The sequence below is a fragment of the Aotus nancymaae genome, unplaced genomic scaffold, assembly GCF_030222135.1.
Source record: "Aotus nancymaae isolate 86718 unplaced genomic scaffold, 86718_ANA_hifiasm-v0.15.2.pri h1tg000108l, whole genome shotgun sequence".
NCBI classification, from domain to species: domain Eukaryota; kingdom Metazoa; phylum Chordata; class Mammalia; order Primates; family Aotidae; genus Aotus; species Aotus nancymaae.
Window position 1 is genome coordinate 25,373,621 of NW_026988523.1, and position 72,089 is coordinate 25,445,709.

Sequence of the window (72,089 nt, forward strand, 5' to 3'; positions counted from 1 at the left end):
ATTAATAATTACCTTAAACATAAATGGATTACATTTTTCTATCATTATATAAATGTAAACAAAACATTTGACAATGACAAGTTCAACATATGTTCATGATAAATATTCTAAACAAAATTGGTATCAAAGTAACTTACCTCAATACAATAAGGACCATTCATAAAAAGCTCACAGCTAACATCATAATCCATGGGAAAACAATGAAAACTTTATAACTGGATACAACACAATTGCCTACTCTTGCCACTTCTGTGTAATATTGTACTGAAATTCCTAGTCAGAGCAATTAGACATGAGAAATAAATAGAAAGGAAAAAGTAAAATTATCTTTTTTTTTTTGCAGATGACATGATTCTATTTGTAGAAAACCTGTAAGGCCCCAAGATACAAATCAAGAGAATGATACCCCATATTTATGAATTGGAAGAATTAATATTGAAAAAGGCCATACTACCAAAAGTGAATTATACATTCAATAAAATCCCTATCAAAATGTCAAAGACATCCTTTACCAAATTAGGAAAAGAAACTCTATATGCATATAAAATGACAAAAAAAAAAAAAAAACCACACACACACATAGACAAAGCAATCTTAAGAAAGAAAAAGAATGTTAAAGGCATTAACTTCCTGATTTCAAAATTATATTACAAACCTATTGTATTCAAAATAGTATGGTGCTGGCTTAAAAACAGTCCCATAGACCAATGGAACAGAATGAAGAGCCAAGAAATAAATTCATTCACAAAAAGTCCATTAATTTTTGAGAAAGGCACAAAGAATACATATTGGGGTGATTAGTCTCTATAACAAATGGTGTTGGAAAAACTGGATACTCACATGAAAAGCAATGAAGTGGGACCGTTATCTTATACCATATACAGAAAACAACTTCAATAATTAAATTTAAGACCTGAGACCATTATACTCCTAGGAGAAAACATAGGAAATATTTTCTTGCCCTTGGTCCTGGTAACAAGTTTTTATATGACAACAAAAGCACAGAAAACAAAAGCAAAAATACACAAGTGGGATTACATTAAACTAAAAAGCTTCTGCAAAGCAAACAAAAAAAAAAAGAAGAAAAAAGAAAAGACAACCTATAGATTAAGAGAAAATGTTTGAAAACTATACATCTGATAATGATTTAATATACAAAATATCCAAAACATGTAAGGAACTTGCTATGGTCTGAAAGTGTTCCCCCAAAATTTACTTGTTGGAAACTTGGTTGCCGTTACGGTGGTGTTAACAAGCAAGGCCTTTAAGAGTGATCAGGCCATGAGGTTTCCTCCTTCATTAAGGGATTAATGCCATAATCTCAGGAGTGGGTGAGTTATGTCAGGAATAGATTCCTGATAGAAAGGAGTTCAGCTCATTTCCCTCTGTGCCTTGTGTGCTTGTGTGCCCTTTTGCCTCTTCTCCATGGGCTACGTAACACAGCAAGAAGGTCTTCACCAGATGTCAGCACCATGCTCTTGGACTTTTCAGCCTCCAGAACTATGAGAAATACATTTCTTTATAAATTACTCAGTTTGTAATATTCTACTGTAGTAAGAGAAAATGGACTAAGAAAGAACTCATACAATGCAGTAGCAAAACATACACATAAACAAATTTAAAAATGGCCAAAGGAGCTGTCTTAGTCTCTTTGTACTGCTACAACAAAATATCACCCTGGGTAATTTATAAACAGCAAAACTATTTCCTCATGGTTCTGAAGGCTGAGAAGCCTCAGATCAAAACACTGGCTGGTGAGGGCCTAGTTTCTCTGTTTCCAAGATGGTGCCTTGTTTTCTGCTTCCTTTGGAGAGGGAGAATGGTGTACCCTCATGTAGTACAAAAAAACAGAAGGGCAATAAGGGCCTGAGTTATTCTCTGTATCCCTTCTGCAAGACACTAATTTACGTATGAGACTTGAGGCCTCATGACATAAATCACTTCCCAAAAGGCACCACCTCCCCATACCACCACAATTGGGATTGGGCTTCGATATATTAATTTGAGAGGGAACATATTCAAGCCACAACATTCCGCCCCCCAAACTTAGGCCCTTCTCATATGCAAAATACATTCATTTCATCCAAATAGCCTCACCAGTCTTAATTCATTCCAGCATCAACTCCAAAGTCTAAAGTCCAGAGTTTCACCTAAATATCATCTCCACCAGATACAGGTGAGAATGAAGCCATGATTCATCCTGAAGCAAATTCCCCTTTAGCTGTGAGCATTTGAAATGAAACAATTATGTGCTTTCAGAATACAAAGGTGGGATGGACATAGAATAGCCATTCCTATTCACAAAGGAAGAAAGGGGCAAGAAGACAGTGGTAACAGGTCCCAAATGAATCCAAAGTCAAACATGGCAAACAATATTAAATCTTAATTATTGAGAATAATGTCTGATTCCATGTCCTGCTTTCACACACTGGCATGGTGGCTGGATCTCCAGAGCTCCAGGGGATCCCACCTTCATGGCTTTGTGGGGCAAAGCCCACATCAGAGCTCTCATGGGCTGAAGTCTAGTACCTGTCAGTCTCCCAGGCTGGAGTTCCATGTTGGTGGCTACAGAGTTGTGAGGTCTTATGGGTGAAGCTGTCCTCGTGGCTTCAATAGGCATTGCCCTAGTGGGGACTCTCTGCAGCAGCTGTGTTCCTGTCACAGTTCTATGCCTGGGTCCCAAGACTCTCTGAGACATCATTTGAAATCTACCTGGAGGTCGTCATGCTTCCACAGCTCTTGCACTCTGCTAATATGCAAGGTTATCATCACACAGAGGCTGCCAAGGTTTACTGCTTGTAGTGCCCTCAGGAAGGGCAGCCCAAGCTATGCCTGGGCTGACTTGAGCCACAGCTGGCGTGTCAAAGAAGTGCTGCAACAGACTTTGGGGCACAGAGTCTTGAGGTGGCCCTGAGAAGTGATCCCTGCAGTCCCAGGTGTGCCTTAGTCCCCTTCTTTGAAGCTGTTTTGTCCTCAAGGCCTTGGCATTCTGAGCTGATGGAAGTGGCAGCTTCAGTGATTTCAAAAATGTCTTTGAGATCATCCTTTCATCTTGATGAATAGCATCTGGCTTCCTTCCGTCCATTCTAATCTCCCTGTTAAACTTTACTTGGCCATACCTTCTGTATTCTCTTCCAAACATGATTCTTTCCATGTCTAAGCTGAGAATTTTCCAGTTCTTTACATTGTGCTTCCTTTTTAGCTGTAAATTCCATCTTCATTTCATTTCTCTGCTTTTGCAGTTTATGCTAAAGCTTATTTGTAGGTTTAAACTATTTCTATTTTCAGTTTCTTTTTATGAAAATAGTGTTGCTTTCATAGAAAAAAAGATAATTCCTCCATTTTATCATCACATTCTGGTAAATAAAAATGGCAAGTGCCATTTTGATTCTAAAAATTGTAAATGATTATATGTAATATATTTAAGAGCATGAGTGTCAATAAAGTATAAAATAAATGAAGATAAAATTTCTCCAAATTAGAAAAGGGAAGTAAATGTGTGGTGTTACAGCATTAAACTAAAATCAATTACACGTCGATTTACCCAACACAAGGGATATAACGGATAAATAAAGGCAGAATTAACCAGAAAATTGCTGCAAACTTGCAGGATAATCTTCAGAGGATTACTAAAATAGAATCATATCCTGTATTTATTGATGCCAGATTCTCTCCCCATCTTCATCCTGGGAATGAACATGAATAATTCAATCAATACTAAGCGTTACTGCTGTGTGTTTTAAAATATTTTGCTGGCACACAATGTTTAACAACAGGATCCATGCCCAGGATGCCAGACCTACTGCCATCAGCAAGAAGAGAAAAACTTTTAAAGAAATCTAATCATTAATATGTATGTGGTTATGGCAGTTACCATCTAAAAATTAGAAAATTAATAGATAATTTTTATGCTTTTTGCCTTCCCTCAGCAATAAATTACTAAGCATAAGAGTGCATGTAATTTGGGTAAAATTATTTTCTAGTTTAAGAAGTTGGATGAGAGTACCTGATAGAGCTGCAGCAACAACAAAATTTCATCTTTTAAACATTTCGTTTAACAGAAACCTTTTTTATTGTTTAAATCTAGCAGCTTACTTAGGCAGATGTGTTTCTTCAATTTTGAGAACAGATAGCAGCGGCTCAAATTCAAAAATAATAAATATGAGTAGTTTTAAATAGCAAACATGAAAACTGATTTCCCAACCTTACTTTCTGCCAAACAACTGGGCAGCCATAAGGCATACCAACCTAATCAGTGGCAATTAACTTCCATGTGTATTTAAGTTGGTACTGAACCCAGTACAGGTTCAGAAGCTTATACCATTCACTGACTGATCACACAGAACTTAAAGATTGCTATGAACATATCACCTTTCAAAATGTAGGTGATAATACCTTTAATATCTCACTATAGAAAGGAAATGCATACTTTTCAAAAAATGTATGGTATGGGAATACCAATTATGCCTATGATGATGTAAGCTTCTAATATCCATCCCTCTTACTGATTACAATTCTAAAACTTGGATAAATTACAAAGAAAACAACAACAATCAAAAAAAAAAAAAAAAAAACACTGAGAACCTGAAAAGTAACTGGAAGCTCATGAGTCATGGAGATGACCATCTTCACAAGCTAGAGCAGCCAGTCCCAGGGGCATGGCCTGTTTTCATTTTTGTGTCTTCCTGTCTCATAACTGTGTCATATGGGAGGGGCAGGGAAGTGCTGGGTAGAGAAGGGCATGTCCCTGGCTAGGGACCTGTGCTGATTGACCTAGGTGAGGACAGGCATTTCTGTTCTTGTGCCCAAATGTTCCATTTCCCAGGACCACCCCGGCCCTCCACGCCCCCATCCTGTGCCTATAAAACCCTGCAACCCTAGCGGGCAGAAACACAAGCAGTTGGATGTCAAGAGGGGCACAGCGGTGGGAGAGCACACCGACAGGCACTGGCTGACGCCAGCAGACCATCCACCTGCTGAATGATGCTGAGTTTGGCTGGGGCCATCCCACCAGAGCAGAACCCAGCAGTTGAGAGGCCATTCCAGGAGAAAACTACCTTCCAACTCCATCTCCCTTCTTCCTTCCTGTCCACCTCACTGAGAGCTACCAACCCTCAATAAAAAACCTTGCACACATTCTCCAAGCCCATGTGTGATCTGATTTTTCCAGTAGACTAAGGCAAGACCGAGGATACAGAAAGCCCTCTGTCCTTGTGATCAGGCAGCAGGTCTCACTGAGCCAGTGAACACAAGTCTCCTGCAGATGGCAAAACTGAGAGCCACACTGGAACACATGCCTGCTGGCCTCAGGAGCTGTAAACAGTCACCCCTAGACACTGCAGTCAGGTTGGAGCCCACACTCTCCATGTCCTGCCCATCTGCCTGTTCCCTGAGGGGTTTTGAGCACCAGGGCACCTAAGAAGCTAGCCATGCCCCCCATCACGTGCCCTGAGAGGGGAACAAGGAAACTTTTCCTGTTTCATTTGCACTATAGGTGGATACCAGTTAAACAGTGGCTCAATATTTATAGTTAAAACTTTTGAAATATAGTTTGAATCTGTGCAAAAGAACAATGAAAAAGAGACAGGATAGGCTTGAGCACTGTGTGTGAAAGAAATCCTACAGGCAGGAGAGACTGAAAAGGCAAATTCAGCATTTCTGTGTAGAACGTCATAAAAGTCCCAGCCTAGTATGTAAATCACACATTCTTTGCACAAACTCAAGTCATATAGCATGGGCTTTGAGAGCCGAACTGACATTTGAACCATCTGCAAAATCTCATCCTAATGTCTGAATCTCACACATAAGACAGGACCAAATCAACACGGCTAAGTCTTTGGGGACTGAACTGAGATTTGAACCAACACGCAGAGGTTAATCTAGTGACAAACTGGGAAATATGTGAGCTACAGATTCATTTATTACTAATTTCTTTGCTTTCTTGAATATTTAGGTAATTTCCAAGAGTATAACAACCCACTTCTATTTGTCTTTTTCTATTCAATTCCTACTTGTTTGAGAAATAAAAGTACAGTTGAAAATGTAATAAAAATACAATTTATAGAAAAAATAGTTTACTATCAATAACAAAGAAACCAGCATTTCACAGCGGAATTTATCAGTATGTAAAATTTTATTTTTATGTTGATTTTCTGCTTTTCAAAACTTACTATGCTTAGGATTCTTTATTTGCACATTTAACAGACAGCATACATTTATGCACAATATGGAACAAAATTGCTCCAGTAACCTACAAGTTCATTAAATTCACTTTTTGCTTTACTCATTCATTAAAATTTTGAGAATTGAGATAGGTCAACTCCCAAAAGACAGGCTAGGCCAGAGCACTGTATGTGAAAGAAAATCCTGAAAGACAAATCCAGCATTTCTGTGTAGAAACCCATAAAAATGTGTGTGTGTGTGCACGTGTGCACGTGTGTGTGTGTGTGTGTGTGCTTTTTCTCCTGACACGAACTTTGTGGTTATGTTGGGTAACTTTCAGGAAGAACATTCAAATATGAATGGATAAATATCCAGAAAAAATAGGGAGAATATGAAGATGCTGAAGTGATTAATATCATTCTACCTTCAAAAAATATAATCTATGTAGCATAGTTACAAAATATCAGTCAATGAATAACTTATTTTTAAATCCTAAAAATTATCAAAATATATTTTAAAAAGAAGTAAATGAGAATTTAAAAACACACAAAATACAACTAACCTAGATATCAATTCCACTGAGGGAGACAATTTTGTTTTCAAATTGTGTTATCACCAATACTGATTATAGTTCCTGGCTCAGAATTGGTCCACGGCAATATTGAAAGGTGAAATCTTTAAGAAGTGACAGGATCAGAAAGGCTTTGCCTCATGAACTGACTAATCCATTCATAGATTAATGATTAATGGGTTAATAGATTAATGGGCAATCATGGGAGTGGAAGTGGAGACTGAAGAAAATTTTAGTTGCACCCAAAAGAAAACTCTCCTTTAAGGCTGCTTGTGCATACGGCTGAGTCAGTCTAACCTGTTAAAGGAGCTGAATCTGGACTTGTGCTGACGGTGTGATTTACATTATCAATGCCTCCAAATGCATCCAGAGATAATGCATTAGAGCCTTCAGCAAAGTTCAATAACTGAGTGTCTCAGGAGGTGATCTCAGCTTTCCTGCTGTGTCCTCAGACTTCAGCAGGCCCAGAGAACCTATGCTTCGTGTGTATTTAGGAGTCTCCTTCTGTCCTCCTGACCCCCGTTATTCTTGTACTCAGACCTCGAGAGCCTGAAGGACCTTTCTCCATTCTCCAGTCCCACTTCAGCCCTGGGCAGTCCTGCATGCCTGCACCTCAGGTTAGATCGCTGTCACCTCCTCTGCTCCTTGCCCAGCCACCAGCAGTTGCTCTCACTACACAATGGAATCTCAGACCACTAAAGGATTTTTCTCATTTTTGTTTGCCCTCAGGGTTCAGCAGAAACCTCTGTGCCTCTAACTCAGGAACTTTTCTCAGCATTCCTGCCTCAGCCCAGCTGTAGTAGCCTCAGAAGTTTTCTCTCTACAGCCCTGCCTTCAGCTGGCCCAGGGTGGCTGCATCTCAGCAGTCAGTGTGAGCTCTCCTGCTCTTACGCCAGTCTAGGTGGCTGCTGCCATAAGGGCTGGACTACCTAGGCCAGGAGAGCTTCTTGCCCTGACCCCAGAATTCCACCTGGGCACTGATGGCCCCAGGGAAAGGGCTGGTGGTTGGGTACAGACTCTATGGCCTGTATCCCCTAGAGATTCTAAATCATAGTTTTCTTTCCCTCATCAATGGAGGCTTTTTTCTCCTCCCTGTGCTCTACCACTGTTAAAAGCAGCTTTGGGTCTCTTAACTCCTAGAAAGGCTTCTCACTTACTGAGTTTTGTTTATTCATGCTTTTTCATAGCCTCAGCTCTCAGAGGATTTTTAAGAATCTCTGATTTTGTAAGTTACCTTACTTCTCTGACTGACAGTAAGAGTGATGGTCTCTTATATTCTCTTCTTCCTTAGCAGAAGTAGAAGCTTTCAAAGTGTAAAAAAATTTAAAATACCTAAAATTTTTAAGGTATTTTAACCAAACTAATAGGTCTATTGAAGGAAAGAAAAGCATTTCTTTACCACCAAAATCAAGCAGTCTTTGCTGCATAATTTTTTTAATATGAATTTGATTTTTAATTTTAAGAGAGATCGAAGCTTGCATATGCTGAAATAAGCCTTTATGACTATCAGGTTCCGGATTCTGCCCATTGCTATGAAACCAAATTTGTAAAACCTCTGCCCTAAAGATACTTTTATGTTACCTTTTAATTAACACTATATGCATGAAAATATTTCACAATCTTCTTGAGAAATTCCAAGTAATACTTAACAACAATTCTGGAAACATGTATTACAGCTTATCAAAAATACTTGTGACTTTTTATTTTTATAAGCTGCTTCAAAAATCACAGCTAAAAGCACTCAGAAGGAAAATTTTAATTAGAACACTGATGCTCAGACCCAGTGATTATACATATAAAATTTTAATTTTAAACATTTTTAAGGTTAGACATGAGAAAGAGAATATTTAAATATATTTGATTTTGATATTTATATTTCAGATGTTTGAATTATCTAATGCTTGCTAACGATTCTTTCTGCTGGCCACTGGTTGAAGATAGAAAGTCAAGCCTCAGGCAGGACTTTCAATATGCCAGGCATGATTCTAATCACTTTACTTAGCTTAGAGTAATTTTCAATTTTAGTCCACAAAACAATTCGTTGAGGTAGGTACTATTACCATTGTACATATGGGGAAATTGAAAATAAAAATTTAATCAATGGCCAAGTTCACATAACTAGTAAACAATGGACTCAGTTGCTTTAGCTACAGAGTCTGTGTTTTTCATTATTCTTGACTGTCTCAAGCATAGGTAGCAAAATTACAGAGCAAAACTAAATCTTTAAGTTATGAATTAAAACAATGACATTTTGTAAGATTAAATATTTTTTTTCACTGTTGAATAAGGCTCACTAGAGACATTATCATTGAAGTTGCTCATACGTTCCTGTTACTTTCGAATCTTAGAAAATGCTGGGACTACAATGTAGAAAAGTTACTTTTTCAACAAAGAAAATCTCTCATAGCTGATATTAAACCTTACATTATTTCCTCCAATGCAATCTAAATGTAATTCAGAGTATACATCTTATTTGGACACATGAAAACATAATTATTTCTGCACCTATTTAAGCTATGTATAAAAAGCTCATAAATGGGTCACCTTAAGACTTTCAAAATGTTTCAAGATTATTTTTCTAATTAGGGCTAAAATAAGACAGCTCTTTATTTATTAATCTATTTGTTCTATGTTAAATTCCTTGTAGTTTTAACCAAACACATCCTCATTTTCTGAAAAAGTTTTGAATGTATCAGACAAATTCTGAAAGAATGTTACTCTTATCATACTTCAATTAAAAGTAAACTTAGAAAGATTCATCTAATGCAAGTTAAACTATTACTTACACTATCTTAAATTTTACTAATAATCCTGACCTTTTCTTACTGCATATTTGAGAAATATAATGTATCAATTACCCACTTCTATTATTTCAAGGAAATGTAATTAAATTGGGTATTAACCCCTCCTGCTACCATTGATTGATTTCTAATTAACACACTTGCACCAAAAAGAATCAAAGAACCACTGCGGCTGAATTCATCTTCTTATTAAGAGGATTATTTGCTTCAAATTGAGTCAAGACTTGTGTTGTTTAATCTCCAAAGGGTAAAAAAAAAAATGCTACCAAAATGGTTTAGTATGAAGGATCCAACTTGTAATTTAAAAATGAATACATGGGGCCACTGATGAACCAAACAGAAAAGTATAACCATAACCTGCTGGGATGGAAAGAGTGGTGAGGGTTCTTACTTGTATTTTCTATTAAAAATCGGTAGGAAATAGTGGCGTCATATACCTCCTTTTGTTGACATGGGGTAAAGCCAAAAGAGATCTCTAAAATGCCTGCAATAACCTGTGGAGAAAAATTATTTTTCACATTCAGTATATTATAAATAAGACACACAATGTATTCTGAATATTAATCAATTTAACTGAAGTTAATGGATTTAACGAAGGGATAAAAAACATAATTTCTGAAGTTATCAGTCTACAATATGATTAATAATATATGAGTAACTAAGTGAACTTTACATTCCAATTTCAAGACGATGTGGAAAAATATGTTTTATAAATATAATGAAAGAAATTAAGTTGTTAATCACACATGGAGACCCATATTAAACATATATGTGTGTCTGGGTGTACACACAATACATATGCCAAAATTTATCAACGGCAAGCTTATTTTCAGACTGTGAGATTTCAGTCTTAGACCAGGCTTGAATTCACTGGTCACCAAGAACTTACCGTTTCAAATCAGACTGGTTAAATCTAAATGTCGTCCCATTCCTCTACAAGTATTTCCACCTTTCACATTAGGTGGTAAAAAACATGATTGCACTTTAGTAATTGAAGGCAGCTTTGAGGAGTGGAAATATTTAGAGTAAATTTCAACTCTATTACCTAACAGATGTATATGCTTGTTTCCATTACCTAATGTATCTGAACTTTGGTCTTTTCATCTACAATGAGGATAAATAACACTGTACTTCAATATAGTTCACGCTAAAAGAAACTAAAAACTTATTGAGTGCCAACTATGTGTACAGCACTGTGCCTCACAGGCATTCAATAAAATCGTCAAAACTATTCTTCAAAAGCATCAATAGCCCCACTTTACCAGTGAAACTTGCCCAAAGTCACACAGTTAGGAAGCAGCAGAGTAAAGATCTTAATCTGAGATTTTTTTCCCTCAAAATCCCATTCTCTAAAACACTAGCAAACTAAGAAAAATATGAAATTTTCTTAATTTACTAGAAGTGTTTGACAATATTAGTTATTATCATGCTTTTTTCTTTTGCCCTAACAAATTGTACTGGTATTCCTTCTTTTTTTCTCTCTCTTTTGAGACAGAGTCTTGCTCTGTTGCCCAGGCTGGAGTGCAGTGGTGCATCTCGGCTCACTGCAACCTTTGCTTCCTGGGTTCAAGTGATTCTCATGCCTCAGCCTCCCAAGTAGCTGGGACTACAGGTGCCTGTCACCACAGCCGGCCAATTTTTATATTTTTAGTAGAGACACTGTTTCACCATGTTGGCCAGGCTGGCTCAAACTCCTGGCCTCAAGTGACCCACCCATCTTGGCTTCCCAAAATGCTGGGATTACAGGCATGAGCCACCACCCCAGCCTGGTATTCCTTCTTTTAAAAGCAATGGCAAGTTGTTGTAGCAAAGGATCTTAGTAGGAAAAAAAAAAATGATTCTGCTAAACTTGTAAGGGTCTAAAGCTGCCTCACTCTGAAGGAGTGACTATATTTGATTATTGATTATGTAACTTTCCAATTAGCCTTACCATTCTTTGTCATCCATTTTTAGAACTTATTTTTAAATTAGGAAAACTCCGTTTCTTTAACCTGTGTTGTTGCAAAACATAAACTCATACAGATTGTACTACATCAAAAATAGATATTTTCAAGGGCTATTATCCATTTTCAAAGTGGCCTAACATATTTCTAAATGCTTTATGTTGTTTTATTTTTTCAAATCTTATTCTTTAGATCACAAAAACAATTGGAAAACAATATTCAAAATGCGAGTTGTGAGAAATCCAATTGTAAAAGCAATTCTTTTATGTTTATTCTATCAGTAGGATTTAGCAATATCACATGCATATGGCTTGATATGGTGAAATGATCACTATGAGGTTTTTTTGAGTAAAAAGCATCTCTTTAGGCAAATGTTTAGGCACAATGTGCTTATAATGGCCATGAGAGTTGGACACATCCAAGATTCAGAGGAAGTTGTGATTTGAGACAGAAACACTCAGGCCAGTATGACTGAAAATTTAGAAGCAGCTAAGGTTCAGTTGTATATTCAGGTATATATACAAAAGCATGTTTATTTCATTAGGGATTTTTGTCTTTTTCCCATTGTTATAGTCAAAGTATCTATACAATATAGATACTCAATACATATTTAATATTAATAAAGTAAATAAATTAAACAAACTAATACACTGAGAAACACCTATTGAGTACCTACTATAGGAAATGATTACAGATATGAAGGAAACACAACAGGTATCTAATTAGGAGTAGGACAGAAATAGGATTCTGCAGTATCTGGAGAAGCTATCATTATGCACAGCTGGTGGAATTTGTTACCACAGCTGGTAACGAAACTGAGTACAGCTTGTTTCCTAGAATTTGCAATCTTCTCTGACTTCAAGAGTCTAGAATTTCATTCTCCTGGAAAAAAATCATAAAGGAATCTAGGAAGAGAGACATAGGCTAAGATATCTCTGACAAAAGAGAAATCCCACACTTGCCTCCCAACCCACACCTGTCTCCTTAAAGTACAGAAATTTTGAAATGTGTCTTGGCAGTAGTTAATAATCAAAGGTTCCATTTCAGAGAACAGGAAACAAAAGAATAGTTTCTCGTTATTTGACACTGATTTTGATCCCAGAGACAGTGAAAAATTTGAGGGACCACAAATCCAACAGAGGTATCCATGAGATGATTGTGATAAAATACAATATAAAGTTAAGAAATGAGATAAAAGTTAAGAAATGAGATAAAATGAGATAAAGTTAAGACATGAGATAAGAAATGAGATAAAAGATATCTGGATGCAATAAATACTTATGCAGTGAGGCTTTTAAAGCCACGGAAAATATGCAGAGTACAGGCCAAATGTGGAAGCCTGGGGAATAACAATAAGCCAAAGAACTCTGGCTCTCCCGCATTTCTCATTACACTAACACCAATGAAAACAACTACCAGATGCCCCTAAACACCAAATCAAATGGCTAAAATGAAAAGGCTTTTGAGGAAAATAGAGAAAATACGGAATACCTCCCATGCTATTGTTTGTGTGGTGGTAAAATGATATAACCTTTCTGGAAAACTCTGTGATAATATTGTTTCAATTTAAATATAAAACAAGTTCTGGTGCAAGTTGACTAGACACAGCTAGTGAGCACCGCTCTCGTGGATAGGAATCCAAATAGTGAGTAAATATTAAGACTTCAGGTAGATCATCTAAGAGAGGACATTGGAATTTAACAGAGAAGTGACGGGAATCACAGAAAGCAGAGGAGAGCAGAGCTGGGCAGCCTGCTGGGCTGGGAGCAGCGAGGTCCAAGAGAGGCTGCCTCACATGGGGAAGGGATGAGTAGGTGAGAGACCCCTGGGGTTTCACAGTTCTGCCACAGTCCTCTACAATCCTAGTCATGGGAGCCCTCCCTCAGTGCCCCTGGACCTCTAAGCTAACACAGGGAGCTGCATGGAGACTGTGCAGAGGCACGGCCTGCGTGCGTGTGGACTCCTACAGGATTTTGATCCCTGAGCAGCTACAGCCCAGAGCCAGCTGCCACCACCACTGCCACTATCAAGGAAAACATGGGGAGAGGAGACACTTTCACATACCCCAAAGATAGATAACGGGGCTCCTGCTGCAAGAAAAGGAGTATGCAGACAGCGCCCCTCCATGGCTCTGCTGCCTCTGCGGCTCCTGCTAGACAGAGTCCACCTTTCTTGGCATCGAGTCCACAGCACATCCTGTCCCCCACCCACCCCCCTGCTCCATCTAAGCATTTTGGCTGCAGCTCAGCCTTCTTCTGAGAGTTGAGTCCCCAGGGGCCTTCATTCTATCCTGGGCTCCCTCCCACTGCAGTCACTGCTTCTGCCGCCATTGCTGCTACTGGGCCACAGAGGGACAAAAAGACTGGGTACCTTTGTGTACACCAATAGCAGAATACACTCCTGCTTCTGCAGGAGGGAAGAACAAGTGTCCCAAGGGACTTACAGCTTCAGCCTCCACGGATCCTACCGAGGGGGCCTGCCCTCCCCAGAAGCACAGCCACCTTGCCCACACCTGAGCACTCTGGCTACAGCCCAGTGCCCTTCTGAGAACCCAAGCCCCAGAAGCCTGTGCTCTCTCCTGGGGCTGCCTCTGAACATCACCGCTGCCAACACCATGGCTTCCAGGCCAGGGGAGTAGTAGGAAACAGGGCACCTTCACCAGCCCCATGAAATATATCCCCACTGCTCCTGTGGGATGGAGATGCAAGTGAGCCAGGCGGCAAATGCTGCTCACCTCCACTGCTCCCACTAAGGCGATCTGCCTTCCCCACTGACAGGCCCACAGTGCAGTTGCCCTGCTCCTGCATGATCATTTAAACTGAGGCTGGGAGCCCTTCTGAATGCCCAGCTCCCATGAGCCCGTGACCTGCCCTGGGGCTCCCACTGCCCAAGCAGTCTCTGCTGCACAAGCATTCTGCCTATACCCACCTGAAAGCACTGCTGATGACCTTGGGACCAGCGCACCCTCCATACCACAACCAGCACCTGAACCCTGGGGGCCTGAAGGCAACTCTGCTGCCTGTTCCTGGTCCATTCCCTCCTGGACTGGAACACCATTATCTAGGGGACTATGTAGGGACCTGGGGATTGGGGATTTGTCTGGCCCAGTCCACATTGCTAGCATCCGAGCACACTGACCTGATAACAGGTCAACCCAACCAGCCAGCACCACCACAGCTGACACCCACCTGCATGTGTTGAAAGGTGGAGTTCCTCCCCACCTCTACACGAAGCAGCAGTGATCCCACATCAGGGAACAGGCGAGACACAAAGATGTCTGTATTGGGTAGAGTGAAGAGGCTCCACGCCAGACACCCCACAGAGAGCCAGAAGGCAGGTGTTTTCTGTGGCTCTCACCTGTACTGAAGACACATGATGGTGTGTGTCTGAACTGACAGTTATGAGCCCTGGCTCATGGGCCGAGGGTGTGATAGAGAAACAGATTGTGTTCCTGCCTGTCTAGGACATGGGTTGGTGCGGCCCCTCCCCACTGTAGAGAGCTTGGTGCATTTCACCAGGAGCTCCCCCAGCCACCCCCATTGGGGCAGAGGCCTGCACTGGTCATTGAGGAGAGTTGGTTGTCCAGCTGTGCTCAACTCTGTCTGCCCACACCACATAGCTGAGCAGGGAGCTCAGGGAACTGGGCATTCCACAGACCCATCTATCACCTGAAATGACAATGAGTACATCCCAGTGAAGAAGGATCAAGTATGTGCTCATCTGCCTTTACCACAGCTCACCTTAACCAGTAAGTGCCACCTAGTGGCCTGGAGCTTGAAGAGCTGGCAGATTACCGGGCTATAAGAGCAAAGCCAAAACACCCTAAGCAACATATACTACAGTCACATCCTCAAGGGAGCAAAAATACCGCTGAAATGAAAACAAATTCAAAAATAAGTTGTGTCAGTTTCTCCAGATGAGAAGGAACCAGTGTAAGCACTCTGGCACTGTGAAGAAACGGTGTGTTGTAACACCACCAAAGGATCAGACCAGCTACCTGGCAATGGATTCTAATTATAAGTGACAGATAAAGAATTCAAAATGCAGACTGCAAGGAAGCTGAATGAGATCCAAAATAAGGTTGCAAACCAATACAAATAAATCAGAGAAACAATTAGATATGAAAATGTAAATAGCTTTTAAGACAATAATAAACAGAACTTCTGGCAATAAAATTCACTGAAGGACTTTTAAAATACAGCTGAAAGATTTAATAATACTCCAGACTAAACAGAAGAAAAAATTACAGAACTTGAAGACCAGAGTTTGGTATTAGCCCAGACAAAAATAAAGAAGAGAATTAATTTTAAAAATGAGCAAAGGCTTTGAGAAATACAGAATTATGTAAAGTAACTTAACCTACAGATTATAGGTATTCCTGAGGAAGAAGAAGAGAAAGTAAAAAGTTTGGAAAATATATTTGAAGAAATAACTCAGAAAAATTTACCTTATCTTGCTGGAGATGTAGACATACAGTTCACCTGGAAGATAATTTACAAGAATAATATTACTAAATCATACAGTTATCAGATTATCCATGGTCAATGTGAAAGAAAAAATGTTAAAAGCAGCTAGAGAGAAGCAACAAATCATCTATAAAGGAAATCTCATTAGACAAACAGTGGACTTATCAGCAGAGACCTTATAAGCTAGAAAAGACTGGGGATCAATTTAAAGCCTTCTTAAAGAAAAAATTTCCAGCCCAGAATTTGATATCCTGTCAAACTAAGCTTCATAAATGAAAGCAAAATAAATAATTTCCCCCAAAAATGCTAAGAGAATTTGTCACTATTAGAATGGACATGCAAGAAATGTTCAAATGAGTTCCTAAGGTGGAAAGGAAAGCACAATACTCACCATCCTAAAGAAGCACATATAAGTACAAAGTTCACAAATTCCACAAGGCAATTACACAGTTGAGACCAGAATTCAACTAGCTAACAACATTACGATAGGTACAGAAGCCCATATATCAATATTAATCTTGAATATGAATGGCCTAAATGCTCAATCTAAGGCATACAGACTGGCAAACAACATTAAAAGACAAGATGTAATTCTTTGTTGTCTTCAAGAAACCTACCTAATGGGTCTCAAGACTCAGAGTAAAGAGGTGGAAAAAGATATACCCTGAAAGCAGAAAACAAAAATGAGTATGAGTATCTATACCTGTATCAGATAAAAAAGACCTGAAATCAACAACAGTAAAAAAAAAAAAAAAAAAAAAAGACAAAGAAGGAAATAATATAATTATAAAGGGCTCAATTAAACAAGAAGATATAGCTATCCTAAATACACATGCACCAAACACCAGAACATTGAGATTCGTTAAACAAACACCACCAAACTTAAAAAGAGATAGAGAGCAACAGAATAACTGAAGCAGGGAACTTCATTACGCAATGACAATGCTAGATAGATCACTGAAACAGAAAATCAACAAGGAAACTCTGGACATAAATTGGATTGGACTAAATGAACTGATTAAACATTTACAGAACATTCAACTCAACAGCCATGGAATATAGATTTTTCTATCTGCACACAGAACATTCTCAAAAAGAGACCATATGGTTTGCCATAAAGGAAGTAGCAATAAATTCAAAAAAATCAAAAGCATATCAAGTTTATTTTCAGACCACAGTGGAATAAAATTAAAAATCACTACCACAAGGAAATCGCAAAACTACACAAATACATGGAAAATAAACAGCTGTTCCTGAATAATTTTTGGGTAAACAAGAAAATTAAGGAAGAAATAAAAAATTTTCTCAGATGAATAAAAATAGAGACACATCATACCAATCTTTCTGGGATACAGCAATAGCAATAGTAAAAGAAAAATGTTTAGTGTTAAATGCCTACATCAAAAGATAGATCTCAAATTAACAACCTAAGGTCACACCTGAAGTAACTAGAAAAACATCAACAAATCAAACCCAGAACCACACCAAAAAAAAAAAAAAAAAAGTATTAACAAAGATTAGAGCAGAGCAGAATTAAATTAGATTGAGAGCCCAAAAAGGATACAAAGGATTAGCAAAATGAAAAGCTGTTTCTTAAACAACTCAATAAGAAAAAAAAACAAATAACCATATTAAAAAGTAGGCAAAGGACATGAAAAGACATTTCTCAAAGAAGACATACAAGTGTCCAACAAACATATGAAAAAACGCTCATCATCAGTAACTATCAAGGAAGTGAAAACTAAAACCACAACAAGATACCATCGCCCGCCAGTCAGAATTGCTATATTAAAGACAAAAAATGAGAGATGTTGGTGAGGATGTTGGAAAAGGGAAATCCTTATACACTGTTGATGGGAATACAAGTTAATATAACCCCTATGGAAAGCAACGTGGAGACTCCTCAGAGAGCTAAAAATAGAACTGTCATTTGATGCAGCAATTCCACTACTGCGTATCTACCCAAAGCAAAAGAAATCTTTACATTAAAAAAAGACATCTATACCTGTATGTTTATGGCAACACTATTCCTAACAGCAAAGTCACAAAATCAACCTACATTTCCATCAACAGATTATTGAGTTTTAAAAATGTGGTATAGCTCTCTGTTTCAAGAAGGCCGATTAGGAGGAAGTCGGGATCGCAGCTCCGAAAGAAGGCGCAGAGGGTGAGTGGACGCCGCATTTCCAGACAGATTTTTACTGACCACAGACCAGGGGATTAACAGGAGGAGGAGCCGCACGGGTCACCAGCGCCGCTGGTTTGAGTGGAGCGGTGCGCCGCTCGGCCTACGCCCTGAGGTGGGGGGCGGCGGATCCCCGTACAGAGCAAGAGAGACTGAATCACCTCTGAGCCAGCAAGGGGAGCTGAAGCAGGGATTCAAGCCAGGACACTCCTGGGCAAGGGCGCGCCACGAATCTCAGAGCCGCTGCTTTGGCTGATGCAGCGGCTCACAGGACAGCGGATTTTTACTGCCCACAGACCAGGAGATTCACAGGTGGAGAAGCTCCACGGGTTGCCAGCGCCGCTTGTTGGACTGGCGCGGCTGCTCTGCCTGCACCCGAGGCAGGGAGCAGCGGCCCCTTGTGCAGAGTGAGCGAGACCGGATCCCCTCTGGGCCAGCAAGGGGAGCTGAGGCAGGGACTCAACCCAAGAGTTTCCTGGGCAAAGAGGACGCCTCCGGAAACACAGCTGAACGCTGGACGGTCCAGCTCTGTGGAGGAGGGGCATCACCCACCGGGAAACACCTTGCAGTTCCCAGGACAATTTGCCCACAGCAGCTCAACGAAGCCTCTGCAGGCTGAGTGTGACTAGGCTGCCAACTTGTGGGCAGGGAAAACCATTGCAATAGCGGAAAATCATGACGCCCTAATTTCCTGGGACAGACCACCTAGGGGGAAGAAAAGGGGGTTTATGAGTTCAGCTACTACAGACTTAAAATTACCAAAATCAGAAAGACAGCAACTACAAAGTCGATAGGTGGATAAATCCACAAAGATGGGAAGAAATCAGCGCAAAAAGGATGAAAACACCCAAAACCAGAACACCTCTCCTCCTACAAGGGAGCACAACTCCTCACCAGCACGGGAACAAGACTGGATGGAGAATGAGCGTGATGAAATGACAGAATCAGCTTTCAGAAAGTGGATAATAAGAAACTTCCGTGAGCTAAAAGAACATGTTCTAACCCAATGCAAAGAAACTAAGAACCTTGAAAAAAGACTTGACGAAATGCTGACGAGAATGGACAACTTAGAGAGGAATATGAGCGAACTGATGGAACTGAAAAACACAACACGAGAACTTCGCGAAGCATGCACAAGTTTCAACAGCCGAATTGACCAAGCAGAAGAAAGGATATCAGAGGTCGAAGATCAACTCAATGAAATAAAACGAGAAGGCAAGATTAGAGAAAACAGGGTAAAAAGGAATGAACAGAGTCAACAAGAAATATGGGACTATGTGAAAAGACCTAATCTACGTTTGATAGGTGTACCTGAATGTGACGAAGAGAATGCATCCAAGCTGGAAAATACTCTTCAGGATATTATCCAGGAAAACTTCCCCAACCTAGCAAGGCAGGCCAATATTCAAGTCCAGGAAATACAGAGAACACCACAAAGATATTCCTCTAGAAGAGCAACCCCAAGGCACATAATCATCAGATTCACCAGGGTTGAAATGAAGGAGAAAATACTAAGGGCAGCCAGAGAGAAAGGTCGGGTTACCCACAAAGGGAAGCCCATCAGACTTACAGCAGATCTCTCAGCAGAAACCCTACAGGCCAGAAGGGAGTGGGGGCCGATATTCAACATCCTTAAAGAAAAGAACTTTCAACCCAGAATTTCATATCCAGCCAAACGCTTCATAACTGAAGAAAAAATAAAATCCTTTGAGAACAAGCAAGCACTCAGAGAGTTCATCACCACCAGACCAGCTTTACAAGAGCTCCTGAAGGAGGCACTACACATAGAAAAAAACAACCAGTACCAGCCACTCCAAAAATGCACGAAATGGTAAAGAGCATCAACACAATGAAGAATCTGCATCAACCAATGGGAAAAACAGCCAGCTAGCATCAAAATGGCAGGATCAAATTCACACATAACAATATTAACCCTAAATGTAAACGGACTAAATGCCCCAATCAAAAGACACAGATTGGCAAATTGGATAAAAAGCCAAAACCCATCAGTGTGCTGTATCCAGGAAACCCACCTCACAAGCAAGGATACACAAAGGCTCAAAATAAAGGGATGGAGGAAGATTTACCAAGCAAATGGAGAACAAAAAAAAGCAGGAGCTGCAATTCTCATCTCTGATAAAAGAGACTTTAAAGCAACAAAGATCAAAAGAGACAAAGAAGGACATTACATAATGGTAAAAGGATCAATGCAACAAGAAGAGCTAACGATCCTAAATATATATGCACCTAATACAGGAGCACCTAGATACATAAGGCAAGTTCTTAAAGACTTACAAAGAGACCTAGACTCCCACACAATAATAGTGGGAGACTTCAACAACCCATTGTCAATATTAGACAGATTAACGAGACAGAAATTAATAAGGATATCCAGGACTTGAACTCAGACTTGGAACAAGCAAACCTAATAGACATTTGCAGAACTCTCTACCCCAAATCCACAGAATATACATTCTTCTCAGCACCACATCACACCTACTCTAAAATTGACCACATAATTGGAAGTAAATCACTCCTCAGCAAATGCAAAAGAACGGAAACCATAACAAACAGTCTCTCAGACCACAGTGCAATCAAGTTAGAACTCAGAATTCAGAAGCCAACACAGAACCGCACAGCCTCATGGAAATTGAACAACTTTCTCCTGAATGTTGACTGGATAAACACTGAAATGAAGGCAGAAATAAAGATGTTCTTCGAAACCAATGAGAACAAAGACACCACATACCATAATCTCTGGGACACATTTAAAGCAGTCTCTAGAGGAAAATATATAGCAATAGGTGCCCACATGAGAAGAAAGGAGAGATCTAAAATTGACACTCTATCGTCAAAATTGAAAGAGCTAGAGGAGCAAGATCAACAAAACTCAAAACCTAGCAGAAGACAAGAAATAACTAAGATCAAAGCAGAATTGAAGGAGATAGAGACACGAAAAACCCTTCAAAAAATCAATAAATCCAGGAGCTGGTTTTTTGAAAAGATCAACAAAATAGACAGACCACTAGCCAGACTAATAAAAAAGAAAAGAGAGAATAACCAAATAGATGCAGTAAAAAATGATAAAGGGGATATCATCACAGATGCCAGAGAAATTCAAACCATCATTAGAGATTATTACAAACAACTCTATGCACATAAATTAGAAAACCTGGAAGAAATGGATAAATTCCTGGACAGTTGCCTCCTCCCAAGCCTAAAACAGGAAGAAGTCGAAACCCTGAATAGACCAATAACAAGGTCTGAAGTCGAGGCAGCAATTAAGAGCCTACCACCCAAAAAAAGCCCAGGTCCAGATGGGTTCACAGCCGAATTCTACCAGACATACAAAGAGGAACTGGTACCATTCCTACTGAAACTATTTCAAATAATCCAAAAAGAAGGAATCCTTCCCAAATCATTTTATGAGACCAACATTATCCTAATACCAAAACCCGGCAGAGACTCAACAAGAAAAGAAAATTACAGGCCAATATCCATAACGAACATAGATGCAAAAATCTTCAATAAAATACTGGCAAGCCGATTGCAACAGCACATCAAAAAGCTTATCCACCATGATCAAGTAGGATTCATCCCGGGGATGAAAGGCTGGTTCAATATACGCAAGTCTATAAATGTAATTCACCACATAAACAGAACCAAAGACAAAAACCACGATTATCTCAATTGATGCAGAGAAGGCCTTCGACAAAATTCAACAGCCCTTTATGCTAAAAACTCTCAAGAAACTAGGTATCGACGGAACGTACCTCAAAATAATAAAAGCTATTTATGACAAACCAACAGCCAATATCATACTGAATGGGCAAAAACTGGAAGCATTCCCTTTGAAATCGGGCACTAGACAAGGATGCCCTCTCTCACCACTCCTGTTCAATATAGTACTGGAAGTTCTAGCCAGAGCAATCAGACAAGAAAAAGAAATAAAGGGTATTCAATTAGGAAAGGAGGAAGTCAAATTGTCTCTATTTGCAGACGACATGATTGTATATGTAGAAGACCCTATCATCTCAGCCCAAAACCTCCTGAAACTGATAAGCAACTTCAGCAAAGTCTCAGGATACAAAATCAATGTGCAAAAATCACAAGCATTCCTATACACCAATAATAGACTTAAAGAGAGCCAAATCAAGAACGAACTGCCATTCACAATTGCTACAAAGAGAATAAAATACCTAGGAATACAACCAACAAGGAACGTAAAGGACCTCTTCAAGGAGAACTACAAACCACTGCTCAACGAAATAAGAGAGGACACAAACAGATGGAGAAACATTCCATGTTCATGGTTAGGAAGAATTAATATCGTGAAAATGGCCATACTGCCCAAAGTAATTTACAGATTCAACGCTATCCCCATCAAGCTACCAATGACCTTCTTCACAGAACTGGAAAAAACCACCTTAAACTTCATATGGAACCAAAAGAGAGCCCGCATAGCCAAGTCAATTCTAAGCAAAAAGAACAAAGCAGGAGGCATCACACTACCGGACTTCAAACTCTACTACAAGGCTACGGTAATCAAAACAGCATGGTACTGGTACCAAAACAGAGATATAGACCAATGGAACAGAACAGAGGCGTCGGAGGCGACACAACATATCTACAACCACCCGATCTTTGACAAACCTGATAAAAACAAGCAATGGGGAAAGGATTCCCTGTTCAATAAGTGGTGTTGGGAAAACTGGCTAACCATATGCAGAAAGCAGAAACTCGACCCCTTCCTGACACCTTACACTAAAATTGACTCCAGATGGATTAAAGACTTAAACATAAGGCCTAACACCATAAAAACACTAGAAGGAAACTGAGGCAAAACCATTCAGGACATAGGCGTAGGCAAGGACTTTATGACCAAAACACCAAAAGCATTGGCAACAAAAGCCAAAATAGGCAAATGGGACCTAATCAAACTCCACAGCTTCTGCACGGCAAAAGAAATAGTCAATAGAGTGAATCGGCAACCAACAGAATGGGAAAACATTTTTGCAGCCTACCCATCTGACAAAGGGCTGATATCCAGAATTTACAACGAGCTAAAAAAGATTTACAAGAAAAAAACAAACAAGCCCATTCAAAAATGGGCGAAGGATATGAACAGATACTTTACAAAAGAAGACATACAAGAGGCCAACAAACATATGAAAAAATGCTCATCATCACTGGTCATTAGAGAAATGCAAATCAAAACTACATTGAGATACCATCTCACGCCAGTTAGAATGGTGATCATTAAAAAATCTGGAGAAAATAGATGCTGGAGAGGATGTGGAGAAATAGGAACACTTTTACACTGTTGGTGGGAGTGTAAATTAGTTCAACCACTGTGGAAAACAGTGTGGCGATTCCTCAAGGACCTAGAAATAGAAATTCCATTTGACCCAGCAATCCCATTAATGGGCATATATCCAAAGGATTATAAATCCTTCTACTATAAGGACACATGCACACGAATGTTCATTGCAGCACAGTTTACAATAGCAAAGACCTGGAACCAACCCAAATGCCCATCGATGATAGACTGGACAGGAAAAATGTGGCACATATACACCATGGAATATTATGCAGCCATTAAAAATGAGGAGTTCGCGTCCTTTGTAGGGACATGAATGAACCTGGAAACCATCATTCTCAGCAAACTGACACAAGAACACAAAACCAAACACCACATGTTCTCACTCATAGGAGGGTGTTGAACAAGGAGAACACATGGACACAGGGAGGGGAGCACTATACACGGGGGTCTGTTGCGGGAGAGTGGGGGGGACAGCGGGGGGGGAGTTGGGGAGGGATATCAAGGGGAGAAATGCCAGATATGGGTGAGGGGGAGGGAGGCAGCAAATCACACTGCCATGAATGCACCTATGCAACAACTTTGCATGTTTTTCACATGTACCCCAAAACCTAAAATGCAATTTAAAAAAAAAAAAAAAAAAAGAGTGAAACTTCGTCTCAAAAATAGTTAAATAAATAAATAGGAAATATGTATTTTAAGGCTGGGCACGGTGGCTCACGCCTGTAATCCCAGCACTTTGGGATGCTGAGGCAGGCGGATTACCTGAGGTTAGGAATTCGAGACCAGCCTAGCCAAAACGGTGAAACCCCGCCTCTACTGAAAATACAAAAATTAGCTGGGTGTGGTAGTGCATGCTTGTAATCCCAGCTCCTCGGGAGGCTGAGACAGAGAATTGCCTGAACCCAGGCAGTGGAGTTTGCAGTCACCCAAGATTGCATCACTGCTCTCCAGCCTGGGCAACAGGGCAAGACTGCCTCAAAAAAAAAAAAAGAAAAGAAAATATTTATTTTTGGTGGAGACAAGGTCTTGCCATGCTGTGCATGTTGACCTTGGGCTCCTGGCCTCAAAGGATCCGCTTGCCTTGATCTCCTAAAGTGCTGAGATTGAAGCAGGAAAATAGGGTCCGGAGTCTGAGACATAAGGCTGCTTCAGACTTCAGCTATCAGAGGAAATATTCTCTCCGTAGGGCATACACTGAGTAAATGACTTTGTAACTTTAAGTCATCCTCTTCATTTACATAGGATGTACCCCAAGTAGAGGGTATTTAAACTTACAAAAACTCTGTAGCAGGATCCTTGAGCCCTGTACTCAGCCCGCTCCCACATTGTGGAGTGCACTTTCATTTTCAATAAATCCCTTCATTCCTTCCTTGCTTTAAAAAAAAAAAAAAAAAAAAAAATGTGGTATATAGGATACATAAATTTCATATATATGTGAAATATGAAATACATATATGAAATATGTGTCCTCTACATATATGTTAGTATAGCATAGTATCATAGTATAATATGAAATGGTACCATAGTATAGCATTCCATGAAATCCATATAAAAATATATAGGCCGGGCGCGGTGGCTCAAGCCTGTAATCCCAGCACTTTGGGAGGCCGAGGCGGGTGGATCACGAGGTCAAGAGATCGAGACCATCTTGGTCAACATGGTGAAACCCCGTCTCTACTAATACAAAAAATTAGCTGGGCACGGTGGCGCGTGCCTGTAATCCCAGCTACTCAGGAGGCTGAGGCAGGAGAATTGCCTGAACCCAGGAGGCGGAGATTGCGGTGAGCCGAGATCGCGCCATTGCGCTCCAGCCTGGGTATCAAGAGCGAAACTCCGTCTCAAAAAAAAAAAAAAAAAAAATATATATATATATATATATAATACACGTATTTCATATATATAAAAATATAATAGATGTGTATTATATATAAATACATAATCAAATTATATATTATAAAATACATATTTATGTATAAATAAATATTACATGAAATATGTATTTCACCTTTATGAAATACATGTATCATATATTTATACATGTATTATGTATGATATATGTGATATATGAAATATATTATATATATTTTATATATTTCATGGACTATTATGCAGTCATTAAAGAAAGGAATTCATGTTCTTTGCAGAAATGTGAGTGGGGCTGAAGGCCATTAGCCTAAGTGAAATAACTCAGAAACAGAAAATCAAATACTATACCACATGTTCTCACTTCCAAGTTAAACAATGGATATACATAAACATAAAGAAATAACAGACACTGGGGACACCAAAAGGAGGGAAGTTGAGAGGGGGCTGAGGGTTGTAAAACAACCTGTTAGGTACAATGTTCACCTTTTGGGTGTTGGGTATACCAGAAGCTCAAACATCACCATTAAGCAATATATCCATGTTACAAAGTCTGCACATGTACCTCTTGATTCCATCATAAAATATGCTTTTGAAATGCATAATAAAACATAATAAACTCTTTTCTAACAGTGAATGGAAAACTTTTACAGAGAAAAAAACGTGCAAGCAAACATTGTAAATAGGTCATTAAAACAGGTTTTTTTTCCTCCATTTGTTCCTATTACACAGGTTTATATATTAAAGCTATAAAAGACAAATGTAAGCAAGCTTTCTTTAAGATGCATCATAAACTCATATCTTCCAGTGAATGGAAGTGTTTGGCAGGGAAAAACCCTTGTAAGCAAACACTGATAATATTAAATCAGAACATGTTACTTTCTACATAGGTTCATATCCCATGAATTTACATATGAAGCAAAAAAACAGCAAATGTAAACATGCTATGTTAAAGATTCATCGCAACCGCTTGCTTCTGAATGAATGAAAGTGTTTGAAAAAAATTACCTTTGTAAGCTTACCTTGAGAATGTTATTGGAACATGATTCTTTATTGGTCCATTTTAAGACAAGTTGACATACCCAGCAAATATAGAAAATATAGGCATGCCTTTTTTCAGATGCATCACAAACTGTTTTATTTTAGTGAATGAAAGATTTTAACAAGCAAACACCCTTGTAAACTAACCTTGAAGATATGTTATTAGAACATGTTTCTTTCTCCAATGAGTCCTAGGAAGATCCATTGAGAATTCCAGCAATAAAAGGTAAATATTTGAATAAACAAAAATAAACAAACAAATAAATGTAAGACTACGTTATACTTTAGTAACTCTTTGTTTATACATTTGCTCCCAACACCAAATAAAAATATATACAATATACACAAAAAATTTGTATCAGAATGTGCATAGCACAAGACTTAAAATACCCCAGGTGTCCATAAACAGGAGAATGAATAAACAAATTTTGGTATTTTCATGCAATCATATATTACACTGCAGTAAAAAGGAAAAAAATGACAGAATCATGACGCACTATAAAGGTAGCTCAAACAATACTGATGTGATTAAAATAATCCAGATACAAAAGTGTACTATGTATGATTTAATTTAAATAAAGTTCAAGAACAAATGGAACTATCTGTGATGACAGAAATCACAGCAGTGGTTATTTCTCAGGAAGAATGACTGAAAACAAGCAAAAGGAAAATTGCTAAGTTAATGAAAATGTTCTGCACTTTGAATGAGGTGGTTATAGAGGTCACTCAGAGATAGTCAAAACCCATGCATTTTTATTGTATTCAAATTGTATTTCAAAAAAATACATGATGCAAAAATTAGGGAAAAGATCTAAGAAAACATATTTACATTTTGAAATAAAGTTTAACTGTAAAATTTACCAGAGCGCTATCTCTAGGGTGGTTTGGACAGAAGTCAGAATACAATCATTTCAGGCGTGAATGCCAAGCTGCTGTTATAAATTCATTCATTCATTCAACATTTATTTATTGAATACAGATACACAGATTTTTGCTGAACACTATCCATGCCCCGAGAATACAGTGATCAAGATTCTGCCCTCATAGAACTTATATTCTGGTAGAAATCGGCACATAATCAATGAATAAATGAATGGATGAATGAGTGGACATAATATTTGGGGTTAGTGCTTGGTATTAGTCAGTATTCCTTAGGCAGAGCCAATAGCACACGCACGCGTGCATGCACGTGTGTGTGTGCGTACACAAAATTTATTAGAAGGATACGCTTAAACAAATGTGGAGGCTGAGAAGTCCTACCATCTGTCATCTGCAAGCTGGAGACTCAGGAAAACTAGTGTTCTAATTTAAAAGATGGATGTCCCAGTTCAGGAAGAGAGAGATCTATTTTTTCCATCCTCTACCTTGTTGTTCTACTTGTGCCCTAAATGAATTTACTAATGCATGCTCATGTTGGTGAAGACAGATGTTTATTCAGACTACTGATTCTAATGCTAATCTCTTCTGGAAAAACCCTTACAGACGTACTCAGAATTTTTTTTTTTTTTTTTGAGACAAGTTTCACTCTTGTTGTCCAGGCTGTACAATGGCATAATCTCAACCGACTGCAACTTCTGCCTCCTGGGTTCAACAGATTCTACTGCCTCAGCTTCCTGAGTAGCTGGGGTTACAGGCACCCACCACCATGCGTGGCTAATATTTTGTATTTTTAGTAAAGACAGGTTTTCACCATGTTGGCCAGGCTGGTCTCAAACTCCTGACCTCAGGTGATCAACCTGTCTCGGCCTCCCAAAATGCTGGGATTACAGGAGTGAGCCACTGCCCCAGGCAGAAATAATGTTTTACCAGCTGTGTGGGAATCTCTTAGCATGATCATGTTGACACATAAAATTAACCATCACAAGCTATAAAAATGATTAAGTCATAGGAGAGAAACAATTTTAAAAATAATATGAAACTGAAAGGTGGCCTTTTAGATAGCTATCTGTCCTTCAGTAAATCAGTTGACTGAAGTCTAGAATATCTCTAAATTTTCTTTCTACTCTAAATTCCTGAACTTCATTTCATTATATGACATTATACTCTCTGTCCTACAAAGATTTTTGTCTTTTTCTATTTGTCCTAGAAAATATTTTAAGTTGCTAAAAATAATCTGATTTCTGTTATTATTACAAATCACTAAACCTAATTTTAAATCATATTTGTTTAAAAAGACTATGACAAATACGTAAGACTGTATGAGACATTTTTGCATGCCAAAGAAAAAACTTCATTGTATATGTGTACATGTGTGTAAGTGCATGCTCATGTTTGGGGCACTGTCAATGGTTCAGTGGATTACTTGGGTGTAGCTCTCAGAAATGAAGCCAGAGTTCTAAGAGGATCTAGTCACATTCTTTGCAATTTGCTGGACATGATGAGTCCATTTAAGCCCCAAATTCTCAGAATTAGTGTCATTATCCAAAAAAAAAAAAATAGACAATATGATGGTCATATTAGTCAGGGATGCATAAATGGTAAGTTTTTGTTGTTATTTTAATGAGTGACTAAATTACCCTTTTGTTAGAATAGAAAACATCAACAATTTTGTCATAATTTTCTTTGAAAAATTTGGAGTTTTGAAAATAATAATCTTTTAAATCACTGTTGAATTACAAGACAATTTTGCACATGGTGTCATATTAAAATGGAATAAAATGATAATTATTGCAAATTACTTCATGATTAACACAATAATGTAGAAAGAACTGGCAACAATATAGCAATCATTTAATTTTTATTTAAATTCTTATAATTTTTTATATTAATATGATACTTTTTAAATTTAATCTTGCCATGGGTTCTCATTTGAGCTTGGAAATCAGTGGGCTCAGTAAAATCACTGCATATAAATTAATAATAGAAATTATTTTAATATAAATATGCACAGTCTGTCTGTGTGACCTATCAGCTAGACTATTACAATTGAATTGGACAGCCCCAATAGATTTGTAATTAGTACATTAAACCAGAATTTTATTATCTTCATCCTCTAAATGCCTACATGGACATGTTGTTTATATAGTGGCTTGCCAACATCTTACAAAGAAGAAGCCAATTTGAGCAAAGCATTATGAGGCACTAAATGTGGTTACATGAACTTGTCTGAGAAGTTTCATAAATAATGAAATTTTATTAAAATAAAGAATCTTTGTAAGTAAGGGATTATAAATATTGCTGATTTTGCCAGCTGATTAGGCCATGATTAACAGAATTGTTTTAGAGCAAATACAAATAATTTCAATTTGCATTTAACATACAAATATTCATTCTTAAAGATATCTTAGTGTTTCATCATTCTTTAGTTAACTTCAACATAAGTGATTATAAAAGTAGATGGAAGAATAGGTATCATTGTCTTTTTTTTTCCCACAGAACTAGGCACAGAGGAAAAAAAAAATGTTTAATGGTTGAAGGCAATTTTCTGACTGCAAAAATGTGCTGATATATAGCAAAGCTAATAATAAAAAGCAAGACTAAATACACTGTGGTGGTTTAACAATCGTGGTATCCATTCTTTTCTGACTGACAGATACCTCTGATAACCACATTTTTAAAAAATTACTAATCCACTTCATCTTCAATCCACTTACCTTCTCCTTTCTCCTTTCAGCAAAATGCAAATTGAAATAAAATTATTTTATTGCATTGGAAGAATATTTTCTATACAAGCTAAAATTTAAAACCAATTTTTACAATGACTGGCTATCCCTCTTTATCATATAGGCTAAAGAATAACAAACTTTGTAAAAAACATAAGTAAATTGCAAATATAAACTTCAATTCAGCTCAAACACTAAATTTCAAAAAACGCCTCTTGTAATTAGAATGCAAAAAGATATTTTGAATTTGTTTTTGACCTGGCAATGTACATATTATCAGTGACAGTCAATCTAAAATCACTTTTAATGGAAATATATAAGGAAAATGTTTTCTCATAAGAGTATTTATTAATAAGTGGAATCCACGCTCTCATCACAGCTCTCATTTTCCAGCATAGACTTTTATAAGGCAATATTAATTTTTTTCACTATTCCCTGAGTTGAATTCAAGTTACACCAATTCCTATATATTTTAAATAACAGGTCATCAATGACCAGACCTAGGTCTTAGAAATAAGCCATGATATGATAAGGAATGCATTTTTAAGAATTAAGATCTTTATTTGTTGAGTTTCTGCTGGGTTTTGGTATCAGGATGATGTTGGTCACAGAAAATGATTTGAAAAGGATTCCCTCTTTTTGGATTGCTTGGAAGAGTTTCAGAAGGAGTGGTACCAGCTCCTCTTCATATGTCTGGTAGAATTCAGCTGTGAACCCAGGTGAACCTGGACTTTTTATAGTTAGTAGGCTATTAATCGTTGCCTCAACTTCAGCCCTTATTTTTGGTCTATTCAGGGTTTCGACTTCTTCTTAGTTTAGGTTTGGGAGGGTGCAAGCGTCTAGGTATTTATCCATTTCTTCCGGTTTACTGGTTTATGTACATACAGTTGTTTGTAGTAATCTCTGATGGTAGTTTGTATTTTTGTGGAATCGGTGGTGATATCCCCTTTATCGTTTTTTATTGCATCTATTTGATTCTTCTCTCTTTTCTTTGTTATTATTCTGGCTAGTGATCTGTCTATTCTGTTGATCTTTTCAAAACACCAGCTCCTGGATTTATTGATTTTTTAAAAGGTTTTTTCTGTCTCTATCTCCTTCATTTCTGCTCTGATCTTAGTTATTTCTTGTCTTCTGCTCACTTTTGAGTTTTTTTGGTCTTGCTCCTCTAGCTCTTTCAATTTTGATGATAGGGTGTCGATTTTTAATCATTCCTTGCTTTTCATGTGGGCATTTATTACTATAAATTTCCCTCTAGACACTGCTTTAAATGTGTCCCAGAGATTCTGGTATGTTGTGTATTTGTTCTCGTTGGTTTTGAAGAACATCTTTATTTTTGCCTTCATTTCATTGTTTATCCAGTTGACATTCAAGAGCCAGTTGTTCAGTTTCCATGCAAGGCTGGTTCAAAATACACAAGTCTATAAACGTAATACACCACATAAACAGAACCAAAGACAAAAACCACATGATTATCTCAATTGATGCAGAGAAGGCCTTCGACAAAATTCAACAGCTCTTTATGCTAAAAACTCTCAAGAAACTAGCTATCAATGGAACATACCTCAAAATAATAAAAGCTATTTACAACAAATCCACAGCCAATATCATACTGAATGGGCAAAAACTGGAAGCATTCCCTTTGAAATCTGGCACTAGATAAGTCTGTCCTCTCTCAACACTCCTACTACTCAATACAGTATTGGAAGTTCTGGCCAGAGCAATCAGGGAAGAAAAAGAAAGGGTATTCAATTAGGAAAAGAGGAAGTCAAATTGTCTCTATTTGCAAGCGACATGATTGTATATTTAGAAGATCCTATCGTCTCAGCCCAAAATCTCCTTAAACTGATAAGCAACTTCAGCAAAGTCTCAGGATACAAAAGCAATGTGCAAAAATCACAAGCATTCCTATACACCAAGAACAGACTTAAAGAGAGCCAAATCAAGAATGAACTGGCATTCACAATTGCTACAAAGAGAATAAAATACCTAGGAATACAACTAACAAAGAATGTAAAGGACCTCTTCAAGGAGAACTACAAACCACTGCTCAACGAAATAAGAGAGGACACAAACAGATGGAAAAACATTGCACGCTCATGGTTAGGAAGAATCAATATTGTGAAAATGGCCATACTGCCCAAAGTAATTTATAGATTCAATGCTATCCCCATCAAGCTACCAATGACCTTCTTCACAGGACTGGAAAAAAACACCTTAAAATTCATATGGAACCAAAAGAGAGTCTGCATAGCCAAGTCAATTCTAAGCAAAAAGAACAAAGCTGGAGGCATCATGCTACCTGACTTCAAATTATACTACAAGGCAACAGTAATCAAAACAGCATGGTACTGGTACCAAAACAGAGATATAGACCAATGGAACAGAACAGAGATCTCGCAAGTAATGCCACACATCTACAACCATCTGATCTTTGACAAACCTGACAAAAACAAGCAATGGGGAAAGGATTCCCTGTTTAACAAATGGTGTTGGGAAAACTGACTAGCCATGTACAGAAAGCAGAAACTGGACCCCTTCCTGACATGTTACACTAAAATTAACTCCAGATGGATTAAAGACTTAAACATAAGACCTAACACCATAAAAACCTTACAGGAAAACCTAGGCAACACCATTCAGGACATAGGCATAGGCAAGGATTTCATGATTAAAATACCAAACGCATAGGCAACAAAAGCAAAAATAGACAAATGGGATCTAATTAAACTCCAGAGCTTCTGCACAGCAAAAGAAACAGTCATTAGAGTGAATTGGCAACCAACAGAATGGGAAAAAGTTTTTGCAACCTACACATCTGACAAAGGACTTATATCTAAAATCTACAAAAAACTAAAACAGATTTACAAGAAAAAAAGAAACAAACCCATTCAAAAGTGGGCAAAGGATATGAACAGACACTTTTCAAAAGAAGACATCTATGAGGCCAATAAACATAAGAAAAAGTGCTCATCATCACTGGTCATTAGAGAAATGCAAATCAAAACCACATTGAGATACCATCTCACACTAGTTAGAATGGCGATCATTAAAAAATCTGAAGACAACATATGCTGGAGAGGATGTGGAGAAATAGAAACACTTTTACACTGTTGATGGGAGTGTAAATTAGTTCAACCATTGTGGAAGGCAGTGTGGCCATTCCTCAAGGACCTAGAAATAGAAATTCCATTTGACCCAGCAATCCCATTACTGGGTATATATCCAAAGGATTATAAATCATTCTATTATAAGTACACATGCACATGTATGTTCACTGCAGCACTGTTTACAATAGCAAATACTTGGAACCAACCCAAATGCCCATCGATGATAGACTGGACTGGGAAAGTGTGGCACATATACACCATGGAATACTATGCAGCCATAAAAAAAGATGAGTTCATGTCCTTTGTAGGGACATGGATAAACCTGGAAACCATCATTCTCAGCAAACTGACACAGGAACAGAGAATCAAGCACTGCATGTTCTCACTCATAGGCAGGTGTTGAACAATGAGAACACATGGACAGAGGGAAGGGTGCATCACACACTGAGGTCTGTGGTTGGGGGGACAGTGGGGCGTGGGGAGTTGGGGAGGGATAACATGCGGAGAAATGCCAGATATAGGTGATGGGGATGGAGGCAGCAAGCCACATTGGCATGTGTGTACCTATCCAACAATCCTGCATGTTCTTTACATGTACCCCAGAACCTACTAAAATGCAATAAAATTATATATATATGTGTGTATATATAAATATATACACACATATATATATATATTTAGGTTGATACGAAAGTAATTGCAGTTTTTGCCTTTTTTTTTTTTTTGAGACGGAGTTTCGCTCTTGTTACCCAGGCTAGAGTGCAATGGCGCTATCGCGGCTCACCGCAACCTCCGCCTCCTGGGTTCAGGCAATTCTCCTGCCTCAGCCTCCTGAGTAGCTGGGATTACAGGCACGTGCCACCATGCCCAGCTAATTTTTTGTATTAGTAGAGACGGGGTTTCACCATGTTGACCAGGATGGTCTCGATCTCTTGACCTCGTGATCCACCCGCCTCGGCCTCCCAAAGTGCTGGGATTACAGGCTTGAGCCACCACGCCCGGCCAGTTTTTGCCATTTTTTTTTATTCAATAGCAAAAACTTTTCACTAACCAAAGAAAAAATATTTATGGAATTTGGATAGAAACAGATTTGTTCAGAAAGAATTATTTCTTAAAGCACAAAAGTTAATGAAGAAAAATATTAATAAATTTTACTATATTAAAATTAAGAACTTATGTTGACTAAATGATCCCCCAAAGACATAATAACAGAAACTACAAACTTGAATAAGACATATACAAAATATAATTAATATTGAATTGCTATTTTGAATATATAAAGAATTACATATCTATAAGGAAAAGCCAAACAGCTCAATATGTTAGTAGAAAATAACATGTACAAGGAATTGACTGATAAGGAAAAATATATGTTAAAAGAATACTATAATATTTTGTTCCAACTTCAGAAAAAAAAAAGATAATACCAACTATAAATAAAGATATAGCAGCAGAAATTTCTCAGCAATGGCAGTGCTGGGGATGCCTCCTACATCCTCCAAAAAATATAGAGATAGAGAAACAGAGATGTAGAGACAGAGAGACAGAGACAGAGAGACAGTTTCAATGTGTGCAGGCACTGAAAATGGTCTATTATACTACAAAGTACATGACTTTTTCCATTGTTATTTGATTAGCAAAGAATCTTGATACTATTTCGAAAATACCAACAGCCTTTTAAGATTTCAACAGATTTTTTAAAGTAACTTTTTGATATCATCAATATACACCTAATTGTTAAAAACTAGAATGTCACTGTTTCCACCCAGTTGGGTTTTCAAAGCAAACAACATAATTGCTGTGCTTACTTCTGTTTTGTTTTGATTTGTTCATTTTTGCATTTTATTTTATATTATTTTTGCAGTATGAGTTCATTAGTATATTTCTGTACAAGATTAATGCTAGCTTCTACAGCCCATCATATTCTATGGCAAAAGTTAAATCAAATAATATCGATAATTTTCTGTTCTGTCTTTTCTTAGACATTTCATAAACCGGGATTTGTGCAATATAAACAAAAGTAAAAATTAATCATATTTTTATTTAACTCCTATGCATGCACATTTCCTAAAGGTATTATAATGATACTTATATAACCATTTACTATAGTATATTGTACCGCCATGAAGAAATAATGACTTCATAACATTTTTGCAAATTTTTTTAAAGATATTTTCTAAGTACCAGAAATAAACGTAGTAATCTTTTTTTTTCTCAATTTGGTTTGCAAACTTCCTGAAGCTAATTTGTTTATTCCATTGGATTCCAATAACCATGTGATAATAATTCCGAGTCTATATCGCTGTTTGATTATGTCAAATCTAAAGACTAAATTTGCCATAATTATAACAATTCGAATTATCTTTTCAAGGTTAAAATTTGTTTTGAGCAAGATCATTTGCATAAACATATAATAAAATAGCCTATACTTTTTGAACATTTGTTGTGTGCCAGACAGCATTCTAAGCTTTGCAGTCAGTAACTTGTTTAATGACAACAGAGATACAGCATCCTCGTTTTAGAGATGACGAAGCTGAGGTGCAGAAAAATTATATAATTTAGTTATCACAATCTGTAAGTAATAGAGCTGGGACGTGAATGTGAAAAGCTTTGTCCCAGAGTCCAGAACCTTAGGCACTATGTACATTTTATCTCTAATTAAGGATGTCCATAAGTAAATACAAAAAGATCTTTATCCACCAAACGTACTTGCATTTGAAAAGCTTGTATTGCACTGCAAGGATCTAGATTTAGTAATATTAAGTGCTGACATCTGCTACTGTGCAAAAAGTAGCACAATGTACGTGGTCAGACTTGGTGGGAATGCAGGCAGATCTGTGTACTTGCGTGTGGGTCCATACATATGCACCCATGTGCCAGTGCACACTAATAGACTGAGTGGAATTAAACTTGCCCCTGAAAATGAAAAGCATCTCAGTCAGGTAAAAATGGTGCAGAGAGTAGTCAGAATCAAAAAGAGCAATTCACAGTAACATGCCTGTTCAAACAGCCTGAAGCAAACAACTGAAAATCTGACAGCCAGAATTATGCAGTGATTCAAGGTGCCAGGCAGGAAGCAGGACCTTTGGAACGGGATTCAGGACTCTGTACAAGATGGCTGTTGCTAAGGAACCAGGAAAGAAAAGTATAAAGACAAGAAAAAGACAGAGGAATGTAGAGCAAGTAAACAGTACCAGAAATAGGTACAAGGTGGGGACAACCTCTTTGAACTTGACAGAGGTAAAAAGAAGGTGTGCGATTCAATACTCAATTATCAATGATGAACTAGAGCATTGTCGATTGCATTTTCAACTTTTTCATAAGTCTTCTGGTTTGGTGAAATAAATTTAAATACACAGATAAATAGTAACCAAAATTATTAATATTAATGTTATGCATCCTTTCTTGGGTAGAACAAAATGTGAATCACTTAATCTTCTGACTACACAACTTCTCAACTTCTCAAAACAACTTTTCCTCTAGGTTATTATTTAGCAAAGATAACACAGGCAATAAGAAAATTGTGATTTGGGTCTAGAAAAATAGTTTCTCTCATAATGAAAGAGAAAGATTTCTGGATAAGGACACTTCCGTCCTAGAGAATACAGACTTCCATTGAGGATACTCATTGTATGAGGAAAGAATATTGTTAGATGTTTTCTGTTTTGCATCTAATTTAATTATTACAACAGCCTACCGCATAAGTATGGATATACCTTTCCCTAGATGACTCAATGAAACTTGTTTTTCAAGGAATCAGTGTAATATTGACATACTATCAACAACACATAAGTATCACCTACCAAGTAGTGTTATCAACACAAAGATGGAAGCATAAGAAAGTTGTAGGTCTTCAGAGGGGATTTACCAGAATACTGAACATTTGAATTCAGTTCCCTTTGGCACCAATTTTTTTCTTTGAACAATCTGATTAGTGATAACAAACAAACTTCAGATTTCAGCCTTTTTTACTATCTCTTTCATAAGAGGTAACTGATAGCTACCTCTTAGTTCTCGTGTAAGTACACTTTCTAAGGAACATCAACCTACAGTTATAACTAAAACAGTAAGTATTAAAGCTAATTTTCTAAAATGATACACAAGCTTTATTAAATTAAAAATGAGGACCCCTCTTTACTTCATAGTCATGCGGTTGGAGGGCATACTTAATCTTTTTGGAATTTCATTTATGAATTGCTTACCTTATAATAGAAAGGTAGAAGACCTGAAAAACTGGGAGAAAGAGAGAAGTGTCTGTCTGGACTTCAAGAGGCAAGGGGGAATGGGCACCTGTATGAAGGCAGATACACACTGAGCCTACCTTTTCACCATGACGCTTTGCTTGCATCTTCTCAAACTTCCTGGACACTTTCTGCAGGCAGCTCAAGACTCTCAACCCCGACTGCTTGGCCCCAGTACATGCTGTAACAACATCAGTCCTGTGTTACGGCAGTGATGTGATTTGTGACGGCATTTCTTCCGAGATTCAAAACATGATCAGATCTAAAACTGCTTAGCCTATAGTTTATATTCAATGCAAAACGAAGTAAAATGTACTCTTCACAAAATATTAAATAGCTCAGCACTGTTGTGCAGAATTGTAGCCACCCAGTTAGGTAATACATTGTTTACACTGAAAAGTACATTTATATTCAAGCAATCTTGTTTAAGAGTGTCATCAGTTACTCAGATTTGATCACTACACATTGCATACTAATATCCAAAAGTCACATATACCCCATAAATATGTACAACTATTATGTACCCATAAAATTAAAAATAATAAAATTAAAAAACAAAAAGAAATCAATAATCAAATAAATATATAACTTTTTAATATCAACAATTTGTCAACACTTTAAATTCAATTTAGTTTAATTTTGTAGTCTTTAACTCTTAACCATAAAACATTTCATTGAAATACTCTAATATTTTAAATTCATAAAGTTAAATATTAACTTTATTAAATACTATTTAATTGAAATACTCTAATATCCAAACTTTTCAGGGCAATACAGGCCAAGATGCCAACAAATTTTTAACTTATCGTCCAAAATTTATACGATATTTCCAAAGTAATACCACTGTAAACCTGACTAGGACACATAAATGATACAGGCACTTTCCTTCATGAATCTAATTTTAAGTTGAAGATTATATAAACTATTATTAAATAAATTAGTCATATCTTTAACTATTATATAATTATAAGGCTGTATATTATATACAAAATTATATAAAGTATATCGACCAAACCAATATTAGCTTTAGTTTTCCATGTATTTTTATGTATCAAGGCTCAGCATCACATTTATGTTTTATATTTTTTCTACATCCATTTGGAGTAACTGCTACATTTCAGAACTGGGGGCCTGATGCAAAGAGGATTAACCTAGAACCCACTGTCATCCTCCTTAAAGCTTCCCAATACAGGTGGAAGAAAGACGATTTTAATGCAGTGTTCTAAAAACGATAATTCAGTCATAACTTACCAATAGGTCTATCAATTATGGACTAAGAAACTTGGAGGCTCTGAAAAAGTTTTATGGAAAAGGTAGTATTTGAGTTGTGTGAAGATTTTTCTAGAATAACGGAAAGAAAAGGGTATTGCTGACAAAGGAACTTTCAGGTGTATGTTCAAAGCTGTCTTGAAAAGAGCTATCAGATTTGACAATGTTGATCACTGATAAATTAGGCTAATCAGAGAGGGAAGTAAATGACAAGAGCTGGAAGGAGGGATTCCGTGCTGACATCCATCAAGAAATGAAGGAGAGAGAAGGCACAGACGGTTTAAAGTTAAAACGGAATCCAGCAAAGACTTTGTTTCAGAGGGCAAAGGAGTATATCTATAGGTAAAACTACTGAAATCACTGATAAAGTACTTCAACAATTAATTTGAAATGATATTTGAGAAGTAGAACAAAGATCTGACAAGTGGTCTGGCTTAGAAATAAGACAGAGGACAGCAGGCTTTGCCATGCGATAGCTCCTCTGGACAATGGCTTTTTCTCTCTAAATGTTACCTGTTAATAAAATTGAAATGCCAGTACCAGCTTTTTCATGATACTGTGAAAATTAGGCAGCATAATGTACATAAAGTGCTTAAGAAAACGGCCGGGCGCGGTGGCTCAAGCCTGTAATCCCAGCACTTTGGGAGGCCGAGGCGGGTGGATCACGAGGTCAAGAGATCGAGACCATCCTGGTCAACATGGTGAAACCCTGTCTCTACTAAAAATACAAGAAAATTAGCTGGGCATGGTGGCGCGTGCCTGTAATCCCAGCTACTCAGGAGGCTGAGGCAGGAGAATTGCCTGAACCCAGGAGGCGGAGGTTGCGGTGAGCCGAGATCGCGCCATTGCGCTCCAGCCTGGGTATCAAGAGTGAAACTCCGTCTCAAAAAAAAAAAAGAAAACACCTAGCATGTTTCTGGGTACAATGTTTGGAGCTAAGGGAACAAAGGGGAGTAAGATAGCCTCTGCCCTCAAAGAACTCACGGTGGAGAGACGAGGCGTTGGCAGGGTAGTTAAATACAATAGAGTAAGTGCAAAGTTAGAGACACATTTAGGGCATTGTGAACACAAAAGCGGGGCCTCACATTCAGCGTGTTTTACTCAGAAAAGAGGCCCAAGAGGATACCCTTGAGTTAAGTCTTAGCATACAAGAAGTTGTCAATGAAGCAAAAAGAGAGGACATTCCACAGAGAATAGCCAGCATAGAGAAAGAAATAGAGCTGGGGGGAAAAGAAGGCTAAATAACAGTTTCTCATTGCTGGTGTATTAGATGTGTGGCCCAGAGTAGCAAGAAAAAGCAAAACTTCTAAGTTTAAATCTAGTGTTTATCTTACTTTTGGAAACTACTTTTGTATGGAACAAACATATGTGTTCCACAGAGGACATTTTTGTTGTATCCATAGGTAAAAATAATTTTGTTTCACAGTCATCTCAGCGTCATTACTATGGCTGCTCTCCCCCCATCAGACTATGAGCTTCTATTGAACGTCCTACCTTTTTCTGGTTTTATTGGGTAAATTAGATTGTTTTGAATAGGAAGTAGGATGTGCAAATAGAATTATAAGCTACATGTTGGTGTGTTTTTTTTCTTACCTGGAAAAGTGCTCTTAGGTTTTATTTTTCACTAATCTTGTTTTGTCAGTGTAGGAAGACTAGGAAATAGCAGTACAAAATCTGTTTTTGAAAGTAAGTCAGGGATAGTTCTTGAATCCATAAATTTAGCAGTATAAAATTCTGTTATTTTTGTATGATCCCTATCTGCACTGATGCACGAGACCCAGTTTCCAGTGTTGCCACTGACACCCTAGGACTCTGCCACAGATGCAAACCATGTATGATTTTTAAACACTTACATCCATCAAAGGGCAGAGTCAAATCTAAAAGAAAGTACACTCTGCTTTACAATCAGAAATTAAAGCTTTGCTGTTATCATTTCTCTTCTCTGGCTTTAGCCTGTTCATTTATTTATTTATTCTGATCAAAAGTTAAAGCTTTGCTGTTATCATTTCTCTTCTCTGCCTTTGGCTTATTTATTTATTTATTCATTGAGTTACGGTGCACATCAAGGTTTATTTTATTTTAAAACCAGCATTTCTTTCCTGTTGTATAAGAACCTCTTTAATGATTTTCTTTATTTGTGTAAATTTAGGGGGTATAATACAGTTTTCTTGTAGAAATGTATTGTCTAGGAGCATAATCTGGGCTTTCAGTATAACCATCACCCAAATATTGCACATTGTGCTCGTTAAGTCATTTCTCATCCCTTGCCGGCTCTAACCTTTCCACCCTTCTCAGCCTCCATTACCTATTACTCCACACTCTCTGTACATGTATACACACTCTATAGCTCCCACTTATAAGTGAGAACATCTAGTATTCAACTGTCTGTTTCTGAGTTTATTTCACTTAGGACAACGGCCTCCAGTTCCATACACGTTACTGCAAAATATATTATTTCATTATTTTCTATGGTTGAGTAGTATTTCATGGAGGGTGTATGTGTGTGTGTGTGTGTGTGTGTGTGTGTGTGTGTGTACATCACATTTTCTTTATCCAATCATTCATAGATGGACACTTAGATTCCATATTTTGGCTATTGCGAACAGTGCTGCTATAAACATACTAGTTCAGGCACCTTTTTGATATAATGATTTATTTTCCTTTGGGTATTTTTCAGCATTGAGTTTTTCAAGCCTAACTTAGTAGATGTTAGCTACTTGCTCTTCTTAATCTTTACAGGACCTCACTGACCTTGCTCAGATCAAGACCCATTTGCTTGCCTACCTGGGTCTAAAGTTCTGGCATTCTCCCTGAATTACATTTGCCCAGCTTTTGATTTATTGACTGCTTAAAATGCTACTGTTTCAAAGTCCTTCTCTACAAGATGCATTACTCTCCTGTTTTATTTTCCAATCTATTTCAGCTCAAAGAACAGCATGGCATGTTTGAAAAGTATTTACACAGACCATATATCTGGTTAAGTATTTATGATCTATGTATCTTGATCTATTTTATACATTTTTAGAAAATGAGACATAAAATTATTAGCAATAATTATCTTTATGACGAAAAACTGGGGTAGATTAGGTATTTTTATTTTTAAAAATAATTTTTAATTTATTAAGGGATGAAAAGAACATATTTTTACTGGAAACCTAAAAAAGCTGATTAATGATTTAAGGAATTAAAACTGTTCCTTGTGCTACAGACAGCATTAAACTTTAGTATGTATGCTATTGCACATGTAGTCTTAGAGAGCCCTATTTCATTAGATATTTTAACTCATTTCTAGAAATTATAATTAACACACAATGGAATAAATAACAATTCCTTTAAGAGTTATTTTTTCATGATAAGCTTTAAAATTCTAAAGTTCTGATTTTTTTTGTATACAGCTCTACATAGGAAATAAGTTTTTAAGTGCCTTTTTTAACTTAATTAGATAATTCACTCACTTATTTGAAAATAACCATTCTGTATCTAATATAAGCTAGGGAATTTTTTATTATCTGAAGTTTTAGACTCGACACTTTATTGAGACTGAGTATTATCATTTAAAACATTAATTTCTTTTTTTCGAAGTCTTATTTGGGTCCTCCTTTCATCAATATATTCCTGCCTTTTTTGTTGTCTTCAGAATCTTTTCTACTTTGATTCCTCTTTCTGTAGTAAATCTGTCTTATCATTTCATCTGGATTGCTCCCTTACTTCCTCATTAGTACTTAACAATCTAGTTAAGCAGTAGAACTCCTCCTATATAACATTTGCTCTCTCCCATGTTTCCCAGCTCCTTTTCAGTTAATCGGAACTTGCATGTGAGTTCTACAGAACAGGCTGTGTACCAAGTGACATGTGTCACTTCTGAACCAATGTGTAGGAAAAGCAGTAAGAAATCTGCAACTGATCTTTTCCCCTGACAACACACTTCATGAGATACAGCCTGTACTGACATGAAAATGATGATGTGGATCAGAGTCCACTATGCGAAGTTGTAACCCTAACACATGCTAAACATGAAGTCAGAGACCCAAACAAATATTTGTTGTATTAAGCCCTTGAGATAGCACAGTTAATTATGTAATTCAACAAAATCTGATTCATCTTGACTAACAGACCAATGATACATTTTTTTTTTTTTTTTTGCTTTATTGAGAGTTATTCTTTCTTTTTAACTATCTGATTTTAGTAAAATCCCAGTTTCATTACTCATTTAGCCTAGGAAAGGTACTTAATATCTCTGTTTCTCAGCCTCCTCTATAAATTGGTAATATTAATCACTGAATCATAACTTTCTGCAAAAAAGAGAAAACTGAAATACATGTTATTTTCTTTCTTTTTATTCCCTTGAATAACTTGACTTCCATACCATTTAAATAATTTAGTTGACCTAACCTTTATAATTGTTCTATGTTTCCTTGAATGACTCACATGTCCTCACCCAGCCATTTAAAATAAACAGTACCAAAGCACAACTCTTGAAATCTCTCTTTACTTACTACATGTATTTTTTTCCTCAAAGGTCTTTTTTTTTCAGAACATCAACTAATATTTTATCATCGAATCTCACATTTATCCACCTCCCTTCTGAATTCCACATATCCTTGTATAACTTCCCACTGGACATCTCATGCTTTTCACAAGCTGAGCATGTCCAAGCATCTATACTCCACGGTGTCTCCTTAGGCCATGTGTTCCCTCATGGACCTTTCAGCATACCTCTTCTCAGTTCAATTATTTAAAATACTATGTTCAAGCAACAGGTTATAAATTGTTAAGTTGTATTGCTGCTGTTTTATAATAATTTTCGTATTTTTTCCATATTCCCTACATTGGTCCAAGCTCTCTCTCTCTCTCTCTCTCCGTCTCTGTGTATGTGTGTGTATATATATGTGTGTGTGTGTGTGTGTGTGTGTGTATGTGTTTATATATGTATACACACATGCATATGTATGGATATATATGTATGTAGGTGTATATATACATATATGTGTGTATATAGGTATACACACACATACACACACACGCGCACAGAGTACATAGTATATAATACCTATTAAAATCTTTCTTGATATCAAAATCCTATTCCCAAACTCTTGTCTGCCTATTCTATGTTCTATCCAAACACTTTTATTCTCCATTGCATAAACAGGAAATTCTAGTCTAAAAAAGTATGAGAATAAGATTATATAGCTTTGATTTCTATCAATTTCCTCCAACTATATTTAGATATAAGTAACCTGTCTATTGGCACTACAAGATACAAAGATTATTTCATCAGATAGCATGGGATCTTTCCATAATCTCCTTCAGAATTTGGTTCCTGCATTCTAACATTATCACAGTGTGTCCTACATTTTAGTAATTAAAATGTTTTTAGTTTCTCTATTGATACGTGGCTCACAGAGAACAGCAAGAAATTCCTTAATTACAGTTGACTGTTGAACAGCATGGGTTTGATCTGTGTGGGTCCACTTATACATGAATTTTCTTCATTTTTGCCACCCTTTAGGCAACAAGACCAATCCTTCCTCTTTCTGCTCCTCAACATTAAGACAAGAATGAGCACCTTTATGATGATCCACTTCCACTTAATGAACAGTAAATACATTTGCCCTTCCTTACGATTTTCTTAATGACATTTTCTTTTCTGCAGATCACTTTTTCATATGAATACACTACATCATCTACATAGCATACAAAGTATATTAATATTGTTCATGCTATCAGTAAGGCTGATATGAATCAATATTGTTTATATTATTAATATTGTGTTAATATGTTTTATGTTATCAGTAAGGCTTCAGGTCAATAGTAGATTATTCATAGTTAGGTTTCTGGAAAGTCAAATGTTATTAATATATAAGATTTTTAGTTGCACATGGGGTTCAGTGATCCTAACGTCCATGTTGTTCAAAGGCCAATTGTATATCCTATTTTTTGGAATCTTAGAACACAATGGAGATAAGTAGTAATGTCATAAAATTGGAGAAAATATATTTATTATATTATTATAGAAATTAAAATGTAACAATTATAAAATTTATGAGTTGGGCCTATAATTAATATTTTGTAATTTATAGATTTCATTCATGAATTATGCATGGTACAAATGCATTGACTCATTTTAACAACCCTCATTTTATATAAATGAAACAGCTACTGCTAATTTTGAAAACAAGTTATATTAGAGCACTATGAAAGAGAAAAGCAATTCATTTTAATATTAGAAAGCCTATATTTCTCATTTGATTAATATATTTCGTGTATCTACTATTTTGCCACAGCATATGCTATGCCTTAAAAATGTCAAGATAGAAATGAAAAATTCAAATCATTATGACAGACCACTACACATCCACTAGAATGGATAAAATAAAAATGACTGACGATACCAAGCGTTATGATGTTTCTGTTCAGAGTGTGCCTATGAGCATCTAATATGAAGAACTGTTTTACTAGTAAACTCTAGTTACAAGTGTAGAATGACCAGTGCTCCTGAATATGCAGATAGAACTCAGGGTTCATACTGTGTATGTATTTGGCATTCTTCATCATTCTTCTTCATTTCTATTGTGTATAAAATGTGATTCCACAACATGTTAGAGAAAACATTATCAGCTGATCCTGATGGCAGTGACTGCTGCCATCATTCCGGCTGCAGCAGCAGGCGCCGCTGGGGATCCCACTCCACGGAGCAGGTGGGTGCAGCTGCCCAGCTGCAAACTGCAGCTACAGACCCAAGGCTTTGCTCTAGAACAGGCAGGAGACCCGCCTCCCGGGCAGGGCACCGCCTCCTGGGCAGAGCCCCGACTGCAACTGAACACTGAGCCTCCCCGTGCGCTGGGCGGGTGACCGGATCACACAGGACCCGCCGTCCCTGGAAGGACCCAGCTTCTGTAGCCTGCACCCTCCGGCCCGGGAAGCCCCCACGCCGCCCCGTGGTTCCCCTTCCTATTTTCTTAATCACACTTTCTTTTCTGTGGATCGCTTTATCACAGGAACACAGTATACAGTCCTATAGCATAAAAATGTGCTCGTATTGCTCACAGGCTCGGGGTCTGCTCAGCTGCCTGGCCTCTCTTCCCTCCTGGCTGCCCCAGTCTCAGAACGCGGGTCAGGACTATCCCCAGGAGCCGCGAACCGCAGCAGGAGGCAGACAGACCCCCGGGCGGAAGAGACGGACTCCAGGGCGGAAGGGGCAGACCCCAGGGTGGATGGGGCGGGTCCCTGGGCGGAAGGGGCGGGCCCCCAGCAAGACCCCACCTCAGGCCAGGGAGAGTCTGGAGGCTGCAGCTGGGACCAGAGTGGAGACTCGCGGCGCCTGTTCCGGCCTGCCCATGGCGCCCACGGGCCCCTCAGCATTTCATTCCCTCTGAGCTCCATAAAAGCCCTGGGTTCAGCCGGAGTAGGGCGGAGAACGGCCAGAAGATGGAGAGGTAGAGAGGTGATGGGACACCAGCGGCGGAGAGGAGTGCCCCCTCTGCTGAGAGCCAGGGGCGTCGGGATGAGCCGCCCTCAGCAGAGAAGAGCCACCGTCCTGCCGAGAGCTGCAGGCGCCAGCGCCTCCTCTGCTGTGAACCCCACGGCCCACGGCTGACCTGCTGCAGAGAGCACCTGCCCACTGCGGTCTCCTCCGAGCTGCTGCAATATTTAATAAAGCTCATCCTCACCTTGTTCGCCCTTCACACGTCCGCTCACTTCATTCTTCTAGACTCAAGACAAGAACTCCAGAAAGCGCCACTGCCACTGCCACCGAGTTTTCCGGGAAGAAAATCTACACCCCAAAGATTCCACAACAATCCTTTACTGCCAATAGTTTGTAGGCACTCCTTTAGACCCACTGAAAGAACACATGTGGTGGGGGACTGGGAAGCAATTTCTGCAGACAGAAGGCCTGACGTTCTGGGTATCCACTGACTGGGAGTAATTTATGATACTGTATATCAATAAGAAAGAGACAGTGTGCTGTGATACTCTTAATTATGGAGGCATTGTATTTATTTGATCCATTTACAGTGTTCCCAGAAAAACTGCTCACTTTTAAAGAAATCCAAGTCAGTGACATCTTTTTAGCAAATCCAGGTTTCCCAGTAACTCAATCTCTTTATTTCAGAAATTGATTGTTGTTAAAATGTGTATAACAGGAAGGGGTCCAGTTTCTGCTTTCTGCACATGGCTGGGCAGTTTTTTAACACCATTTATTAAACAGAGAATCCTTTTCCCATTGCTTGTTTTTGTCAGGTTTCTCAAAGATCCTGACACCTTACACTAAAATTAACTCCGGATGGATTAAAGACTTAAACATAAGACCTAACATCATAAAAACCTTAGAAGAAAACCTAGGCAAAACCATTCAGGACATAGGCACAGGCAAAGACTTCATGACTAAAACACCAAACGCACTGGCAACAAAAGCCAAAATAGACAAATGGGATCTAATTAAACTCCAGAGCTTCTGCACAGCAAAAGAAACAATCATTAGAGTGAATCAGCAAACAACAGGATGGGAAAAAATTTTTGCAATCTACCATCTGACAAAGAGCTAATAACCAGGATCTACAAAGAACTAAAACAGATTTACAAGAAAAACAAACAAACAAACCCATTCAAAAGTGGGCAAAGGATATGAACAGACACTTTTCAAAAGAAGACATCTATGAGGCCAATAAACATATGAAATAATGCTCATCATCACTGGTCATTAGAGAAATGCAAATCAAAACCACATTGAGATACCATCAACGCCAGTTAGAATGGCGATCATTAAAAATCTGGAGACAACAGATGCTGGAGAGGATGTGGAGAAATAGGAACACTTTTACACTGTTGGCGGGGGTGTAAATTAGTTCAACCATTGTGGAAGACAGTGTGGCCATTCCTTAAGGACCTAGAAATAGAAATTCCATTTGACCCAGCAATCCCATTACTGGGTATATATCCAAAGGATTATATCTCGTTCTACTATAAAGACACATGCACACGTATGTTCATTGTGGCATTGTTTACAATAGCAAAGACCTGGAACCAACCCAAATACCCATTGATGATAGATTGGACAAGGAAAATGTGGCACATATACACCATGGAATACTACGCAGCCATAAAAACCTATGAATTCGTGTCCTTTGTAGGGACATGGATGAATCTGGAAACCATCATTCTCAGCAAACTGACAGAAGAACAAAAAAAATCAAACACCGCATGTTCTCACTCATAGGCGGGTGTTGAACAATGAGAACACGTGGACACAGGGAGGGGAGAATGACACACTGGGGTCTGTTGGGGAGAGTCTAGGGTAGGGACAGTAGGGGGTAGGGAGTTGTAGAGGGATAACATGGGGAGAAATGCCAGATACAGGTGACTGGCATGGAGGCAGCAAACTACATTGCCATATATGTAGCTATCCACAATCCTGCATGTTCTGCACATGTACCCCAGAACCTAAAGTGCAATAAAATATATATATAAATAAAAATAAATTAAAAAAATAAAATGCGTATAACAGACTAGTTTAAAGCAGCATGAAATTACAGCAGATATTAACAGAAGATTACAGTGAATCTTTAATTTTGGTGGAAGAGTATGCTCCTAGAAGTGGAAATGGATTTCTGTAGCTTCCTGAAGTAGTAGGAGAAATTAAGCATCATTAAACACAAATGATATATAAGCAAATCACTGTGGAAATCTGACAGCACAAGTAAGGTCAAGGATTAGATTTCTCAAGTTTTTAATATAATGACATTTATTTGAAAGTATCTTTTATTTTCTCAAATAGTTACTATGGATAAAACTACATGATCTCGCTTTATTTGCGGTTTTATATAATATGGCGGCTCAGGTTGGTATTAAATCTTAGGAATGTGCTGGAATAGGCACATTCTCCCATGAGGAGAAAAGTCATGTCAGTGTAAACATTACACATTGAAGTGGTATAGCCCGTCATCTACTATACTTATTCAGAGGTTGCTGATGTGATGAAGAATTCAATTTCTTTTCATTTATTTGTTTTTGCATCAAAAGCATTCTCTTGAAAGAGAGCATAGTCTCTGAACAATCACACACTCATATTTACTATGTTGTAATCTAAATATACATCTGAGTATGAATGGTTGAAATGAGTGACACACAATTACATACAAAGACTGATTTTTAAAATGGGTTTCTTATATAATCATATTAAACAATAATATATTGTATAGTTTCAAATAGCTAGAAGGATACTGAATATTCCCAACACAAAGAAATGATAAATGTCTGAAATAATGGAGATGCTAATTATCTTGGTCTGATCACTGTACATTACACAAATCAAGACAGCACTATGTACATCATAAATGTGTATAATTATTATATGTCAACTAAAAATAAACTAAAATGGTAACTTCATCTCCACCATCATGAGCTTTGATGACCTGGAGGTCTTATGTGTGCCAGTAGGAATGCTATCAGGTGGATATTTCAAGCTCCTTATGTCATTAGAGGAATAGTAACAAAAGAGAACTATAGCCTCCTTGGGGTCAAAGGATATATGTGCAGTGACTCACAGGCTCTGTTTCTTCATTGTGCTGCAGTGCTCCATATGACAAAGTATTTCAATTATATACATAGGAGAAGTATTAGTTAAAGGAAAAATCTTTCAATTATATACATAGTGCACTACTCAGAAACTATGAAGATGGAGGTTAAGTTTTTTTTTTCAACAGACAAGGGGAGTTAAAATATATACAAATCTGGAAAAAGGCAAGATAAACCAAGAAATAGTAACGAAGGAGGAAAGTATTAAGATTACAAGCACCGTAAAATATTAAATTGTTAGCTTACATCTGCACCAGTTTTCTTTCTTTCCGTAAGTGTAATATGTGGAAATTAGAATAATATCCCCTGCCAGCTTTTACCTTTCCTAAGCAGTTTTTATTGTAATAATGCCTTTACCATTTAGTTTACAAAACTAAATTAGCAAAATAATGGAACTGAAAGAAATTCCAAAAATACTTGACAAATGCTCACCAGCTACCTGAGAGGTTGCCACCTGGCAAGATATACTCAGCTTGGTGGAATCCCATAACAAATGGACACATGTTGATGTTGTCATGATTTTTGTTTGTTTTTAAACTTTGATTTTAGGTTTAGGGGTACATGTGCAGTTTGTTATACAGGTAAACTCATGTTACTGGGGATTCTTGTGCAGATTATTTTGTCACCCAGGTACTAAGACTAGTACCCAATAGTTGTTTTTTCTGCTCTTTGGCTTCATCTCACCCTCCACCCTAATGTAGACCCCTGTGCCTGTTGTTTTTCTCTTTGTGTCCGGGTTGCTCATCATTTAGCTCCCACTTATAAGTGAGCAGTTTTGATCCTGCATTAGCGTGCTAAGGATAATGGCCTCCAGTTCCATCCAAACGAACTCTAAGACTTAAAACATCTCAAGTGACTCTAAACCATCCAGAACTTCCGGACTCAATAGCTGAACCATGACTTCTGAGTTGCAACAGGGACAATTCCATACACTCAAGGTAACTTTATGTGGAAATACAATGGAGACATAATGAAAAACAGGGCCAGAATAAATCAGTCAGTACTATTCCTTCAGAAGAATACTTTCAGAAAAAGGAAAATGAGTGTGATCAATCAGCTGAAAATTCCTCTTTCCTCTTAGGAGGTCACTGCGTGTGCTAAGTGTGAAGAATTCTCAACATAACTGCGGCTATTCAGGTGATTCATTTTCAATCTCACATCTGTTTGCTCTGAGCTTCAACTGTTGTAAATGAGGTAAGTACAGTGCTACCTTGGATCCTAAGTAACCTGAGGAAGTTCATGGAAATAATGATGAATAACACATGAGAAAAAACAGTGGGGTGAAGCACTTTGTGACTTTTTCCTCATCTCTTATAATTTCCTGGAAGACAGGGATTGCACTGTTTTCTTCATTCTGAGTATATTGTCAACTGACTTATCCTAATGATTCCATACATTATAAAAACAGAAAATACAATGAGTAATAGAGAAGACATTCTTTTTCAACAGTTGCCATATTTGATTTTAAAAATCACCTTGCATATAATTACTCTTGCATGCCAACTTCCCATGCAATATATTCTGTGTAAAAAGATCTTGATACAGAAAGAAGTCCCCAAATAACTGAAGGGCAATGGAAAAATAGAAGAAAATAAAGAATGAAATGACTAAAGTAAAGTGATACAAGCAATACTAAAAAAATGAGGGAAAATTTCATGGAGAATTAAATATGAGAAAAAAACGAACAGTGGTGAAGCAAGACTACACATAATTCTATGTGATATTTTGGTATTCATATATTATATGTTAAGGTGAATATATGCTTATACACATACTATTTACTGCCAGAGACAAACAGAAGGAATTATTTTTAAATTGGAAACTGAAATGTTTAATCTCGTAATTTGGAATCAATCAATATTTATTTCAGAATGAGAGATACTTCTACAATAAAGGCAGTTAACACAGATTTTGCCTCACTTGTGGATCTTCATTGCCTCTACCATTTTTTACTTTAAGTTTTTCAAGGCAGAAAGCATACATTTTCCAAGATGAGGTGGTTGCATGGCAGTTATAGATGTTTTGTGTTATGGTAGCTGTGGAAGGATTGGGTGTCCTGGATTTAGAAAATCTTTCCGTGTGCACTCCTAATCTTAATTAGTTACCTGCTGGCCTTGCTTATTTCTACACTATCTCATGTCTTTTCCAGTCTGTTGCCTTATAGTGACAAGCAGTGATACTGCATGCCTGCCCAGGGCTTTACTTGTCAAATTGAAGTCACAGAAAGCAGAGCACCTTGTTTTGGATGGAGATGGATAAGATAAATCTTGTTTTTCTCTTCTTTCTGTTAACAGCTAGCTGCTTTTGAAAAAAAAAAAGCAAACTGAATACATAAAATCTGGAAGGTTGCAACTACAGACAGTCAGCTTGCAAAGGCTAAAGTCAAAGAAATTACTGAGCTGTGGTGGTTTAACAGCATGTTAAAGACACAGAGATTCTCTTTCCCCCTTTTATTGAATTTAGGTCAAAGAAAGATAAATTTAAACTATAGCGCTCCTGGGAGAAGAAGGACTTGTGGCTGTACGCGGTATGTGGTTTTGTCGCTACTAACCTAACAATCTATGTTACAATAATAGCTGCCTCAAAGTGAGCATCTACTGCTTGGTTAAATGTTATTATAATGTTGAGGAAGACATGTCCTTCACAAGTAAAAATCCTGACAGTATATAAGACTTATGTAGCTATTTCCATATTATACAACAGTTTAAAATTTTAATTTAATTTTATGATACTTGTCTCTGATATGTTTTGATATCATATATAATGTGGTTTTCACTTTTGTTTTCTGTGCCCTGTGCTTAAAACTGAGATGAGAATGATGGCATTAAGATGCATTCATAGCATTTTATAGCTCATGTACATATTTATGTATATTATCTTAATTGTAACAATAAAGCTAGCCTAAGACTGTGATTGAGACTGTGTACCAGAGAGACTGCTCATGGTACCACAGTTACAAAGGGAGAGACGTTTAGCAAGAACCAAGTCAGTGAAAATCTCCTTCTTCTCCACATTGTTGTCTCTCAATCAAACTATAGTGTTGTTCAGTTAATCAACTATTATTCTCAATTTTTTCTAACCTACTTTAGGAAATGCATGCACTTCCAGTTGACCAGGGTGTAGGGCAGTCTAGATATTGGTTGACCAGCCCAATCGACTTGGCAGCTGCCTAGGGTATTTAGCTGTGAGGTACATTTTTGTGGTGTTGGAGACCACCAGCCTAGGAAGGACTTAGCTTAATAAAAGTGTTTAATTTTCATTCAAATATATGAATATATATTTATAAAAATAATTTAATTATCAAAAGATACTACTTAATACTCACTAAGTAATAGCCATGGTATTTAGCAAAGAAATAACAGCTATGAGCATAGAAGGTTGACTGCTGCTATCATAGAGCAATAAAGTATAGGTAAACAAACGTAATGAACAAAAAATATTTTTTCTTAATTGTTATTATAATAAGTTGCAAGATACTATCAGAGCATAGAGGAGACGTCTGACTGTAGGACCCTATAGGACACGTAACACGGCTAAAAGATTAATGCTGATCATAAGGCCCACTCAAGCATGTTGCAGCATGGACACATTGTGTCACTTAGTCTTGAACAAAACACTGAGCTAATCTTAAAAGTGAAAAAAAAAGGCCTTTAGGGAAATACATTTTAATTTCTGACCTGAAATTATTAGACATTACTAGAATTGTAGGTGGAAGAATTTTTCATTCAACTAAAAGAGAGCACTGACAAAGCCATGGAAATTCTTTAAGTCAGTATCTGAATTAGACTTTCTGTGGTGATTGGCATTGGCTTGGGCTAGAACTGGCTTGTGATGGTGCATGTCTTTTCCCAAGTCCATGGTCACATTGCTAGCTTAAGATCAGCCATGGTAGGGATATGTAGATCAAGAAATCAGCACAAGGTCACTTTTAGAACATTCTGTAAGGAGAAGGATTATGCAATATGTGTTGAGAAAGGATGTGAGAAGACCTATGAGGTAGTAATTCAAATAAGATGTGATTTAAATTTAGATTAAAGATTGATGGAGAAAATTATGTTAATTAGACAGTTGAGAGAAGTATTTAGGAAGTTAATATAGTACTTGTGGATTGGAGTTGAGAATTGAAGGGGAGCAAATGACAAAAGACAACTACATTTCTGGCTTGAGCAACTGAGGGGGTAGTTCCATTTATGAAAGCCATAAAAATGTTTTACCATGAAAAGGCAATGTATCTCTACCAAGTAACTCTACCAGATTAAAAAAAATCTGCTAGATATGTTTTCCACTTTGTCTAAGATATATACTTCTAACAAATATAGTTATTCCTTTCACCTCCAATGTGTGGAGTGGGCAAAAACAATCTGCAGTAGCCATGCAAGGGGGCTCTATTTTAAGAGCAAAGAGAAATGTGTCCAGGTTAGTAACTATGAAAAAAGTAAAGTGAATAATAGGCTTAAACAAACAGACAGACTGCTGTGGCTTTATGGAGAGACAGCTCAAAGGGACTGTGTTAACCTAAGTGTGGATTGCCTGAGTTCTTTTGGCCACTGGGGATAAGAGGGAAGTATACAGTTAGGGTTTGACTAAAAAGAGAAACTGAGCATGTTCCAGTATGGATTCCCTAGCATGAAGTCATCAGGCTTAAAGTAGTAATTTCATGCTGAGGAAGGCACATTACAGATGAAATAACTGGTATTTCTGGAAGTGACACCTTTTGGCAATATTTAAAGAAGAGTTTTGGAAGAATTTATACCAAAAGGATAAGGACACAAAAGGAAAATGTGAAGCATTTTTTTTTTGACTGATTTAGTCATTGTCCATGCCAGGAAGTGAAGTAGTGAATGGATGTGATGTCTGCTCGCAAGGCATAAACATTGACATTTCTGCCTACAAAACAATCTTAGATTCTCTTAGTGACTTGTTTAAAGTCATTGAACATTTTAGCACCAATGTCATTCAAATTTATTTATTTAGTTCATTCATAAGATCTATGAAATCATAGATCTTAAAACCATTTTGCTGCCAAATTAAATAATTTTTACAAAACACAAACTATAAAAAAACACATTGACCCATACATTTTGGCTTGATGAGCTGAAAGTGTGTGTGTGTGGGGGGGGGGGTGTATGTGTGTGTGTGTGTGTGTCAGTCTGTTATGGTTTAGAGTCAACTTAAGAAAAATATTTTTGAGATTCCTCCTTGTTCCTTATGAGTTTTTAATTCATAAACTCTGTTAGTGAAAAGAAACTGTAAACTGTTAGATAATACCCTAACCCACAAAGGAGTTATGTAAAGGAGTATCTGAGGCTCTTAATTCAATTTAACTACTTTTTAGGCTTTTCATTGTAGAAAAATTGTGTGAATCATTTTAATTTGAAAGTGGGTTTTGTTTTGTCTTTTGAGACTGCTTTTGAAAAGCTACCAGAATAATTCTGGTACTTGGTACATATAGGCACTCTCGATTTTAAATCAAAGGACTACTGCTTTGGAGAACTAAATGAAGGGAAGTGTTGGTTGTGTTCTTGTTTTGTTTTTGCAAGAATGAAACGAAGGAAACAACAGCAAAGAGCATTTGTTCATTAAAACTGTCTAAAACTTAAGTGGAAAAAAAAAGAATTACTTCCATTCTCCTAGTCCGACTCCAAATTGAGTAACTGCATTGTTGCCTTCTTACTGTTTCTTTCTAGCTTCAGCCATAGCTGTTATTTTTCTCTATTCCTCTGCTGAACTACAGTGCAGGGTTTGTATGCATAATGTGAGATAGTGAATTATTTTACACACCAGAGTGAGGTGAGGAAAGGGGATGGGCTCTACTCTTTTCTCTGATTCTAGGAATACTATATGATTTGATCTTTGGCTAATTTATAACAAAACAAAAGTGCTATTGTGTATGTAATATCATTTTCTCTGTGATAAAATTCTTTGCCTCCAGACGCTCTATATGGTAAAAAGAAATGATGTAATACTAAACCTATGATCTAATACATCTTCAATAAAATGATCAAATACATATTTAGATAATCCATGAAAGGCCAGGCAGGCAAATAATTAAATACATTATAAAGTGTTTACATAAAGCCTTCTTAGACAAGGTTTTAAGTCATTTTCTTTAGCCTGTAGGAGTTCTGTAACTATGAGAATTGAAAGACCCCGCAATGTATGGACATATATCTTTTTTCTTCACATAGAGAATAGTGTATATTAGAAAATCATAGTCATCTTCTGTCTGCCAAATAATTTGCAATGTTGTAACATTATTCTATAACTGGGGGACGCCCCAGGCTAGCAGCTGCAAGGAATAACCAGGGATGCGGGCATCCTTGTGTTTGATTTCAGATGGGTGCTACTCTTCCCAAGGCAAAATCGCCCTTCAAGTGTATCCTGGATAACTGGGACCAATTTGACCCATGATCTTTGAAGAAGAAGTGGCTCATTTTTCTCTGCCAAGCAGCATGGCCGCAATTCCCTCTGCTGAGTGGAGAAACCTGGCCCCCTAAGGGAAGTATAAATTATAACGCCCTTCTACAATTAGACCTGTGGCCTAAGAGAGAAGGAAATGGATTGAGGTCCAATACCTTGAAGTTTCCTTGCACCCTAGATGCCTGATCATCTTCTAGGCCCCCCCCATGTACTGGGTTTAATCACACTTACCAGCATCATGGGCACACCCTCACTGTCTAAATGTCCTTATTGTCCATCTTTAGGACATGGGGACTGACAGGATTAGTGGCCCTGTACCAGCACGTCCTTGTCCTTGAAGAACAAGGCCAGTGAGGCTCCAGTGATGGGTGCCAATACTCCTAGCAAAAGTTCAGTTAACACAGGCCTGACCATATAACTGCCCTAGGAAGAGAAACTCCTTGAGAAGGGCCTCTAAGCACAACAATCGTAAAGAAGTTAATGGCTGGCCGAATGGCTGAGGCTAGAACAAGGCCCTCTCGACCGGGCCTCCTCCCTGACCCTACTGTCCATCATAGAATATGCCCTGGGGTTGTGGGGCCTGTAATTAACAATTTGAGCCTCGAACCAGGTCTGACTATGGTATTCTAGATGGAGAAGGTCTGCTGCATGGAGAATCAATCCTAGGCAAGATAATTTGAACATCATTGGATTCTGGCACCACTCAGTGGGATGGGGAAATTGCAGGTGACAAAAACCAAAATAGACTCTGGCTCTGTTAGGACATAACCTAGGACAGTGGACTAAGGGAACTGGCCCTGTGTATTTATACTGTAGGAGGTCCTCATAGGCATAAGCCTGGGGGCACTATAGTCAAGGGTCCCTGGACTGCCACCCCAAGAGCCTCAAAGTCCTAGCAAGAAGGGTCATAGCCTCAAGTGTAGGACATATCTTAGAGGAAAGGGCCGGGAAGAAGTTTGCCTCACAGATATCTGGACCCAGGAGGCTGGGATGGGAAAGGCTGGGCATGGCTCACATAGGCAGCTTTTTCTTAGGAGGTCTAAGCAGGGCCACAACCTGAACTGAATTGAACCTGGAGTTTGGGACTGCTGCTCTTTCCTCCAGCCGGCCCTCAGCTTGGCCCAGAGAAAGAAAGAACAGTAAGAAAGGGAAGCTGGTTTGGGGCTAGCCTGTGCTCCCAGTTCTGAAGGGCCAGGGGTTGTTGAAGGGTCCATTCCCAGAAAGCCTGACACCTGTGTCTTTAGTTCAGTGGCTGTACTAGTCACACTTAGATGGTGGACAGGTGCCTGGTTTTTAACTCCTCAACAAATTTAAAAGAAGGGAAAGGACAGATCAGCAAGTGAAAGGGGTCCAATATCACTCACCACTCTGAAGTCTGATGTCTCCTGCCTGGCTCGCCAAAAGATGTAACTGGGGGAGCGTATCCAGCTCCCAGACATTGGAGGTTTTTGGCCTCGGTAACCCCAAAGGATGGTGAAAGGGGCCCTGGAGGCTCTGTGAGTTTGCCGTTCGAATAAATATCGTGTACCTGAAGAGATTTGTGGAGAAGCAATTTATTAGACAGAAAGAGAGAAAGAAGACAGCTCCCGTGCTTTTATGGGAGGGGACCCCAGGGAGAGGAAAATCCTTATAGGTAGGAGCAGCTGGAATTTTAACCCTTGAGTTATTCCCGCCCCATTCCTGTTCTGGCCCAATGAGGGGAGTTCAGACTTCCTCTGGAGTGATTGATCTTTGACTCTGATACCGGATTGGCTACTTGGTCCACAGTCCTGAGCTACAGAGCCCCCTCCTCCCAGAGCTTTGGCAGGATTTTGAGACAAAGGAGGCCCACCTGACTTTCCTACCTGGCCCCCACATGGGAAAGTTAGACAAAGAAATTTACATTTAAAACCCTCTGGTTCCCGGATGAAGGTCTGGAGGAGGTGCTCAAAGGAAATCCCTGCATTTGAAACCACACCCCTTATGGACCCAGGAAGAGAAGCTTCTATAACACAGTCCTTCAATATGATTTGTGATAATTTCTGTACATATATTATTAACAACACATTGATTAGAAATCATTAATATATTCACTAATGCCAGCCTATCCATCTGTCAAAAATGTCCTATCTGTATTTAATTTATTAGTGTTGATAATTGTGTTTTGAATTCCATGAAATTTCTTCATGGGTGATTGTATTTTGATTTCTGACCCAACAGCATTTAACATAGTACCTAACAGAAGAACGTTGCTCAGTACTTGTTTTTTAAAAAGAAGGAACAAGTAAATGAAATTTTGATGTGGTTTCCAGTCCCTCATAAATCTGAATTAGAACATTGGAAGTGTAGGATGGTATTCTACAGACAAGTGCCAAATACAAGAAAATAAATTGAAATGAAGGAGCCAACAGCAAGAGAGAAGAGAAAATACCTGCAAAAACAAACCCAGAAGTTTAATAAAACATTTAAATCTCAGATTTAATAGAAATCTGAGACAATTTAGATGGGGGCAGACATTCTAATATAACTGAATAGGCCTCTGAAATAAATATAATGCAGAGTTGAAATACTGAAGAACTTTCAGGTTTCAAATCTATTGTTTATTTCACCACCCAAATAAGGACACAAACACAAGACATGTTTCACATGGGAGGTTTTATTACAGTTTCCTTTATTTCTCTGAACATAAGGGGTTATATTGGATGAAACTAAAAACATGTATTTCAAGCTCTTTTACAAAATCAAAGGGATAATATTTCACAGACAAGGTGAGAGAAAATTTTTCCAGTAAATTATCCTCCCAGGTTAATTACCCTGCCCCTCCCCGACTAAGTTTCATTGTGTCCAAAATTCTCTATATTCTTTTAATGGTTAATATAATGATCTACATGGATACAAATAGTATATTCAATTATAAATGCTTGTCTGCATCACTGACCTTCGAGTTTTTGGAGAAGAGTTACAGGTTTATTTATTTATTTTTTTACTACTGTGCCTTCTGCTCCTTGCATAGTGCTGAGGATAAAGAACATGCTTATAAAAAATGTGTTAACACAGTGATTATCTTGTGGTAAACTTAAATTTCACAATGATTAAATCTACACAAATTCAATTATAATTCCTACCCATGAAGTCAGATTGCTATATTTATTTACATTATTAAAAAGGAAACTTTCTATTGTCAACAGAATCTCAACAGATATGGTAATTTGCTGAGAATGTTTCAGTTGCTATTTGAATGTTTTGGCTATCAGCATTCTATAGCAGTCAAGTCACTATAGTGTAATGGTAAATAACTAATTGAAAATGTGTGAATCAGAAAACCTTAGCAAACGCAGTCTGCCAAATGATTTATAATGTTGTAACATTGTTCTATAAATATACTAAGGCCAAAGCTACAGATAATCATGCTTCAGCAATTCCAATCTTAGGTATATATTAGTCAGAAATGTAAACAGATGTGTACCAAAAATGGGTATATGAAGGTTCACAGCAAAATAATTATGAAAGGTTGAATGAAATAGAGGAACATATTCTCAGTTCAACCTAGACCAAAGTGGCTTCTCCGTCATGGTTCTGCATGGTTCTTGTTTGTTTCTCAGATTATTTTCTGGCTTCAACATATATTTGTTCTTCATACAATTTACCCTAATCATTACTGATCATTATATGTATTATAATTTTACTAAACAGTAATTCAGGATAGGACCTAAGTCAAACTTAATTCATTGAGAGCGATGCTGCCCTTAGTAAACGCTCGATATAATATACACACATCTTAGAGATGTTCCAGGTTTGGTTCCAGACCACCACAATAAAGCAAGTACTGCAGTAGTGAGAATCACACAGAACTTTCTGGCTTCCCAGTGAAAAGCTATGTTCACATTATACTGTGTCTATTAAGAGGGCAGTAGAGTTATGTCTAAAGTATGTACATGCCTTAATTTAAAGCAATTTATTGCAATAAAATGCTAACGATTATCTGAGACTTTAGTATGTCTCAATCTTTTTGTTGGTAGAGGGTCTTGCCTGGATCTTAATGGCCACTGAATAATCAGGATCGTGGCTGCTGAAGGCTTAGGTGGCTGTATAAATTTGGTAAAATAAAACAATAGTGAAATTCACATCATCAATTGATTCTTCTTTTCACAAACAGTTTCTCTGTAGCTTGTGATACTGTTTGATAGCATTTTACCCACATCAAAACTTCTTTCAAAATCAGAGCCATTCCTCTCAAATCCTGTCACTGGATTGCCAACTCAGGTTACATCATATTATAAATCCTTTGTTTTCATTTTAACAATGTTCACAGCATCTTCACCAGGAATAGTTTTATCTAAAGAAACCACTTTATTTGCTCATTTATAAGAAGCGACTCCTAATTCGTTCAAGTTTTATAATTAGATCAAACCAATTCAGTCACATCCTCAGGCTTCACTTCTAATTACAGTGTTCTTGCTATTGTTACCACAACTGCAGTTATTCCCCTACTGAAGCCTTAAATCCCTCCAAGTCATCCATGAAGGTTGGAATCAACTTCTTCCAAATTCCTATTAATGTTGATATTTTTACTACCTCATGAATCGCAAATACTCTCCATGGCATCTGGAATGGTGAAGCTTTTCCAAAAGGTTTTCAATTTACTTTGCCAAGAACCATCAGAGGAATCACAATCTATGGTAGCTATTTACTTAAAAAACTTATTTCTTAGAAATTAAACAATATGTTCCTGAATGACCAGTGAGTCAATGAAGAAATTGAGAAGGAAATTTTAAAATTTCTTGAAACAAATCATAACAGAAACACAAAATACCAAAATCAATGGGATACAGGAAACGCAGTACTAAGAGGAAAGTTTACAGCAGTAAGTGCCTACATTGAAAAACAGAAAAACTTTAAATAAACAACCTAATATGCAACTTAAAGACTTAAAACAGTGAGAGTAAATCAAACCTAAAATTATTAGAATAAAATAAATAATAAAAATCAGAGCTGAAAGAAATAGAACTGAAATTGAACATAATATATAAAAGATCAATGAAATCAAGTTTTTTTGAAAAGACAGACAAAATTGGCAAGTCTCTAGCCATACTAAGAAAAAAGAGAGAAGGCTCAAGTAAATACAGTTAGAAATGAAAAAATAGGCACTATAATGGATACTGCAGAAATTCAAAGGATCATTAGATTCTATTATGAGCAACTATATCCAATAGATTGGAAAACCTAGAAGACATGGATAAATTCCTGACACAATCAGTCTACCAAGACTGAAGCATGAAGAAATACAAATTCTGCACAGATCAATAAAAAATAACATAAAAGCCAGAATAAGCCATGTCCCAGCAAAGAAAAGCACAAAACCTGATGACTGTACTGCTTAATTTTACCAAGCATTTAAAGAATGTAAATTCTACTAAAACTAGTCCAAGAAATAAAGGAGGAGAGAATACTTTTAAATTCATTCTATGAGGCCAGTATTACCTTGATACCAAAATCAGACAAAGATACAGCAAGAAAAGAGAACTATAGGCCAATATCCCTGGTGAATATTGGCGAGAAAAACTTCAACAAAATACTAAGAAATGAAATTCAACAACATATTACAAAGATCAGTCATTATTACCAAGTAGGATTTATGCCAGGGATGCAAATATGGTTCAACATACTCAAACCAATGTGATACATTGTATTAATAGAGTGAAAGACAAAAAAATTACATGATCATTTCAACTGATATTGAAAGAGCCTTGGTTAAAATTTAACAGCCTATCAAGATAAAAACTCTCAAAAACTGGATATAGAATGAACAGAGCTCAACATAATAAAAGTCACATACTATAGACCCATAGCTGGTATCATACATAATGGGAAGAATGGAAAGCCTTTCCTGTAACATCTGGAATAAGACAAGAATGCTACTTTCGTCACTTGTTATTCAACACAGTACTGGAAGTCCTAGCTAGTGCAATCAGACAAGAGAAAGAACTAAAGAGCATCTGCGCTGGAAAGAAAGAAGTCCAATTATTCTTTATTGCAGATAATATGATCTTATATTTTCCAAAACCTAATGACTTCACCAAAAAACTATTAAAACTGATTTTAAAAATTCAGTAAATTTGCAGGATACAAAATACAAAATCAACATGCAAAAATCAGGAATATTTCTATATGTCAGCAGGAACAATCTGAAGAAGAAATCAAGAAAGCAATTGCATTTACAATAGCTATAAACAAAATAAAATACCTGGGAATTTACTTAAACAAAAAAGCGAAAGATCTCTACAATGTAAACTATCAAACATTGATGCAAGAAGTTGAAGAGGACACAAAAAAAACCTGGAAAAATATTTTATGTTCATGAATTGGAAGAGTCAAAATTGTCAAAATGTCCATAGTCCTTAAGGCAATCCACAGATTCAATGTAATCTCTTCCAAAATACCAATGACATTCTTCAGAGAAACAGAATCCTAAAATTTGTAGGAATTTAAGATCCAGAAAGCCATAGACATCTTGAGCAAAAAGAACAAAACTGGAGAAATCACATTACCCGACTTCAAATTAAACTGTGAAGTTATATTAATAGTAACAAAATAGCATAGTACTGGCATAAAAGCAGACACTTAGACCAATGGAACATCACAGAGAACCCAGAAACACATCCATACATGTACAGTGAACTTATTTTTGACAAAGGTGCCAAGAACACACATTAGGGAAAGAACGGTCTTTTCAATAAATGGTGCTGGGAAATGTATATTCATATGCAGAAGAATAAAACTAGACCCCTATATTGTTTTTTGGGGGATGGGGTTGTTTGTTTGGTTGGTTTTCGAGACGGAGTCTTCCTCTGTCTCCCAGGCTGGAGTGCATTGGTGCAATCTCGGCTCCCCACAGCTTCCAACTTCCGGGTTCAAGGGAATTCTCCTGCCTCAGCCTCCGGAGTAGCTGGGATTACTGGCATGTGCCACCATGCCTGGTTAATTTTGTATTTTTAGTAGAGACAGGGTTTCTCCACGTTGGTCAGGCTGGTCTTGAACTCCCAGTCTTGGTCTTCCCTCCTCAGCCTCCCAAAGTGTTGGGATTACAGGCGTGAGCCACCACGGGCCTAGACCCCTATCTTTTGCCATATACAAAAATCAAATCAAAATGAAGAAAGACTTACATCTAAGACCTCAAACTATCAAACTGCTGCAAGAAAACATTGTGAAAACTCTCCAGGACGAGTCTGGGCAAATATTTCTTGAGTTAATACTCCGCAATCACAGGGAACCAAAACAGAAACAGACAAATGTCATCACATCAAGTTAGAAAGCTTTGAGCAGCCACTTTGCCATATATGTCCCTATGCCACAATCTTGTGTGATCTGCACATGTACCCCAGAACCTAAAGTACAATTAAAAAAAAAGCTTCTACACAACAAAGGAAGCAATCAATAAAGTGAAGAGCCAATCCACGGTATGGAAGAAAATATTTGCAAACTATCCCTCTGACAAGGGATTTATAACTAGAATGTGTAAGGAGCTCAAATACATCGATAGGAAATAGTGTGATAATTCAATTAAAATCTAGGCAAAACATCTGAATAGACATTTCTCAAAAGAAGAAAAGACAAATGGCAAAAGGGCATATGACAAGGTGCTCAACATCACTGATTGTCAGAGAAATGCAAATCAAAACCACCACAAGATATCATCTCAGCCCAGTTAAAATGGCTTTTATCCAAAAGTCAGGCAATAGCTAATGTGGTAAGGATGTAGAGAAGAGGGAATACTTGTATGCTGTTGGTAAAAATATAAATTACTACAGCTGCTGTGGAGAACAGTGTGGAGGTCTTTCTAAAAACTAAAAATAGAACCACCACATGATTTAGTATGTGACTGCTAGGTACAGACCCAAAAGAAATGAAATTTTCATAGCAAAGATACATCTGTACTTCACTGTTCATTACAGGAGTCAAGATTTTGAAGCAACGTAAGTGTCATCAGCAGAAGAATGGATTAAGAAAATGTACGTATTCAAAATGGAGTATCATCCAGCCATGATGAGATCCTGTCATTTGCAACAATATGGATGGAAATGATGGAGATTATGTTAAGTGAAATAAACCAAGTACAGAAAGACAACCTTTCAGTGTTCTCACTCATTTGCAAGAGCTAAAAATTAAAACAATTAAATTCATGGAGATAGAGAGCAGAAGGATGGTGAGTAGAGGCTGGGAGGGGTAGTGAGGAGAGGGTGGAAGAGGGTGTGGTTAGTGGTAACAAAAATATAGTTAGATAGAACGAATAAGTACAACAAGGTGACTACAGTCTATGATAATTCATTTAAAAATAACTGAAAACTCTAATTGGAAGGTTAATAACATTATAACATTGCAAAACATGTAACATCTCTAAAGCAAAAGAAAGCAAATTGAAATAAAATGATGTATGCCTGTATATTACTGTGGATATACTACATTTATTAGCTGATAAATCGATTTGAAGCTACAATGTAGAGAAAGAAAAATGGTAAAGTACGTGTTTCATGTATGGAAGAGCTCCGGATTTCAGTTCCGACTGTGACTCCAGAGTGTGCAATGTCACCAAAGTTAATTAATCCCTCCCACCCTCAATATTCCCATGTTTGAATAAAACTGATTATTCAAGGCCCATACAGTTAATTTAAAGAATGGTTAGCATAAAAATTGATAATTGCAAAATCTCTTATGTTACAGTTAAAAACACAATAAAGCAATATTGGAGCTTAACAAATGTAATTATATGCTAAATATCTCCCTTTGATATTTCTCTTTATGGGCATTAGGTTTTTCTAAACAAATACATTTTATTTTGCTTTAAAAGTTGATGACACAGATTCATACACTCCAGGAGATAGTAAGTGGAATCAATATACTCACACAGTAGATCCACTTTGTTTATCCTCTATATTTCATGATAATTTCAGGATCTCGAGGCGAGAGACCCAGCATCAGGTTTCTCAAGGAAGAATCGTGAATATAACATTGCTGAATGGGTCAGTAACATATTGGCCACATTTGACAGGATGATCAGAACTAGAAATTACTTTATAAATGCAGAAGTAAAATGTCAATTTATTAAGAAAACTGGAGCTACAAAAGCCAAGGAAACATGAAAACAGATGCTAGACATGAGAACTACACAATATGAATACGGATAAGCTTGTCACCACTGTACATTGTTAACTTAATTCAGCTTTAAAATAACAGGAAAGAATGTCTGTATAAAATTATTTAATCACCTTTGAGAAACAGGCATAAATAGATCTTATGTAGATGGACATTATAGAGCATAATTATTGGAATATATAATAAAAAATACATACATCTTTTAAAAAATACATGTATAAATCTGTCCTTCTAGATTACTTTCTTTTTACTCCTTTAAATTAGAGATACAAATTATTTTCAGGTTGTGTAATGCTGGGGTATATTTTTCTAATTGTTTTTAATACAAATGTTTTAGTCAACATAAAAAACTGGATTCTAATTATATTTATTATGTTTTCTGAATATAGAGCTCATTTTATACTGAAGATTCTAGTACCTATAAACCAGCTTCTATTTGGATGCACTAAGGCATTTCACATCATTGTCATTGTTATATTAAAAAACCTGCTGAATCTGAGTTTCCTATTGAGTCAGTACAACATAAGAATTAAATAATAAAATATATTTTTAGAGTTTCCCTATATAGTGTGATTATATTCTTTCAATGAAACTTTTTAAATGTGTACTAAGTATAGCACAGTTCTGAAAATTCTGACTTCGCCCTCAGCCCAGTGATCATGAAAAACAGCCAAGATTAAGAAATCTCCCAACCCTCATATACTGGAAAATAATAGCTTATTTCTAACAAGCACTTTTCCCTACAGGACTTATTAAGATGGATGTGCCCTTTATTTCCCTATGGCAAGCTCAGACAAAGACCCTCTAAATTTTCACTCTTTCTTTCATAAATGGTAAGCTGAACTGCTTGTTCCCATTGATCAGCTGCCACACACGCTTACTAAGTGAACTTTGATTAGGTTATTCTCTGTCTTCTAAGTTCCTGAACCTCTGGCCCACCCTCATCTTGAGCCATCATACAACCCCTTCTCAACAGCCTCTTCTGGAAAATGGCTGGCTTTAGGGTAAACATCCCTGGAACCACCATCTCTTCACACTGCCCTTTCTTTCCACTTCCCCAAAAAGGATTTTAGGCTTATTTACTCACCCCTATAAAATAAACCCCCACGCCTTTTTTGCCTAATGCTTGAAACTTTTGATGCTTTTATAGTCAGAGAACTCCCCCTACTGAAATAGTTCCCCTTCCCCTGTGACAATAGTCAGTTTTTCACACTGCAAGAAATCCTTGTGAACAGCATCTCTCCTTAGTAGCTTTGGATTTTTTTTTATCTGAAAGTACTATCATTGATTCAGTTTAACTTAAACGAATAGATTAGGTCTTGACTGAACTTTCTCTTAAAATCTACATTTTATTTTTGAAAGTTTCCGGGACTGTGTTTCAATATATGTGATAGAATTAGTTCCCAGAACTAATTCCTGTAATAATACTTTATCCTTGAATGTATCATAGAGCTCAAGCATGTTCTTATCCAAACTTTACAAACCTCAAATCGAAATGGAGGGAAAGAAACAACAACGAAAAACTTAAATAGATGGATTAGAACTATGCCGGCCAGGTGCGGTGGCTCAAGCCTGTAATCCCAGCACTTTGGGAGGCTGAGGCGGGTGGATCACGAGGTCAAGAGATCGAGACCATCCTGGTCAACACGGTGAAACCCCGTCTCTACTAATACAAAAAAAATTAGCTGGGCATGGTGGCGCGTGCCTGTAATCCCAGCTACTCAGGAGGCTGAGGCAGGAGAATTGCCTGAACCCAGGAGGCGGAAGTTGCGGTGAGCCGAGGTCGCGCCATTGCACTCCAGCCTGGGTAACAAGAGCGAAACTCCATCTCAATAAAAAAAAAAAAAAAAAAAGAACTATGCCACACGAATTGGTACATATACATCATGGAATACTATGCAGCCATAAAAAAGAATGAGATCATGTTTTTTGTGGGACATGGATGGGGTTAGAGGCCATTATTCTTAGTAAACTGATACAGGAACAGTAAGCCAAATACTGCATCTTCTTACTTATAATTGGGAGCCAAATGATGAGAACACAGGGAAACATAGAGGGGACAACACATACTGAGGCTTTTTAGAGAGTAGAAGGTGGGAGGAGGGAGAGGATAAGAAAAAATTACTAATGGGAACATGAACATGTATGTTTATTGCAGCACTGTTCACAATAGCAGAGGCTTGAAACTAACCCAAATGCCCATCAATGATAGACACATAAAGAAAATGTGGCACATATACAGCATGGAATACTACGCAGCCATAAAAAAGGATGAGTTCATGTCCTTTGCAGGGACATGGATGAAGTTGGAAATCATCAGTCTCAGCAAACTAACACAAAGACAGAAAACCAAACATCACATGTTCTCACTCATAAATGGGAGTTGAACAATGAGAACACATGGACACAGGGAGGGGATCATCACACAACAGTGCCTGTCAGGGGGTGGGGTGCTAGGGGAGGGATAGCATTAGGAGAAATACCTAATGTAGATGATGGGTTGATGGGTGCAGCAAACTACCATGGCACATATGTAACAAACCTGTATGTTCTGCACATATATTCCAGAACTTAAAGTATAATAATGGAAAAAAATTACCAATGGGTACTGGGTTAACATCTGGGTGATGAAATAATCTGTACAACAAACCCCCATGGCACAAATTTACCTACGTAACCAACCTACACATGTACTCCTGAAATTTAAATGCAAGTAAATTAAAAAAAAGACTCCTTATAACTCAATTCTAAATTTATTCTACAGACAGGTAATCTGAGAGTACAGCAATGCTATGGTTTGAATGTCTCCCCCAAAGTTTACATGTTGGAAAATTAATCTCCAGTGCAACAGTGTTGAAGTAGAACCTTTAAAAGGTGATTAGGTCCTGAAGACTTTACCTCCATAAGTGGATTAGCATAAGAGACGGTTAGTTCTTGATAAAAGGATGAGTTTGGCTCCCTTTCTCTCTCTCACCCTTTCTCACTCTCTCGCCTTCCACTATGGGAAGATACAACAAGAAGACCTTCACTAGGTGCCCAGCAGATGCCTCCCTGCCTCCAGAATTGTGGGCCAAGCACATTTATTATCTCTATAAGTATATAAATTGCTCAGTCCTTGGTATTCTGTTATAGCAACACAAAACAAATGGATTAGAGATGAAGTAATCTGAGACCCTAGAGATGAACTGTTTCACCCCAAATAATGTACTTAGTGCAAAGTGAAACCTTGGAGAAGATTTTGGTAATACAGTCAAAATATTGTTATGTATCATATTTGCCAATAAAAATGATCTTCTGATTTGTTTCAGAACGTCTTAGGCAGATTTACTCAACCTCAATGTTCTCATTCAGTTTTTAAAGTTTCATACTAAAGTATAAAATACATTCAAGCAAGTGTACGTATCAGAATCATGTAGCTAAACTGTCACAAACTGAATACACTTGTATAAGAAAGCATCCTCTCATTTCATTGTATGTCCTGAATGTTAAAGTCAAATCTTGAGACTGTCAACTAATAAAACCCACAGAAGAGCAAAAGAACATAAAGTAAACAAGCTTGCAGTTGAATCAGGACATAATAATTGTGACTGTGTCACATTGGAATGTTGATCAACCTTTTCAAGCTCTGAGTAGCCAATTTTAAAAGAGGGGCGTTGGCTGAGCACAGTGGCTCACACCTGTAATCCTAGCACTTGGGAGGCCAAGGTGGGTGGATCACGAGCTCAGGAGTTCAAGACCAGCCTGGCCAACATGGTGAAACCCTATCTCTACTAAAAATACAGAAATTAGCAGGGTGTGGTGGCATGCATCTGTATTCCTAGCTACTTGGGAGGCTGAGGCAGAAGAATCGCTTGAACCCAGGAGGCAGAGGTTGCAGTGAGCCAAGACAGTGCCACTGCACTCCAGCCTGGGTGACAGAGTGAGGCTCTGTCTCCAAAAAAAAAAAAAGAGAGAGAGAGAGAAAAGAAGAGGGATGTTAACTGTTAACTAACCCTTTCCATGTGGAACATAAGCCTAACATATAGCGGACACTTTTTAAAAAATCATAGTTGTTAATATTAGTGTAAGGACCCTGGAAATTGCTTGAAGAACAATTTAGACACTAATAGTGTACCTTAAAACAGCCTCTCATGCTTCCCCTTTTTGCATTCTCTCATTGTCACTGAATGCCCCTTCATCAGGTTAATGTCCTCTGCCCCTGGGCAGTCAAGGCTTAATAGAGAGAAATCACATAACAGTGTTAATTGCCTCATCAAAATTTATGATTTCCAACCTTGGCTGCATATTCAGCCCTACTCAGCAATCTTTTTATTTATCCTTAATTGGCTTCTTTTCACGTTTTCTGGAGTGCCAATTACTTTTTCTTAAAGTCCCCTCAAACCTTTCATCTTCTTTCAGCCAGTTTCACAGAGCAGAGGTTCTTGCCTCTCAGGTTACTTGGAAGTTTAAGCCCAGCAGCTCTTTGAATTCCTTCAGCTCCTGTTGGTCCCATCTATTTCATGACCTAGATCTTTCCTAATGCTTTCCCATCCTCACTGCCTGACTTTCTGTGTAGAATCGTCTTTTGAGTTCATATTACTGTGCATTTCTCAACTCTTCCCTTAATTAACCCTGCAAGTTCCCAAAGACTTATATATTCTTATATTCGATGTATCAAACTTTTCACATTTGGCTTCACAAATGCCTGCCTCTGATTTTGACTTTCTTTTTCCTTTTTGTTTTTGTTTTTGTAGGATGGATTTAAATCTATAGAATTATATCCAGAAAACCTGGGACAAAAATCGGACACTTTAAAACAAGAAAAACTTGGAAAGGCTCCTTTGGACATTCAGTAGCTACTCTCTAACGGATAATAGTATAGATGTTTGTTTCACTTGTCTATATAAATATTAGGTGTGAGGAACAGTTTGGAGTTTTATGTTTACTTGAATAAAAATATACAGTTCTGAAGCAAATACTATGATGGCTCTTTGGAATTTTGAAGTTGCTGCTGAGTGATTTGAAGCTAGAAAGTAATTTGCTATTGCAATTTCTCAGACGTTGCAAAAGCCTAATATTTTGCTGGTGCTGTACAACTTCAGAGTGACAACTGATAAAACTGCCAGTGGGCTCTGTGGCTCTCCTTATTATTATTGTTCTCTAAAGATATTATTAGAATATTTTCATACTAGGTGTGAAATATATTTTTCTAACAAGGAAAGAAAAAAATTTAAAAAGTAAGTTGTTGAAGAAGTTAAAGCTTCATGAAATCATGATTGAGAATTTAATTTTCTAAATGTGTACAGAAACTAAGCATGCTTCAGTAATATAGATAAGAATATTCATCATCTATCTGTGACTGTCAGAGTGAACAGATAAGGATACTAAGAAAGTTTCAGGAAAAGCTGAGAGTGGGTGAGAGAAGTGAACAGAACTGAAAATGAGAAGGACATCTCTGACAATCATAGGTAATATCTGCAGTGCCTTTCAGAAAGGAGTGAGGAAGGGAATTTAGAGATTCATATACAGGTGATGCACAAAGCAAATTGAAAACCACATTTGGATATGTTATTTAAGGTAGGAGAAAAAGTCATTTTAATCATGTGGAACCTTTTTAATCTTTTTTTTTTTTTTTTTTTTTGGAGATTGTCTCGCTCTGTCTCCCAGGCTGCAGGGCAATAGGTGTGATCTCAGCTCATTGCAATCTCTGCCTTCCAAGTTCAAGCAATTCTCTTGTCTCAGCCTCCCAAGTAGCTGAGATTACAGGCACATACCACCACGCCCAGATAATTCTTGGTATTTATAATAGTGATGGGGTTTCACCATGTTGCTCTGGCTGGCATCAAACTCCTGACCTCAAATGATCGGCCTACCTTGACCTCCCGAAGTGCTGGGATTACAGGTGTGAGCCACTGAGCCCAGCCGTTGTTTTTGGATAAACATAGTATTACAAATCCCACCTGGGTTTGAACACCATATCTAATAAATTATTCACAATTGGCAGATGTAGGATGTATTTGGTTACATATAATAATACACTTTTGAAAATGGTGCAACATATGTAGTTTAAAACAAGTCATTCTTACATAAATAGATTTAACATAAATTCTTTTTAAAATTGATATGCAAAACCTGTGTCTATTTTGCTATAATTTGTGCGTTTTCCTAAATATGTTTAAAGGAAGCTTGGCTTACTCTGTCTTACCCCAAAGACCAGTACTTGAATCAATGAGAACAAGATAAGATTTGGTGAAATAATTCCTTTTCTTCTCTGAGGACACTGCAGAAAAGAAACTGTTTTGCATAAGGTTGAATCAGATGTTCTTCAAATTCTTCTCAATGATAAAGATGTTATAAAAAATTAACAGTAAAAATATTTCAAGACTTCTATTTGATGGATGGATCAGCTAAAGTTTTAATCATCAAATTGCCTTGTTTTATTTTAAATAACATAACTAAATGAGGTCATTCTCTTTAACACAATGCTTTAGAGTATTAATTATTCTTGATAAGTAAGTTCTTACATATAAATAAAACATAAAAATCTTATTTTTTAATTAAAAAACATTTTTAGTTGCACTTCAGAATCCTCTATTATTTTGAATGGGTGAGAAAAAGTTTAAACGTATTCCTTTTTATTTACTGCTAACAATATCACAGTAAATAATTTTAATCCTCAGTACCATGTCTGTCTTTTCTTTTATGCCTACAATTTCTAAAATATAAGCCTTTTTTAAATGCGCCAACTACCAAAAGCAATTAATTCAGTTAAAACGCAGACAGCCTTGAAAGAACTGAAATAAGCATTCTGGGATTACAAGCTCTAATTGAGAAGGCACCTTTGAAAATATATACATGGACAAGACCTGCTTACCAGTTTAAAATTTATCAAATAACGGCAGCATTCTCGTTGAGTAGATTGGAGTTTGAAGGTTATATAAGCTAAGTAGGACTTTTACTGTTAGAATAAATTATTCCCCTGGAAGAAATTGCCTGGCCTGTCATATTTCCTGTGCCTGGTTGGATCAAAGGGCTTGGTTTACAGTTTATTTAATGGCCCAAGTCACTTTTATTCATATCCTGTAATGAAAGTCAGTCTCTTGTTGCACAACACCATGATATATTGTGTAAGCACATACAATAACGCTGCCAGCATTAGTTCATGAATGCTGCTATTTACCCATCAAAACATACCATGATAAAGGCTTTTCTATATCGTGTGAAGCACTAAAGGGTATTAAAATTAAAAAAAAAAAACTGACCTGTGTGCAAGATCTAATTTATTATACTTAGGGAGGTTTTTTTTTCATATTTTATAATTTTCCATGTCTCTATATTTTTTCCTGACATTTTATAGTCATTTCTCAGTTATAACAATTGCCAGTTCTTGTGGATATAGCAGCACTTTGATT

General features: G+C 37.4%; 1 long non-coding RNA gene across 1 annotated transcript; it reads right to left on the bottom strand.

Annotated features, from left to right (window-relative positions):
- Positions 1-9,863: 9,863 nt before the first annotated feature.
- LOC105711634 (uncharacterized) lies at positions 9,864-37,471 on the bottom strand. Its single transcript, XR_001106062.2, has 3 exons — positions 37,386-37,471; positions 15,925-15,958; positions 9,864-10,028 (listed from the first exon to the last, which is right to left on the bottom strand). It is a non-coding gene; the product is annotated as an uncharacterized LOC105711634 (long non-coding RNA).
- Between the last annotated feature and the right edge of the window lie 34,618 nt (positions 37,472-72,089).